This window comes from Amblyomma americanum, chromosome 5 (genome assembly GCF_052857255.1).
Source record: "Amblyomma americanum isolate KBUSLIRL-KWMA chromosome 5, ASM5285725v1, whole genome shotgun sequence".
Taxonomy (NCBI): domain Eukaryota; kingdom Metazoa; phylum Arthropoda; class Arachnida; order Ixodida; family Ixodidae; genus Amblyomma; species Amblyomma americanum.
This window is the reverse complement of record NC_135501.1, coordinates 34,696,241-34,767,969: the sequence shown is the minus strand read 5'-3', so window position 1 is coordinate 34,767,969 and position 71,729 is coordinate 34,696,241. Positions and strand designations below refer to the sequence as shown.

The 71,729-nt window shown below is 47.8% G+C and overlaps 1 protein-coding gene across 3 annotated transcripts; it reads right to left on the bottom strand.

Annotated features, from left to right (window-relative positions):
* Positions 1-23,299: 23,299 nt before the first annotated feature.
* Positions 23,300-66,083, bottom strand: LOC144132376 (egl nine homolog 1-like). 3 transcript variants are annotated; one of them, XM_077664732.1, is made up of 10 exons: positions 65,784-66,055; positions 65,162-65,199; positions 59,466-59,757; positions 53,846-53,988; positions 51,168-51,404; positions 43,484-43,603; positions 38,175-38,314; positions 36,852-36,922; positions 27,683-27,732; positions 23,300-26,451 (listed from the first exon to the last, which is right to left on the bottom strand). In XM_077664732.1, exons 1-10 carry the CDS (start codon positions 65,890-65,892, stop codon positions 26,260-26,262), a joined length of 1,392 nt encoding a protein of 463 aa, XP_077520858.1. In that variant the 5' UTR covers positions 65,893-66,055; the 3' UTR covers positions 23,300-26,259. The 3 variants fall into 3 exon arrangements, with proteins under 3 accessions (XP_077520858.1, XP_077520857.1, XP_077520859.1); XM_077664731.1 differs by lacking the exon at positions 65,162-65,199 and having other exon boundaries at positions 65,784-66,068; XM_077664733.1 differs by lacking the exons at positions 27,683-27,732; positions 65,162-65,199 and having other exon boundaries at positions 65,784-66,083.
* Positions 66,084-71,729: the final 5,646 nt, after the last annotated feature.

Here is a 71,729-nt window from a genome sequence, read left to right as displayed (position 1 = left end):
AGAAACTCTGCGCTAGAGAAACTCCACGTTGGAGACACTCCGCGTTGGAGAAACTCCGCGTTGGAGAAACTCTGCGCTAGAGAAACTCCGCGCTGGAGAAAGTCCGTGCTGGAGAGAGTCCGTGTTGGAGAAACTCTGTGTTGGAGAAACTCCGCGCTGGAGAAACTGCGTGTTGGAGAAAGTCGGCGCTGGAGAAAGTCCGCGCTGGAGAATCTCCACGCTGGAGAAACTCCGTGTTGGAGAAACTCCGCGCTGGAGATACTCCGCGCTGGAGAAACTCCGCGCTGGAGAAACTCCGTGTTGGAGAAAGTCGGCGCTGGAGAAAGTCCGCGCTGGAGAATCTCCACGCTGGAGGAAACTCCGCGTTGAAGAAACTCCGCGCTGGAGAAAGTCCGTGTTGGAGAAACTCCGTGTTGGAGAAATTCCGCGCTGGAGAAACTCCGCGCTGGAGAAAGTCCGCGCTGGAGAAAGTCCGCGTTGGACAAAGTCCCCGTTGGAGAAACTCCGCGTTGGAGAAACTCCGCGCTGGAGAAACTCCGCGCTAGAGAAACTCCGCGCTGGAGAAACTCCGCGCTGGAGAAAGTCGGCGCTGGAGAAAGTCCGCGCTGGAGAATCTCCACGCTGGAGGAAACTCCGCGTTGAAGAAACTCCGCGCTGGAGAAAGTCCGTGTTGGAGAAACTCCGTGTTGGAGAAATTCCGCGCTGGAGAAACTCCGCGCTGGAGAAAGTCCGCGCTGGAGAAAGTCCGCGTTGGACAAAGTCCCCGTTGGAGAAACTCCGCGTTGGAGAAACCACGATGAAGAAACTCCGCGCTGGAAAAACTCCGTGTTGAAGAAACTCTGTGTTGAAGAAACTCCGCGCTGCAGAAACTCCGCGCTGGAGAAACTCCGCGTTGGAGAAACTCCGCATTGGAGAAACACCGCGTTGGAGAAAGTCCGCATTGGAGAAACTCCGTGTTGGAGAAACTCTGTGTTGGAGAAACTCCGCGCTGGAGAAACTCCGCGCTGGAAAAACTCTGCGCTGGAATAACTGCGTGTTGGAGAAACTCCGTGTTGGAGAAACTCCGTGTTGGAGAAACTCCATGCTGGAGAAACTCCGTGTTGGAGAAAGTCCGCGCTGGAGAATCTCCACGCTGGAGAATGTCCGCGTTTAAGAAACTCCGCGTTGGAGACACTCCGCTTTGGAGAAGTTCCGCGTTGAAGAAACTCCGCGCTGGAGAAAGTCCGTGTTGGAGAAACTTCGTGTTGGAGAAATTCCGCGCTGGAGAAACTCCGCGCTGGAGAAAGTCCGCGCTGGAGAAAGTCCGCGTTGGACAAAGTCCGCGTTGGAGAAACTGCGCGTTGGAGAAACTCCGCGCTGGTGATACTCCGCGCTGGAGAAACTCCGCGCTGGAGAAACTCCTCGCTGGAGAAACTCCACGATGAAGAAACTCCGCGCTGGAGAAACTCCGTCTTGGAGAAACTCCACGCTGCAGATACTCCACGCTGGAGAAACTCCACGATGAAGAAACTCCGCGCTGGAGAAACTCCGTGTTGGAGAAACTCTGTGTTCAAGAAACTCCGCGCTGGAGAAACTCCGCGTTGGAGAAACTCCGCGTTGGAGAAAGTCCGCGTTGGAGAAACTCCGCGCTGTAGCAAACTCCGCGCTGCAGATGCTCCACGCTGGAGAAATTCCGTGTTGGTGATACTCCGTGCTGGAGAAACCCCGCATAGGAGAAACTCCGCGTTTGAGATACTGCGCACAGGAGAAACTCCGCTATGGAGAAACTCCGCGCTGGAGAAACTCCTGGCTGGAGAAACTCCACGATGAAGACACTCCGCGCTGGAGAAACTCCGTGTTGGAGAAACTCTGTGTTGAAGAAACTCCGCGCTGGAGAAACTCCGCTTTGGAGAAACTCCGCATTGGAGAAACTACGCGTTGGAGAAACTCTGCGCTAGAGAAACTCCGCGTTGCAGACACTCCGCGTTGGAGGAACTCCGCGTTGGAGAAACTCTGCGCTAGAGAAACTCCGCGTTGGAGAAACTCCGAGTTGGAGAAAGTCCGCGTTGGAGAAACTCCGCGTTGGAGAAACTCCGCGTTGGAGAATCTCCGCGCTGGAGAAACTCCGCGCTTTAGAAACTCCGCGGCGGAGAAAGTGCGTGCTGGAGAAACTCCGAGTTGGAGAAACTACGCATTGGAGAAACTCCGCATTGGAGAAACTCCGCGCTAGAGAAACTCCGCGTTGGAGAAACTGCGCTTTGGAGAAATTCCGCGTTGGAGAAAGTCCGCGTTTGAGAAACTGCGTGTTCGAGAAACTCCGTGTTGGAGAAACTCCATGCTGGAGAAACTCCGTTTTGGAGAAAGTCCGCGCTGGAGAATCTCCACGCTGGAGAATCTCCGCGTTTAAGAAACTCCGCGTTGGAGACACTCCGCTTTGGAGAAGCTCCGCGTTGAAGAAACTCCGCGCTGGAGAAAGTCCGTGTTGGAGAAACTCCGTGTTGGAGAAATTCCGCGCTGGAGAAAGTCCACGCTGGAGAAAGTCCGCGTTGGACAAAGTCCGCGTTGGAGAAACTCCGCGTTGGAGAAACTCCGCGCTGGTGATACTCCGCGCTGGAGAAACTCCGCGCTTGAGAAACTCCTCGCTGGAGAAACTTTGCTTTGAAGAAACTCCGGGCTGGAGAAACTCCGTGTTGGAGAAACTCCGCATTGGAGAAACTACGCGTTGGAGAAACTCCGCACTAGAGAAACTCCGCGCTGGAGAAAGTCCGTGCTGGAGAAACTCTGTGTTGGAGAAACTCCGCGCTGGAGAAACTCCGCGCTGGAAAAACTCTGCGCTGGAGAAACTGCGCGTTGGAGAAACTCCGTGTTGGAGAAACTCCGTGTTGGAAAAACTCCATGCAGGAGAAACTCCGCGCCGGAGAAACTCCGTGTTGGAGAAACTCCACGTTGGAGAAACTCCGCGTTGGAGGAACTCCGCGTTGGAGAAACACCGTGCTGGAGAAACTCCGCGCTGGAAAAACTGCGCTGGAGAAACTGCGTGTTGGAGAAACTCCGTGTTGGAGAAACTCCGTTTTGGAGAAACTCCATGCTGGAGAAACTCCGTGTTGGAGAAACTCCGCGCTGGAGGTACTCCGCGCTGGAGAAACTCCGTGTTGGAGAAAGTCGGCGCTGGAGAAAGTCCGCTCAGGAGAATCTCCACGCTGGAGAAACTCCGCGCTGGAGAATTTCCGCGTTTGAGAAACTCCGCGTTGGAGACACTCCGCTTTGGAGAAACTCCGCGTTGAAGAAACTCCGCGCTGGAGAAAGTCTGTGTTGCAGAAACTCCGTGTTGGAGAAATTCCGCGCTGGAGTCACTCCGCGCTGGAGAAACTCCGCGCTGGAGAAAGTCCGCGCTGGAGAAAGTCCACGTTGGACAAAGTCCGCGTTGGAGAAACTCCGCGTTGGAGAAACTCTGTGTTGGAGAAATTCCGTCTTGGAGAAACTCCGTGCTGCAGATACTCCACGCTGGAGAAACTCCGCGCTGGAGATACTCCGCGCTGGAGAAACTCCGCGCTGGAGAAACTCCACGTTGGAGAAACTCCGTGTTGGAGAAACTCCGTGCTGGAGAAACTCCACGCTGGAGAAACTCGGCACTGGAGAAACTCCGCGCTTTAGAAATTCCGCGCTGGAGAAACTCCGTGCTGGAGTAACTCCGTCTTGGAGAAACTCCGCGCTGCAGATACTCCACGCTGGAGAAACTCCGCGCTGGAGAAACTCCGTGTTGGAGAAACTCCGTGTAGGAAAAACTCCGCGCTGGAGATGCTCCGCGCTGGAGAAACTCCGCGCTGGAGAAACTCCGCGTTGGAGAAACTCCGTGTTGGAGAAACTCCGTGCTGGAGAAACTCAGTGCTGGAGAAACTCGGCACTGGAGAAACTCCGCGCTTTAGAAACTCCGCGCTGGAGAAACTCCGTGCTGGAGAAACTCCGGGCTGGAGAAACTCCGCGCTGGAGAAACTCCGCGTTGGAGAATCTCCGCGTTAGAGAAACTCCTCGTTGGAGAAACTTTGCTTTGAAGAAACTCCGGGCTGGAGAAACTCCGTGCTGGAGAAACTCCGCATTGGAGAAACTACGCATTGGAGAAACTCCGCACTAGAGAAACTCCGCGCTGGAGAAAGTCCGTGCTGGAGAAAGTCCGTGTTGGAGAAACTCTGTGTTGGAGAAACTCCGCGCTGGAGAAACTCCGGGCTGGATAAACTCCGCGCTGGGGAAACTTCGATTTGAAGAACCTCCGCGCTGGAGAAACTCCGTGTTGGAGAAACTCCCGTGTTGGAGAAATTCCGCGCTGGAGAAACTCCGCGCTGGAGAAAGTCCGCGCTGGAGAAAGTCCGCGTTGGACAAAGTCCCCGTTGGAGAAACTCCGCGTTGGAGAAACTCCACGATGAAGAAACTCCGCGCTGGAAAAACTCCGTGTTGAAGAAACTCTGTGTTGAAGAAACTCCGCGCTGCAGAAACTCCGCGCTGGAGAAACTCCGCGTTGGAGAAACTCCGCATTGGAGAAACACCGCGTTGGAGAAAGTCCGCATTGGAGAAACTCCGTGTTGGAGAAACTCTGTGTTGGAGAAACTCCGCGCTGGAGAATTCCGCGCTGGAAAAACTCTGCGCTGGAATAACTGCGTGTTGGAGAAACTCCGTGTTGGAGAAACTCCGTGTTGGAGAAACTCCATGCTGGAGAAACTCCGTGTTGGAGAAAGTCCGCGCTGGAGAATCTCCACGCTGGAGAATGTCCGCGTTTAAGAAACTCCGCGTTGGAGACACTCCGCTTTGGAGAAGTTCCGCGTTGAAGAAACTCCGCGCTGGAGAAAGTCCGTGTTGGAGAAACTTCGTGTTGGAGAAATTCCGCGCTGGAGAAAGTCCGCGCTGGAGAAAGTCCGCGTTGGACAAAGTCCGCGTTGGAGAAACTGCGCGTTGGAGAAACTCCGCGCTGGTGATACTCCGCGCTGGAGAAACTCCGCGCTGGAGAAACTCCTCGCTGGAGAAACTCCACGATGAAGAAACTCCGCGCTGGAGAAACTCCGTCTTGGAGAAACTCCACGCTGCAGATACTCCACGCTGGAGAAACTCCACGATGAAGAAACTCCGCGCTGGAGAAACTCCGTGTTGGAGAAACTCTGTGTTCAAGAAACTCCGCGCTGGAGAAACTCCGCGTTGGAGAAACTCCGCGTTGGAGAAAGTCCGCGTTGGAGAAACTCCGCGCTGTAGCAAACTCCGCGCTGCAGATGCTCCACGCTGGAGAAATTCCGTGTTGGTGATACTCCGTGCTGGAGAAACCCCGCACAGGAGAAACTCCGCGTTTGAGATACTGCGCACAGGAGAAACTCCGCTATGGAGAAACTCCGCGCTGGAGAAACTCCTGGCTGGAGAAACTCCACGATGAAGACACTCCGCGCTGGAGAAACTCCGTGTTGGAGAAACTCTGTGTTGAAGAAACTCCGCGCTGGAGAAACTCCGCGTTGGAGAAACTCCGCATTGGAGAAACTACGCGTTGGAGAAACTCTGCGCTAGAGAAACTCCGCGTTGCAGACACTCCGCGTTGGAGGAACTCCGCGTTGGAGAAACTCTGCGCTAGAGAAACTCCGCGTTGGAGAAACTCCGAGTTGGAGAAAGTCCGCGTTGGAGAAACTCCGCGTTGGAGAAACTCCGCGTTGGAGAATCTCCGCGCTGGAGAAACTCCGCGCTTTAGAAACTCCGCGGCGGAGAAAGTGCGTGCTGGAGAAACTCCGAGTTGGAGAAACTACGCATTGGAGAAACTCCGCATTGGAGAAACTCCGCGCTAGAGAAACTCCGCGTTGGAGAAACTCCGCTTTGGAGAAATTCCGCGTTGGAGAAAGTCCGCGTTTGAGAAACTGCGTGTTCGAGAAACTCCGTGTTGGAGAAACTCCATGCTGGAGAAACTCCGTGTTGGAGAAAGTCCGCGCTGGAGAATCTCCACGCTGGAGAATCTCCGCGTTTAAGAAACTCCGCGTTGGAGACACTCCGCTTTGGAGAAGCTCCGCGTTGAAGAAACTCCGCGCTGGAGAAAGTCCGTGTTGGAGAAACTCCGTGTTGGAGAAATTCCGCGCTGGAGAAAGTCCACGCTGGAGAAAGTCCGCGTTGGACAAAGTCCGCGTTGGAGAAACTCCGCGTTGGAGAAACTCCGCGCTGGTGATACTCCGCGCTGGAGAAACTCCGCGCTTGAGAAACTCCTCGCTGGAGAAACTTTGCTTTGAAGAAACTCCGGGCTGGAGAAACTCCGTGTTGGAGAAACTCCGCATTGGAGAAACTACGCGTTGGAGAAACTCCGCACTAGAGAAACTCCGCGCTGGAGAAAGTCCGTGCTGGAGAAACTCTGTGTTGGAGAAACTCCGCGCTGGAGAAACTCCGCGCTGGAAAAACTCTGCGCTGGAGAAACTGCGCGTTGGAGAAACTCCGTGTTGGAGAAACTCCGTGTTGGAGAAACTCCATGCAGGAGAAACTCCGCGCCGGAGAAACTCCGTGTTGGAGAAACTCCACGTTGGAGAAACTCCGCGTTGGAGGAACTCCGCGTTGGAGAAACACCGTGCTGGAGAAACTCCGCGCTGGAAAAACTGCGCTGGAGAAACTGCGTGTTGGAGAAACTCCGTGTTGGAGAAACTCCGTTTTGGAGAAACTCCATGCTGGAGAAACTCCGTGTTGGAGAAACTCCGCGCTGGAGGTACTCCGCGCTGGAGAAACTCCGTGTTGGAGAAAGTCGGCGCTGGAGAAAGTCCGCTCAGGAGAATCTCCACGCTGGAGAAACTCCGCGCTGGAGAATCTCCGCGCTGGAGAAACTCCACGTTGGAGAAACTCCGTGTTGGAGAAACTCCGTGCTGGAGAAACTCCACGCTGGAGAAACTCGGCACTGGAGAAACTCCGCGCTTTAGAAACTCCGCGTTGGAGGAACTCCGCGTTGGAGAAACACCGTGCTGGAGAAACTCCGCGCTGGAAAAACTGCGCTGGAGAAACTGCGTGTTGGAGAAACTCCGTGTTGGAGAAACTCCGTTTTGGAGAAACTCCATGCTGGAGAAACTCCGTGTTGGAGAAACTCCGCGCTGGAGGTACTCCGCGCTGGAGAAACTCCGTGTTGGAGAAAGTCGGCGCTGGAGAAAGTCCGCTCAGGAGAATCTCCACGCTGGAGAAACTCCGCGCTGGAGAATCTCCGCGCTGGAGAAACTCCACGTTGGAGAAACTCCGCGCTGGAGGTACTCCGCGCTGGAGAAACTCCGTGTTGGAGAAAGTCGGCGCTGGAGAAAGTCCGCTCAGGAGAATCTCCACGCTGGAGAAACTCCGTGTTGGAGAAACTCCATGCAGGAGAAACTCCGCGCCGGAGAAACTCCGTGTTGGAGAAACTCCGCGTTGAAGAAACTCCGCGCTGGAGAAAGTCTGTGTTGCAGAAACTCCGTGTTGGAGAAATTCCGCGCTGGAGTCACTCCGCCCTGGAGAAACTCCGCGCTGGAGAAACTCCGCGCTGGAGAAGGTCCGCGCTGGAGAAAGTCCACGTTGGACAAAGTCCGCGTTGGAGAAACTCCGCGTTGGAGAAACTCTGTGTTGGAGAAATTCCGTCTTGGAGAAACTCCGTGCTGCAGATACTCCACGCTGGAGAAACTCCGCGCTGGAGATACTCCGCGCTGGAGAAACTCCGCGCTGGAGAAACTCCACGTTGGAGAAACTCCGTGTTGGAGAAACTCCGTGCTGGAGAAACTCCACGCTGGAGAAACTCGGCACTGGAGAAACTCCGCGCTTTAGAAATTCCGCGCTGGAGAAACTCCGTGCTGGAGTAACTCCGTCTTGGAGAAACTCCGCGCTGCAGATACTCCACGCTGGAGAAACTCCGCGCTGGAGAAACTCCGTGTTGGAGAAACTCCGTGTAGGAAAAACTCCGCGCTGGAGATGCTCCGCGCTGGAGAAACTCCGCGCTGGAGAAACTCCGCGTTGGAGAAACTCCGTGTTGGAGAAACTCCGTGCTGGAGAAACTCAGTGCTGGAGAAACTCGGCACTGGAGAAACTCCGCGCTTTAGAAACTCCGCGCTGGAGAAACTCCGTGCTGGAGAAACTCCGGGCTGGAGAAACTCCGCGCTGGAGAAACTCCGCGTTGGAGAATCTCCGCGTTAGAGAAACTCCTCGTTGGAGAAACTTTGCTTTGAAGAAACTCCGGGCTGGAGAAACTCCGTGCTGGAGAAACTCCGCATTGGAGAAACTACGCATTGGAGAAACTCCGCACTAGAGAAACTCCGCGCTGGAGAAAGTCCGTGCTGGAGAAAGTCCGTGTTGGAGAAACTCTGTGTTGGAGAAACTCCGCGCTGGAGAAACTCCGGGCTGGATAAACTCCGCGCTGGAGAAACTCCGCGTTGGAGAAACTCCGCGTTGGAGAAACTTCGATTTGAAGAACCTCCGCGCTGGAGAAACTCCGTGTTGGAGAAACTCTGTGTTTAAGGAACTCCGCGCTGGAGAAACTCCGCGCTGGAGAAACTCCGGGCTGGATAAACTCCGCGCTGGAGAAATTCCGCGTTGGAGAAACTCCGCGTTGGAGAAAGTTCGCTTTCAAGAAACTCCGCGCTGGAGAAACTCCGTGTTGGAGAAACTCCGTATTGGAGAAACTCCGTCTTGGAGAAACTCCGCGCTGCAGATACTCCATGCTGGAGAAACTCCGCGCTGGAGAAACTCCGTGTTGGAGAAACTCCGTGCTGGAGAAACTCCGCGCTGGAGAAACTCCGCGCTTTAGAAACTCCGCGCTGGAGAAACTCCGCGTTGGAGAAACTTCGCTTTGAAGATACTCCGGGCTGGAGAAACTCCGTGTTGGAGAAACTCCACATTGGAGAAACTACGCGCTGCAGATACTCCACGCTGGAGAAATTCTGCGCTAGAGAAACTCCGTGTTCGAGAAACTCCGTGTTGAAGAAACTCCGCGCTGGAGATACTCCGCGCTGGAGAAACTCCGTGTTGGAGAAACTCCGTGTTGGAGAAACTCCGTCTTGGAGAAACTCCACGCTGCAGATACTCCACGCTGGAGAAACTCCACGATGAAGAAACTCCGCGCTGGAGAAACTCCGTGTTGGAGAAACTCTGTGTTCAAGAAACTCCGCGCTGGAGAAACTCCGCGTTGGAGAAACTCCGCATTGGAGAAACTTCGCGTTGGAGAAACTCCGCGTTGGAGAAAGTTCACGTTGGAGAAACTCCGCGCTTTAGAAAAAACGAAGCGGAGAAAGTCCGTGCTGGAGAAAGTCCGTGTTGGAGAAACTCCGTGTTGGAGAAACTGTTTTGGAGAAACTCCGCGCGCTGGAGAAACTCCGCGTTGGAGAAACTACGCGCTGGAGAAACTCCGCGCTAGAGAAACTCCGCGTTGGAGAAACTCCGCTTTGGAGAAAGTCCGCGTTGGAGAAACTCCGCGCTGGAGATAGTCCGCGTTTGAGAAACTCCGCGTTTGAGAAATTACGCGTTGGAGAAACTGCGCGTTCGAGAAACTCCGCGCTGGAGAAACTCCGTGCTGGAGAAACTCCGTTTTGGAGAAAGTCCGCGCTGGAGATACTCCGCGCTGTAGCAAACTCCGCGCTGCAGATGCTCCACGCTGAAGAAATTCCGTGTTGGTGATACTCCGTGCTGGAGAAACTCCGCACAGGAGAAACTCCGCGTTTGAGATACTCCGCACAGGAGAAACTCCGCTATGGAGAAACTCCGCGCTGGAGAAACTCCTGGCTGGAGAAACTCCACGATGAAGACACTCCGCGCTGGAGAAACTCCGTGTTGGAGAAACTCTGTGTTGAAGAAACTCCGCGCTGGAGAAACTCCGCGTTGGAGAAACTCCGCATATGAGAAACTACGTGTTGGAGAAACTCTGCGCTAGAGAAACTCCGCGTTGGAGACACTCCGCGTTGGAGAAACTCCGCGTTGGAGAAACTCTGCGCTAGAGAAACTCCGCGTTGGAGAAACTCCGAGTTGGAGAAAGTCCGCGTTGGAGAAACTCCGCGTTGGAGAATCTCCGCGCTGGAGAAACTCCACGCTTTAGAAACTCCGCGGCGGAGAAAGTGCGTGCTGGAGAAATTCCGTGTTGGAGAAACTACGTGTTGGAGAAACTCCGCTTTGGAGAAACTCCGCGCTGGAGAAACTCCGCGTTGGAGAAACTCCGCTTTGGAGAAATTCCGCGTTGGAGAAAGTCCGCGTTTGAGAAACTCCGCGTTTGAGAAAGTCCGCGTTGGAGAAACTGCGTGTTCGAGAAACTCCGCGCTGGAGAAACTCCGTTTTGGAGAAAGTTCGCCCAGGAGATACTGCGCGCTGTAGAAACTCCGCGCCGGAGTAACTCCGCGCTGGAGAAACTCCGTGTTGGAGAAACTCCGTCTTGGAGAAACTCCGCGCTGGAGATAGACCGCGCTGGAGAAACTCCGCGCTGGAGAAACTCCACGTTGGAGAAAATCCGTGTTGGAGAACCTCCGTGCTGCAGATACTCCACGCTGGAGAAATTTCGCGCTGGAGAAACTCCGTGTTGGAGAAACTGCGTGTTGAAGAAACTCCGCGCTGGAGATTCTCCGCGCTGGAGAAACTCCGCATTGGAGAAACTCCGTGCTGGAGAAACTCAGTGCTGGAGAAACTCGGCACTGGAGAAACTCCGCGCTTTAGAAACTCCGCGCTGGAGAAACTCCGTGCTGGAGAAACTCCGGGCTGGAGAAACTCCACGTTGGAGAATCTCCGCGTTAGAGAAACTCCGCGTTGGAGAAACTTTGCTTTGAAGAAACTCCGGGCTGGAGAAACTCCGTGTTGGAGAAACTCCGCATTGGAGAAACTACGCGTTGGAGAAACTCCGCACTAGAGAAACTCCGCGCTGGAGAAATTCCGTGCTGGAGAAAGTCCGTGTTGGAGAAACTCCGCATTGGAGAAACTCCGCGTTGGAGAAAGTCCGCATTGGAGAAACTCCGTGTTGGAGAAACTCCGCGCTGGAGAAACTCCGCGCTGGAAAAACTCAGCGCTGGAGAAACTGCGTGTTGGAGAAACTCCGTGTTGGAGAAACTCCGTGTTGGAGAAACTCCATGCTGGAGAAACTCCGCGCTGGAGAAACTCCGTGTTGGAGAAAGTCGGCGCTGGAGAAAGTCCGCGCTGGAGAATCTCCACGCTGGAGAATCTCCGCGTTTGAGAAAATCCACGTTGGAGACACTCCGCTTTGGAGAAGCTCCGCGTTGAAGAAACTCCGCGCTGGAGAAAGTCCGTGTTGGAGAAACTCCGTGTTGGAGAAATTCCGCGCTGGAGAAACTCCGCGCTGGAGAAAGTCCGCGTTGGACAAAGTCCGCGTTGGAGAAACTCCGCGTTGGAGAAACTCCGCGCTGGAGAAACTCCGCGCTGGAGAAAATTCGCGCTAGAGAAACTCCGCGCTGGAGAAACTCCGCGCTGGAGATACTCCGCGCTGGAGAAACTCCGCGCTGGAGAAACTCCTCGCTGGAGAAACTCCTCGCTGGAGAAACTCCACGATGAAGAAACTCCGGGTTGGAGAAACTCCGCGCTGGAGAAACTCCGCGCTGGAAAAACTGCGCTGGAGAAACTGCGTGTTGGAGAAACTCCGTGTTGGAGAAACTCCGTTTTGGAGAAACTCCATGCTGGAGAAACTCCGTGTTGGGGAAAGTCGACGCTGGAGAAAGTCCGCTCAGGAGAATCTCCACGCTGGAGAAACTCCGCGCTGGAGAATCTCCGCGTTTGAGAAACTCCGCGTTGGAGACACTCCGCTTTGGAGAAACTCCGCGTTGAAGAAACTCCGCGCTGGAGAAAGTCCGTGTTGGAGAAACTCCGTGTTGGAGAAATTCCGCGCTGGAGACACTCCGCCCTGGAGAAACTCCGCGCTGTAGAAAATCCACGTTGGACAAAGTCCGCGTTGGAGAAACTGCGTTAAAGAAACTCCGCGCTGGAGAAACTCCGCGCTAGAGAAACTCCGCGCTGGAGAAACTCTGCGTTGAAGAAACTCCGCGCTGGAGATACTCCGCGCTGGAGAAACTCCGCGCTGGAGAAACTCCTCGCTGGAGAAACTCCACGATGAAGAAACTCCGCGCTGGAGAAATTCCGCGTTGGAGAAACTCCGCGTTGGAGAAAGTCCGCGTTAGAGAAACTCCGCGTTGGAGAACCTCCGCGCTGGAGTAACTCCGCGCTGGAGAAACTCCGTGTTGGAGAAACTCCGCCTTGGAGAAACTCCGCGCTGGAGATAGTCCGCGCTGGAGAAACTCCGCGCTGGAGAAACTCCACGTTGGAGAAAATCCGTGTTGGAGAACCTCCGTGCTGGAGAAACTCAGTGGTGGAGAAACTCGGCACTGGAGAAACTCCGCGCTTTAGAAACTCCGCGCTGGAGAAACTCCGTGCTGGAGAAACTCCGTCTTGGAGAAACTCCGTGCTGCAGATACTCCACGCTGGAGAAATTTTGCGCTGGAGAAACTCCGTGTTGGAGAAACTGCGTGTTGAAGAAACTCCGCGCTGGAGATACTCCGCGCTGGAGAAACTCCGCATTGGAGAAACTCCGTGCTGGAGAAACTCAGTGCTGGAGAAACTCGGCACTGGAGAAACTCCGCGCTTTAGAAACTCCGCGCTGGAGAAACTCCGTGCTGGAGAAACTCCGGGCTGGAGAAACTCCGCGTTGGAGAATCTCCGCGTTAGAGAAACTCCGCGTTGGAGAAACTTTGCTTTGAAGAAACTCCGGGCTGGAGAAACTCCGTGTTGGAGAAACTCCGCATTGGAGAAACTACGCGTTGGAGAAACTCCGCACTAGAGAAACTCCGCGCTGGAGAAATTCCGTGCTGGAGAAAGTCCGTGTTGGAGAAACTCCGCATTGGAGAAACTCCGCGTTGGAGAAAGTCCGCATTGGAGAAACTCCGTGTTGTAGAAACTCCGCGCTGGAGAAACTCCGCGCTGGAAAAACTCAGCGCTGTAGAAACTGCGTGTTGGAGAAACTCCGTGTTGGAGAAACTCCGTGTTGGAGAAACTCCATGCTGGAGAAACTCCGCGCTGGAGAAACTCCGTGTTGGAGAAAGTCGGCGCTGGAGAAAGTCCGCGCTGGAGAATCTCCACGCTGGAGAATCTCCGCGTTTGAGAAAATCCACGTTGGAGACACTCCGCTTTGGAGAAGCTCCGCGTTGAAGAAACTCCGCGCTGGAGAAAGTCCGTGTTGGAGAAACTCCGTGTTGGAGAAATTCCGCGCTGGAGAAACTCCGCGCTGGAGAAAGTCCGCGTTGGACAAAGTCCGCGTTGGAGAATCTCCGCGTTGGAGAATCTCCGCGTTGGAGAAACTCCGCGCTGGAGAAACTCCGCGCTGGAGAAAATTCGCGCTAGAGAAACTCCGCGCTGGAGAAACTCCGCGCTGGAGATACTCCGCGCTGGAGAAACTCCGCGCTGGAGAAACTCCTCGCTGGAGAAACTCCTCGCTGGAGAAACTCCACGATGAAGAAACTCCACGATGAAGAAACTCCGCGCTGGAGAAACTCCGTGTTGGAGAAACTGTGTTGAAGAAACTCCGCGCTGCAGAAACTCCGCGCTGGAGAAACTCCGCGCTGGAGAAACTCCGCGTTGGAGAAACTCCGCTTTGGAGAAACTACGCTTTGGAGAAACTCCGCGTTGGAGAAAGTCCGCGTTGGAGAAACTCCGTCTTGGAGAAACTCCGTGCTGCAGATACGCCACGCTGGAGAAACTCCGCGCTGGAGATACTCCGCGCTGGAGAAACTCCGCGCTGGAGAAACTCCACGTTGGAGAAACTCCGTGTTGGAGAAACTCCGTGCTGGAGAAACTCAGTGCTGGAGAAACTCGGCGCTGGAGAAACTGCGCGCTTTAGAAACTCCGCGCTGGAGAAACTCCGTTCTGGAGAAACTCCGTCTTGGAGAAACTCCGCGCTGCAGATACTCCACGCTGGAGAAACTCCGCGCTGGAGAAACTCCGTGTTGGAGAAACTCCGTGTAGGAAAAACTCCGTGTAGGAAAAACTCCGCGCTGGAGCTGCTCCGCGCTGGAGAAACTCCGCACTGGAGAAACTCCGTGTTGGAGAAACTCAGTGCTGGAGAAACTCGGCACTGGAGAAACTCCGCGCTTTAGAAACTCCGCGCTGGAGAAACTCCGTGCTGGAGAAACTCCGGGCTGGAGAAACTCCGCGCTGGAGAAACTCCGCGTTGGAAAATCTCCGCGTTAGAGAAACTCCTCGTTGGAGAAACTTTGCTTTGAAGAAACTCCGGGCTGGAGAAACTCCGTGTTGGAGAAACTACGCATTGGAGAAACTCCGCACTAGAGAAACTCCGCGCAGGAGAAACTCCGTGTTGGAGAAACTCTGTGTTGAAGAAACTCCGCGCTGCAGAAACTAAGCGCTGGAGAAACTCCGCGCTGGAGAAACTCCGCGTTGGAGAAACTCCGCTTTGGAGAAACTACGCTTTGGAGAAACTCCGTGTTGGAGAAACTCCGTGCTGCAGATACGCCACGCTGGAGAAACTCCGCGCTGGAGATACTCCGCGCTGGAGAAACTCCGCGCTGGAGAAACTCCACGTTGGAGAAACTCCGTGTTGGAGAAACTCCGTGCTGGAGAAACTCAGTGCTGGAGAAACTCGGCGCTGGAGAAACTGCGCGCTTTAGAAACTCCGAACTGGAGAAACTCCGTGCTGGAGAAACTCCGTCTTGGAGAAACTCCGCGCTGCAGATACTCCACGCTGGAGAAACTCCGCGCTGGAGAAACTCCGTGTTGGAGAAACTCCGTGCAGGAAAAACTCCGCGCTGGAGATGCTCCGCGCTGGAGAAACTCCGCACTGGAGAAACTCCGCGTTGGAGAAACTCCGTGTTGGAGAAACTCAGTGCTGGAGAAACTCGGCACTGGAGAAACTCCGCGCTTTAGAAACTCCGCGCTGGAGAAACTCCGTGCTGGAGAAACTCCGGGCTGGAGAAACTCCGCGCTGGAGAAACTCCGCGTTGGAGAATCTCCGCGTTAGAGAAACTCCTCGTTGGAGAAACTTTGCTTTGAAGAAACTCCGGGCTGGAGAAACTCCGTGTTGGAGAAACTACGCATTGGAGAAACTCCGCACTAGAGAAACTCCGCGCTGGAGAAAGTCCGTGCTGGAGAAAGTCCGTCTTGGAGAAACTCCGCGTTGGAGAAACTCCGCGTTGGAGAAACTTCGATTTGAAGAAACTCCGCGCTGGAGAAACTCCTTGTTGGAGAAACTCTGTGTTGAAGGAACTCCGCGCTGGAGAAACTCCGCGTTGGAGAAACTCCGCATTGGAGAAACTACGCGTTGGAGAAACTCCGCGCTAGAGAAACTCCGCGCTAGAGAAACTCCGCGTTGGAGAAACTCCGCGGCGGAAAAAGTCCGTGCTGGAGAAAGTCCGTGTTGAAGAAACTTCGCGTTGGAGAAACTCCGGGCTGGAGAAACTCCGGGCTGGATAAACTCCGCGCTGGAGAAATTCCGCGTTGGAGAAACTCCGCGTTGGAGAAACTTCGCTTTCAAGAAACTCCGCGCTGGAGAAACTCCGTGTTGGAGAAACTCCGTATTGGAGAAACTCCGTCTTGGAGAAACTCCGCGCTGCGGATACTCCATGCTGGATAAACTCCGCGCTGGAGAAACTCCGTGTTGGAGAAACTCCGTGCTGGAGAAACTCAGTGAGGGAGTAACTCGGCACTGGAGAAACTCCGCGCTTTAGAAACTCCGCGCTGGAGAAACTCCGCGTTGGAGAATCTCCGCGTTGGAGAAACTCCGCGTTGGAGAAACTTCGCTTTGAAGAAACTCCGCGCTGGAGAAACTCCGTGTTGGAGAAACTCCACATTGGAGAAACTACGCGTTGGAGAAACTCCGCACTAGAGAAACTCCGCGCTGGAGAAAGTCCGTGCTGGAGAAAGTCCGTGTTGGAGAAACTCTGTGTTGGAGAAACTTCGCTTTGAAGAAACTTCGCGCTGGAGAAATCCGTGTTGGAGAAACTCCGCGCTGGAGAAACTCCGTGTTGGGGAAACTCCGTGTTGAAGGAACTCCGCGCGGGAGAAACTCCGCGTTGGAGAAACTCCGCATTGGAGAAACTACGCGTTGGAGAAAGTCCGCGCTAGAGAAACTCCGCGTTGGAGAAACTCGTATTCCTTATTTTTGTTTGCCTGATCTCTGACGGTGGGGGTCTGGCCTCGTCTTGTTCTATGCAATCAGCTGACTGTTTGTACCAGGCCTGTCGTAGCGTTTTCCTCCACTGCTGGTCTCTTAGCTGTCGCCGCGGCATCCTGGAGAGCCTGGTCGTTTGAGATCTGAGCTTTAAGCACCTTAATTTCCTGAGTTAAGGATGTTATGAGCTCCCTCTGTGTTGCATTTGCTTTCTTTAGCTCCTCTAGTTCTTGATTTATAGCCTGGGAGGCGCTGCTAGCAAAGCTCACCCGTTTGGCTTCTGCTCCATTCTGCTGGCCCCAGGGGTTTGTCGGGTCCCTGGACGGCAGCCCAGGACCTTTAGGGCAGGGAATGGCGTCGCAGAAAGGTGTTGAGCGCGGGTTTTCAATACTTGTAGGCACGTTTTCAGTTTCCGCGAATCACAGCAATAGTTCATGCTTTCAACTTAGTAATTTCTCGAAGTACACGAGCTCGCGTTGGCCACGTGCGGCGTATTCAGAGAAATAGTTCGCCACTGTTTATTGCATATATGGTTAGTAATAAACAGAAAGCGTTTCTGCCGTTGATTTCTACGCTAGGCATTGAATAAAATAGGAAGTTTTTGACACTCTGCTCTAGCGAGAATGATTTTACTCCGGGACAGTAGTGAGAGGAAGTGCTGGCGTTCTTTCGGCGGAGCAGACGTGTGCTCACCGTCTGACATGTGTCGCGCTGTGCGACAGCGTATGTCGTGTCTCCATTTTCCTGTCTCGCTTAAGGGCTGTTTTTAGCCGCAGGATCACGCAAAAGACAGGCAGACTTTTCTCTCTTTGTTAAACTGGTCGATTTGGTGGAAATTTTTTATTTCTGGAATTATTTTCTTTCTTAGCCCTGGGATCTTGTTTCGTGACGAAAAATGATGGCAAAATTTTCAGTACAAATTTATAAATTACGCTTTCTAGATTTGTGGTCGTGGAAAATTGTGAGGTAATTTTTTTTTCATTTCTTTGAGGCTTTCTTTGAGTTCCGTACGTGCCGCATTTCTTTGTCCAAAGCGCAAGCGAAGAGGCCAAAAACGAGGGAATAAACGTTAAAGTAGCCCCGAAACTCATCTTCAGTGCATTGTTTTGCCCATTGGTTGCATAGAATGAGTTATAATGATGCTATTAGCATCGGTCGTACCGCGTATACTGTGGTTTTTAATATTTTAATTAGCTCGCAAAAACAAATTCGTTGCGTTGACGGTGCCACCATACAGTGGCGGTTTTTAGCAGCGGATATGACATCACTTTGTGCGAGCTTGATGATTGGACAAAGAGTAAATATACTGCAAATTGTGTGAATAACTACAGATACGTTTTGTTAAGTTTTTGTTTTATATTACATTAACAAAACCAGCTTGTTTGCCCTAGACAAAAGCACTGTCAATCAAGTAAAACAAAAACGCGCCACAGGAGGCCCTGGCTACTTTTTGCATCAAAGGATTTTGCGCCTCTCTGTAAACATCCTACCACCTAGCACTAAACACTTATGGCTACTCTCTATGTATCTGAGAGCGGGTTTGCGGAATCGATCCGATCGAGCCATTGCACTCTATAAGCGTTCGCCTCGGTCCCAAGGAAGGATGCGTTTGTTTCACATTTAGCAGGCAGTGCGCATCGTCAGTTGTGGAGAATCACCGGGTAGTGGCGCCAGATGGCGGCACGTTCCCGTCAACAGCGCGCGCTCCTTGCTCGCCGTGGCTAAAGCCCCTCCATGACGTTTTCTTCCGACCAGGTAGCGACAATAGAGGGGCTTTAGCCGTGGCCAACCAGCGCTAGACCTTACGCGCTAGGAGCGACGGGGGATGGTTGGCGGTAAGCAGTAGCGGTACGCGCTATGCTGAATGTGTCTGATATCTTGCGCAGGCTGTCACACCGTTGCAGTATCTCGTGCGGGAGTTCGGATCCATAAGTAAGGGAACGCCACTGATCAGTGTTCTCTTCTGCGCCGTTGACGTGACGGTGAAGCATTGCCTCGTCAGCTGGGAGTTCACATGGTTATTGTAACCATGCAAACGGCGCTGCCAGCCTTGGCATGAACGAGTTACAGAGAACAGGCAACCATGGTGTGCAAACTTCCGCCACGTGCTAAGATAGACTGTTTTGATTGGTCGCCCCGAGTGTCGTCATTGGGAAAGTGAAATAGGAATGGGAAGCTGCGCGAAAATTGAGTTGAGGGCAGCATTTTGTTTGCTTGTATTTGCGTTCTTATGCATCAATTCTCGTAATTCTTTTTGAGTGAGCATCTGTGTGACATAAAGAATCCATCTGAAGCATAACCGGCATCCGTTCAAGCCGTGTTTCGCAGCCCCTTTAAGGTTCGTTTTCTGACCTTTCACATTTTCTGCGATTGGCATCACTCACACCTTCGTAGTTTCGAAACGCATGGAAATTGAATGATTCTATTTATCGCATACGATTCCTCAGACATTGAGGAGTGTAATAAATCTCTCGATTATTTCTCTACACGTGCACTACTGTTAGTTATTTTTTAATAAACGTTTTCATGTATAACTATGCATGCATAAGTACATGCATGATCATCTAAAAAAAGAACTAATAGCATCATCATACAGAACAGGGCTTCGTGAACATGCTGGCATAAAAAAAATTTCAGCACTTTCTACTCAATTATTTAATACCTTGGGGTGACTTGATGAGGGTGTTAATAATAATTACCCAAGAACTGCACCAGGCATAGCTAAAAATAAAACGCATTACTGAAACTAGCGTAGCAATTTCATATTTGCACTAAATTAAGTTACATATCCGATGCATATATAACGAAAGCACTTTTCATTGTCGCGAACCATCTCAATCTTGCCACGTGTGTTTAGTAGCACGCCCGCGGCTGCTTATTCTTTTCAAACAAGCATCGCGATCATGGACTACTTCATGAAACATGACACATGCATGATGCAATGAAAAAGCATGTGGCTTTTAGACTAAGGTACACTATTCTAAGCACGCCAACGTGACCGCGCAAGAACTTACCAGACTTCTTTCTACTCGAATCAAATAATTACATCGGTCATATTAAAAAACACCTTCAAGTGAATATTAAATAAAATAAACCGCTCCATTAAGACATGCTGTGCTTTTAACAAGAGAACACATCCTAAGGGTCGAGTTAACCTGCCGGTGCCCCGTGCACACCGGCTCAAGGTGATAAATACGTGTGCAGCTACATATGTGCTTTTTTTCATGCGCAATTATAAGCGCACTATGCTGATGTTCAGGTGAATGGACGCAGTAACTTGCATGCCATTAATTACATCAAGTGGCAGTGCCGATCGACTCCCAGACTTCACGCTTTACTTCCGCAGCTCATTCCCTGTTAGCCAGTTTCCTGATGCGGTATTTATCTGCGAGAAACCTATTGAGGCTATTTTAAATTTCCTTTTATGTTACTACACGGGTCCAACAGTGACGCAGCAGGTAAATGCATGCTGCTTCTGCAGTGTGCAGTCATGATGCAGCCGCCGGTAGCTGCGGTACGCACGGGCAGGCGGAACCTGTTTTGCCTACCAAGCGAAAGTCGCTGCTGACATCAGCGCCACCGCATCTTCGTTACGTCGCGGGGTGAAGGAGGTCTATACAAATGAACTCAAACAAATACAGTGAAGCTACATCCACATTCAGGACTGCCACACAGGGTTCCTTGCTACCACAAGAAGGCAGCCCATTGTTAAAGCTTTCTTGCAACCTAACCAGGAAGCTAATCTCAAGATGAAGTTACAAGCTCAAGAACTGTGATGCCTATGGCTTGTTTGATACAGTAAAAATTAAAGACCTCCAGCTAGCACGACCAAGTCAGAGCACATGTTAGGGGTAGAAACCAACCTGAATATGGTGCAGCATTAACAAAATCAAGCCACATGTTCATGCCTGGTCTCCAGATCAGCTTCTCATGTGTCACTCTTTACCTGCTCACAACTTCTCTTTCTGCATCACCTCTTTCACAGATAATGGCAAGTGGAGATATGCCCACCAATGCAAGGCACAAATCAAACACAAAACACCTTCTCGATACAGAGGTTTTGAAACTCCATTTTATTACAAGTTTACTGCAAGTGTCAGTCAACCAATCCAATGTGCCCACATGGTCGAATACCACCTTCAGCACATATTTGAGCATAACTTGGTTTAACTTGACCTATCTAAGGCACAGCACACTCTCTCTGAATGTATAAGTGCTCGAATCAAACTTATATCTATACAGATATAGGGGCTTAGTGACCTAGCATGGCATCCATTGCACTCAGAAACCAGAGAAACACTGCAGTTCTCTGTCAACAGACCAAAACAGCCTCCATTGCCCAAGAAGCCATATTATCAAGACTACATAAGTACCATCTTAGCGCAGCATGCTCCAACACAGTAACTAAGCGCAATTTACATGGCAAGTCAGCACGCAGGCACTTGTAAGAAGACTAGCTCCATGCATATGTCGAGCCCAGACCCAGTTCTTACAAACACGCGAAAATATCAACTCTGCCTCAAAAGCCCCAAACGGTGTGGCTTCCAAGGACACCTGTCGCATCCCGCTGGCCTATTACCACACACTTGACCACACTTCACAATGCCATCCGTACCTAAAATGAACACAATCTCTGAACACAACGGCAATAAGCTGCCATGAAGCCATCACATCCATGTCCACTGTACACGTGAGCAGCAATACCTTCCCCAAAGGCAAAATAAAAATCTGCTTCACATAGCCTTCCTCAGCTTCCACAACAAGATTATGACCACTGAAGAGAATAAAAAGTCAGACGTTAACAAGTTTCTTGTACAAGGCTTAAAATGGATAAATTTTTACAATGCTGGTTAGGTGCGCGAAAGCGCTGCGAACTTGAAGCAAACATTTCTTAAAGGTGCACTAAAGAGGAATCTGAACTCGTCTTTTTACCGCGGGAACTCTATAGACACGTTCCGGGCATTCTTCGAAACTTTGAATTATTGTCCTGTGCGGCCGACTGCCCTAATTAAATCGGATTAAACATTCCGGCTCCACCTTTTTTTTTAACTCAACGCGGTAGGTAGGCGGAGTCAACCAACGCGTGGAGTGCCTTTCAGCCAGTCCACTGGCGGCTTTGCTTTCCTTTTATTTAGTTTTTTAGATGTCTGTGAATAAAGTTTCAGTCACAGACAATATAGCCGCAAATTAGGCCCACGGAAATAAAAATATACGTGGACTCTGATTTTCGTGTCACTCCACCGATGGCAGAGCGGCAAGCCGCCACAGGACTGGCTGATGCGTTGGTTGACTCCTATCTACCACGTTGAGTTAAAAAAAATGCGGGAGCCGGGACGCTTAATTCGATTTAATTAGGGCAATCGGCAGCACAGCACAATAATTCGAAGTTTCTAAGAATGCCCGGAACTTGTCAATAGAGTTCCCGCGGTGAAAAGACGAGTTCAGATTCCTCTTTAGTGCAGCTTTAACATTAAATAGCCGTTGAGGAACTGAAGTTTACCTATATCGATTGCTTACCTTGTTCTAACGAAAAAGAGTACCTTTGTCGAAAAGGACCTTTTATAAGATAGCAAAGCTAAAAAATGAAGTACATGTATCACCACCACTGCATGCTTTTGAAGCTACCTGCAGTGTGTCGACATTTTTTTCTGGCATGGATCCCTTAGGCCAGGGTACACTGCCATTCACAGCCAGTCAGTGATCATGGAGTCCTTTTCAGCCATGATGTCACAAGTTTGAATTACGTGGCGAGAAGAACATGGTTTATTATAAGTCATATTTGCTTGGCAATGAATAAGTCCTTTTCTGCCTAACAAATATCAACGCGGCCAGAGTTAGCTAAAAAACTGATTTTCACAAAGAACAAAAAGTGCATGAAGTTGCACCATGGCAGTTGTGACGCTGAGTGGAAACAAAGGAAGCCAAAACCTGCTCCAACCAGATCCAGGTACAGCATGACTAATCCAAGAACTCACTCAGTTGCTTTGTCCCATTTGTTTACCTAGGCTGAAAGACACAAGGTACTATAATGAAGGATTTCTGAATGAAAACAAGTAAAAAGACGGGGGTTGGGCACTAAATTACAAGAAGTCCACGTCCTCGCTCTGCGAATGGCCGGTGTCTCTACAGCAGCTAGTCATGACAGTCTGCACGATAGGTGTGTTACTGGCTATTAACACAGCAGCCAATTTCAGACCCACCTTAAATATGAGGTTTCACAAGCCAGGGCCATGACTCGCTTATTATGACACACTAGAGACTCAAGAGCGTCGGTAGTGGGCCATAGTTGGCCGTGATCTAATATTTAGAAAGAACTGAGTTCGTGTCTGGTATAAAAAAAAACCACCACATTGCAATCAGAGGCCCAACAAAGATATGCAGGTACAGTTGGCAACAAAAGTTAACAGTAGCTCTGCCTTTCAATTCACAGTGGAGTTGCCTTGCAATCCAGTAACCTAGAGCTGTACCAGCAGGTGGTGCTTGCACGTTCACTCATACTTACAGGTATCTCAGGCGACTGGGTCAAGAAACCGTATCAAAATCATTTTTTTTCCCACACGTCCGCATCCCATGACCTTTTGCTGGTGACCACGTGCTGAAGCTTGAATGCCCCACAAATTAAGCCACGACAAGTGCTACTCTTATTGCCCTGCACGCAGGTTTTCAAAAAAAGAGTTCTGCGTACAGTGAGAGCCAGCCACAAACATGGAGCTCGAGTAACAGCTCATCCTACACTAGCACATGCACACGCAGGCACACCTCACTGTTCTCCACAGACACAAGCATCCAACCAGACTTTTCATCAGAGCATGTCTGTGCACCATGCGATCTTTGAATCACCCCACATCTTATTATTATATTGTTCTGTTTCCTTGTTCTGGTTTTCTTTAATTTGTTTGAAGTTCTTTCATGCGCAGCCATAAAAGTGCACAGTGTGACTAAATAAAGTCTATTTGGAGAGTGTATTATGCATGGTAGCCACAGTTACATCACTGCTAAATTCCAGCAGATGTCCAGCAGCCTACAAAGAAAACACCATTCACAAGCAGGCTGTTTGCTTCCAATTCAATGTAATTCGTGGATGCTTGCATTTACATAAAGTGCTATCAGTAAAGCACAAAAAGCTGTGTCAAAAGGTCTACTTTGCACGTGTACCCAGTATTGACAGAAAGTAGTTTTGTTTTTTTCTACTTTCTAATTAATTATCTCTCAGCAATAAAATAATTACACTTTTAATTTTCAATTGATCAACACCATAAATTTAAGAAAAAAGACAAACATTCTCCTGTGCACCTTGGTTTCAGTGACCGTTGGCTTCATTTATATGTATGTCATATAAAGTCTCTCATTTTTCATCCCTTGTCTGCTCAATGCCTTCTGAAGTCAGCTGCAGAAAAATTTAACCATTAGCAACTGGAAACGTGAGGCCATGAAGATGGCAAGCCAAGACTTGAGCACATCTGCAGTTAAGTCTCTTTGCTAGCTGCAGCAGCACTTATGTGCACCCACGCACAAACAGTGCTCTTTCTTTAACTGTGCATCTCTATTAAACAGTTACAGTGTACAGTACGGAAACAAGGCAAGGGTGCAAGTGCACTCAATGGCTTTTAAATGCCAAAGCAACATTCTGGGATACGAGGAATTTTGTAGCGGAAGCCTCCGAATTGAACTTCTGCCACCCTGGGTTGTTTGACATGCCCCAAGATCTCAGTAGACAGTTATTTTGGCATTCCCCTACACTGAGATGTATAATGACATGTAAACTCCTGTGGGCTTTGACAGCTCTAAAGAGGACTGTGCTTACAGAAGCTGCCTGTAATTAAAATCATGCGAAAAGAGCCCAATGGATTCCCGAACAACCGTTAGCAGCGAAACCACTGTGGGAAGAAATGCATGATGCTGCAAGTAGATGGATGGATGAAGCGCTATACTGCAGCAGGGCACTGTGTTCCACTACATTTTCAAAAAAAAACATGGGTTTCCAATGTTGCCATAACTGCACACTAAAAGATTGTAAAAATTGGAGGAACACTTAAGCTAGGCCTTAGGTGTATGACGCGATACCCTTAACAGGTTATAATTCGAATACGTGCGGAATTGGTTATTGTCGACTTTACATTCATAGATCCCTGGAAGCCCTAATGTCACTCCTGGTGCAGCGGTGCAGCACTTAAACAATGTGTTACTGCCCTGCGATGGAAGGTGCTGCCACCGGTGGGGCTTGTGCGACCAAGGTTGCTCTACCCGAGCAACCTCTTGCGACCAATCATTTTTTTAACTGCCTCCTGCCACTGTGTGCAGTTTGCTCACAATCCAGTGGGCAGGTTGTGATCATGCCAAAAGGTTACGTGATCTAGGTGGCCCAACTGCCTCTGAGGTTGCTTTTCTGCGGATTTTTCATGGATTTTTTGCTCATGGTCAACGCCGCCGCCGGATTTTCTGCGACACGAGCTCCTTATTGCTATCACATTACAGTGCGTACTTGAAAAAGTTTACAGCCCTCAAATGTGTACTGTGCGATGTCAGTGCACGTTAAAGAACTCAAGGTGATCAAAATATCCGGAGCCCTTCACTGCGGCGTACGTCATTGCCTGAGTCTCTTTGAGATGTTAAACCCAATAAACCAAAGCAAACCCAAAAATTGCACCTTGGTTTTGCCAGGCTTAAACCTCGTGATGAGCCGATAAATGATATTTCATTTAATATAAGATCGACACTATAGTTTTTCCAGTCGTACGAAACATGAACACAGTTCAGTCTCTGTGTTACTACTCAAGCCCATGCAACAAACCAATGACCGGTTAGCGTAAGTGGGTTAAACACGACTCCATCAAGCTAAGCTGAAGCATGCCTGGTGCTTAAATGATTGATCGAAAAAAGGAAAGGCAGGTACTTTTACAGCCACAGAAACTGTTCTATACAAATAGGTGCAGTAGCATGATTCACACATCCACAGGCCATAGTGGTAGTCTCACAACCGGTTAACATTCCGTTCCCTACACAGTGATGTCTACTGGACTGGCATTTACAATGAACTCTACTGCAAAACAAGCATAGCAAAGTATGAAGGCAAATGTCATTGTGGTGCATATGCAGCATGCTGTCACAATTCTCTTTTGGATAAGGACATCTTTAGAGGCACCAGAGCTCTAGTCACCAAGCAAACAAAACTGCATGAACTAGCAATCGTCAAACACAGTATATACGTACTGCTATACACGCATCTCTTGTCATGGTTGCTAGACTGGTAACAAAAGGAGCACAGTAGATGTCAGGCGTGTCGAAATAGCTGGTAGAAATGGTCAACCGAAAGATCATGTGATGTGCACCATTTCGGTGCGTGTGTCAATGCCAGTGGTGTTACACAATACATAATGCACAATCTTGCTTGCTGCTGTCCTGTGTTGTTTTAACTGCCGATATGGTACTCGCTGCAAAGGGTGCTGCAGTCTATGACACAATATTTGACATGGTCTACAGTAACTAAAATAGTCAACATCCCATCCTATATACAATTGACGACAGTGATGCTAAGGCCTTTCAGCCATGTGTACGTTCTTCCAACGAACATCTTCGACAACCAAATAAGCATGGCTTGTGCTAACGGCTGCTAGAGAATGACAGGGCAAGAGTGCTGGGCTTCCAGGTTTCACCAGGGCCCCTTAACTGCTCTTTCACCTGCCCATTGTGTCTATCCACCTATGGGATCAACCCACGTGTCATACAGGTATGCATACACTATATGGGCACCTATATGACCCGTGAGTACAGTATGTGCCATATTTACAGGGAACAAAGAGGTAGTGAAACTGGCTCTTGAGAAAAGTAGGTTTCAACAAGAAGTGAAAAAAAAACGCAGAGAGCTCAAGAGGAGAAGCCTGAAGCCATACTCCTGCTTCACGGCGAAACCTACTTTTCTCTCCGTTATGAGCTGGGTTCAATCATTTTTTTGTGTTTGACACATACTGTGGCCATACGCTGCAGGGTACCCGTAATGCCCCTATGGGACTGCTTTGCCTGTCTCAGCAGCTCAGCTGCGCACAGCCTACTGAAGGCTCCACTCTGTAGTGCCTCCACGTTTCACTCTCGTGGTCTTGCACAAGGTGCTCTTCTTATAGCTGGTTGCACGACCAGGGCAGCTTACGGACTCGCTCACACCGCAGATGCTATTCTACTCAGGCTGGCGTCTTGGCACTCGTTGGAACCACGTCGTCGTCACCGCTGTCCACTGAACTGCTGACCAACGATACCTGGTCCCATGTTTCGGTCCCCTGGCTGGTAATTGGCAAAGGCAAACGGGTGCAGCATGCTGGCCTGCTGCTGCTGCTGCTGTTGCTGCTGCTGCGGGTAGCTTTGCACTGGCTTGGCTGCACGGTTCGATGGTGCAAAAGAACAACGGGGGAAGAAAAGAAAACTATATGAGGTGGATAAACATGCAAAGAGAACACAATCAAAAATACTGCAAGGGAATGTGTGAGTTTCAAATGTGCTATGCTAGTGCATCACATTATTCAAAGATATCTGGGCTAGGTGGCACTTCTTTCTTTCAAGTGAGCACAACATGTACAATGTTACGCAAGACATCATTTACGTGCTAAACGAAGCAGCAGAGCCAAGTGCAAGCAGCTTTAAGCCCACTACTAATTGCAGCGTAAAAGAAAGATGCATAGCTATCACAAACCGGTAAAGCCAGCCACTCACTAGTAAAGAATTAGTAAAGTGACCACCTGGCTTATCCTTGTTACCAAACAACAGGCATCTTGGCCTACACTCTGAGCAAACATGCTGCCCCTGATCACACCCCCTCCATCAAAAAGTACACCTGAGGCTATCACTACGCAGGGGCCATAGAAGGTACACCACTGGAAACCAAAGCATCTAGTTGTTTGTCCCATAAACCATGCGCCAAGTCATGTTGGTCCATTATGACCTTGGTCAACGCTGTGACACCAAGCCCCCTCCTGCCCTGTGCTATCTGAGAGTGAACATGAGCTCTGGTAGTAAGTTCTAAAATGGCGCAACACACATCAGTAAACAAGGCCAACAATCAGTGACATCACAAAATACACAGGGGGGAAAACACACGCAATGTGTTTGCCTACTTGTTTCGCGCTTTGAAAGGTGCGTACAGGTCTTAGCGAATACACAGTAGACTCTAGGAAGGAACATAACATACCTGTGGGTATGCTGAGATCTCGTACAGTTATGGTTGATATTGCCAAATAATATCCCCAGCTTTTTCCTTGGTGCCAGTGATTGCTGGCCTCTTTCATCATTCAACTATGCCATCATTTATTAGTGATCCAAGCCCCCCACGGAAATATTACTGAAGTGTAAGTCCAGTATCCAGTACCTGGATGCTTTCACAGTGGCTGCCCAAACATTTCAAACACAAAGAGGCGCACTTATAGAGGAAACATCGATTAATTTGAACTCCGGAGTCTGCACCAATGTTGTGTGTTGTCACAGACTATAATGTACAGGAGTGCGCAGTATCAATGGTGAAGCCGCACATAATGCAAGCCAAGAGTGATGGCAGAAAAGACGTGCAGAGGGCCGTGCAGAGAAAAATCAGCAAGAGGGCATGCTTAAGCTTACCATGCTAATAGCAGCTACCCGACGCACCGAGCTGTGCTCATCAGTTGGCGCTGAATTGCAAAAAGCATTCTGAGTTTCAGACACCAGCAGCTCACGGCTCCCAAGCAGGGTGCTTGGCAGCAACCATAGTTATGCCCCCCCCTGCAGCTGCCCAGCGACGAAGCAGACATGACTGCACAAATGCAATATCAGCAGCAAAAGACACACTCCTCCAGCAGTAGAGCTTGTCAGATTGCAAATGCATAATGCACCATGGCCTGATTAGCATGTTTACTTGAATGCTACGTTTTTTTTTATTATAAAAGAGAAAAACCATAAATGACAAATGTAATACTTTGTTGATTAACCCTATCATCCCCTTGACTCAAAAACACTACCTACCCCAGCAGTTGAGAACATGAGACTTGGTAGTTCCCAGCTGCCAGAGTCCTACTTTTCGGCAGCCAATCTGCATACAGCGCTTTGAAGCTGCCACCACTGCACTCAGCAAAGCTGTGGTCGACACTGAATGATTCTGAAACTACTACAATGGCAGGAGGTTGCAGAGGCTCACTGTAGTCACAATCTCAGGCGGTTGCCATAAATATTGGTGACGCCAGTTCCAACATCAACAGCACATTCACATGCTGCCTTGGATAACTAATATGCTCCCCATGCAGGAGCTGCAGCCTAAAGGGGACACTGAGCATGGACTGAAGTTGGCCTATGTTAACGGATTACCATATTCAAATAGAACCGAATTTTACCAAGGACAAAAATTGGATGGCATTGACCTCAATGTCTGTTTAACACATTCAATTTGGCAGCGATATTTGGATGGAGCCCTAATATCTGCGCATTGTGACCCACTGGTGGGCCTCCCTTAAATTTTCTTGGGTGCTGCATGACTCACCAGTGAGCCACTGGGGAAAGCAGCTTCTTTGAGCCACCAACATAGCAACCTTGAATGTGTGCTTTTTGTGGGCACTTTGAAACTCGCAGAGCAAGTGCCACGGCTTCATCGTGTGACTGTATTCGTGGCAGCCAAGCTTGCATACGTGACTTGGCCCACCGGTGAATCATAATGAGAATGTGTTAAACAGGTTGGCTTGGCAGGGTGGCTTGGCAGGTTGGCTTCCCAACCTGATACACAATTATGCCTTTTAAGGGGGGATGCAGCTTTCAAACCAAGATTAATAGAAAAAAAAAAGCCTTTTTTTAAACCACTGTATCCCTTCGCATGCCTCCTTTTGTACAAGGATGGAAAGTTGGGCTAGTTGGTAACAGTTCATGGTGGGTGGAACAGCGCGAACAGACGAAAGACGAGAAGAGAATACACAGACAAGCGCTGACTCGCAACTAATGATTTTATTAAGAAGAACATACATTTTATATTATATTTTATATTTTATATCACATGTTTTTTTAATATAAAATGTATGTTCTTCTTAATAAAATCATTAGTTGCGAGTCAGCGCTTGTCTGTGTCTTCTCTTCTCGTCTTTCGTCTGTTTGCGCTGTTACACCCACCATGAACTCCTTTTGTATGTTGTCCCGAACTTTCGTAGCTGAAATTCACTGAGAAGTACTCTAAAATAATTCTTTCATGCACCACGGTGACACGGCATACCGGGAAGGTGCTAAAAAAATTGCAATTTTTGTCTTTTCCCGTTTTCTGACTGGATGCTCATTTTGTGCAGCAGATTTCTTTATGACTGTTTTGTTTATTCTGACCCCGTTTGTTTTGTTGCACTGACAGAACTCCAATCTATGCGATCACATTCTTGCTTGCAGATTTTTGGTGTGACATCATGTTTACATTTTAGATGCGTCTATGCCAACTGCTTTGTAAAAAATGAAAACAAAAAATTTGTGTTGTGGGAAAAAAATATATAAGAATGTCGTCACAAATGCAGTGAAAGCTGAACCAGTCTTCTACCACAATTAGTCTAGTCTTAAGGCATATTTCAAGCTGCAGATGAGAGAAACTTTGTATACACGGTTTTGCCGTTTGTAAACAATCATGAGTGCTGATGATGATACTAGCCCCAAAGTGCTTTTGGTATCAATGGCACAGCATTTGAAAACGTTTGCACCAGTGCAGACAACACATGCCACGCTGGTTTTGACAAGGCAGCACAATAAGCAAAGCATTTTGTGCAGTGTTTGATAACATGGTGCTGGTGCAGATGACACGCCAGCTTTTGATGCTTCTTTTCAGACAGGAGGTGCTGTGGGGCTTAAGTGTTGCCAGAACAAAAAACGTTTGGCAAAACCACATATAATAAAAAAAAAGTTCTCCAGATATAATGGTGACATTTTGAACACTTATGTTTAAAGCATTAACTAATGTGCAAAGTTAAAGTTTTATCAAAATTCATCAAAAAATAAGAAAGTTGGTGTTGAAAGCCCCACCTTAAGACCCAGAGTTGCAGCACTACACTTCAGCATTTTCACAGGCAGAGCCATGCGCACAGCTCGAAGCTTTCCCTCAATAGAGCAGACGAGGAAAGCAAAGCAGCAAAAGTCTGAAACTGCGTGGTGTGTAAGGCCACCAAACTGGAGACAGAAACACGCAGTTGTTCAGGATGACGACTTGCAGAATGCGCGTCACTCTGGGGTCAACGGGAATGCAGAGCTAGAACTGTCTTTCCCAATTTCAGGACACCCAAAGGTCACATAATCAAAGTTGGCAAGCAGAGGTTTTCAATAAATACTTCAATTATTTGGTACAACTGTGGCAGCAACCTGCTCGCATCCCTTCCACAATGGGGTGTGCGTGCCCCTCTCTGGACTCTCAATCTCTAATTTGTAGAAACACCCCAAAAATTTGTAATTAGCCTCTTTAGCCATGAATTATTATACAGCTGGGGGAAAATTCTCATTTTTCAGATCTTTCAGTGGAGCATGCCGAGACTGAACAGAGAAGAAACGCCACCCTCCCAATGATTAAGCCCCTTAGCCATTCAAGACTGCTTTCATGGTCTCAATTCTGCATTTTATAAAGCATTGCTGATGTAGCGCGCGCGCACGCACACACGCACACGCGCGCCTTAAAAATGATTTTCTGTATGCATTTCAGATGCTTTACTTACGGTGAATCTATGCTAGATTTTTCAGATCTAAGCACATTATTACTGCAACCACCTTTATGGACCATTAATGCACTCTGCATATCAGCATTTGATAGCATTGAGGTTGCATCCACATTTCTCGATGCAGTGGGTTAACCAGGACTTCAGATTAACTGACTTCAAATATCGAGGCTTTACTGCACAATGAATAGGCCTCAATACACAACTGAAAAAGGCACGCTACTGAGATACAAAGATGTCAGCCTTAAAGAACACAGTAATGTATCAAACTAGGCTGCTCGATTAAAAAGTACTGAAAAACATTTGGTGACCCCTCGAGGATAAAGGCGAGGGCTGGGCGAGTCAAATCTTGGTGCACAGAGACCATTTCCAGCCCTTAGTGCTAAGAAGAACGTCTCCAGATCGTGCTCCATATTGCAGGGACTCATTTGAATGAAGAATACGACGACGAGCACATCTCTCCCACACCTTAAGTTGGATAAAAAAGGCGGGACTGCAGAAAACCTAGCATTGCAAAAGCAACTAAATGCTAAGCAAAAGCTCTGCCACTACTGAAGCAGACAGGATGCCAGGTCCAATGTACACTAAGCCTCTTTATACACTCACTTGCACATAACAGCTAGGCAGGTCTCACTGCATCTCTTGCAAAAAGAAAAGAAAACGACCATCAATCAATACAGTTAGGTGGCAGCCTTGCGGAATTCAGAAGCAGCGAAAACACTACATAAAAGCATCATCAAGGCCATGGCAGAGTCCTTTGATAGTGCTTTACGGTCATGAAACATCTTTGTAACTCTGCGAGAGAGTATGGCGCAAGTGGGTGCATGAAGGCGCTGCACTCTTATCATGAATGCCCCTACATGGGAGTGAAGAGGGTGTCCTCTGGTGTGCGTAGAAAACGATGTTTTGTGGTGCGTCATTTTCTCATCCTGGCATTTTACTATGCTCACTGTCGTAATGTGTAGCCTGTTGGTGGTGGTAGTGGTTTATTTTAAGGAAAAATAAAAAAAAAACAGAAGGAAAAGAATGTTGCTGGCAGCGGCAATTGCCATCTAATATCTTAAGCACCCGAGCTGGAGCCGGCGAAGGTGAAAGGGAGAGGACAGCAAGGAGAAGTACAGAGGGGAGCGATAGCAAAAAAGGACAGGAGAGAGCTTTGTACACTATTTACAAAATACATAAAGCAGTCAAGTTCACGTAGCTCGCACACAGATGTCCACTGTGCCTCTAGCGTTGTGGGCTCGGCAATTTAATTTTTGTTTATTTTTTGCCTGTTCTATTCTTTGTCGAAATATGCGAATGCTCGTGCAACAAGCAAGTGCACTCTGGCAATGATGCCTTCACCTTGTTCTGCAAAGGGCTGCCACTCCAGCTACTGAAGCAATGGCGAAAAGGTGCCACTGTTTCTTTTTCCCTTCGACAACGAATACTGCGACAAGCGGAGGCGTGCCATCCCCCGAAAGAAACTTTTGGCTTCTCTTTCAATTCAACAAACCTGCGTGCATTTGAGAAACATTTAGATCCCATGGACACCGTTTGGCACACGAGCCGACAGTCTGTGTGACGCGAGCTGCCTACGCCGGAGCCTGACACTGTCTTTTCGTAGAATATTCAAAGGGCTCCCACGACGCATATCCAAGCCCAAACCATGTTCTCTGCCATCAACAAAGCGACGCCACAACGCATCAGATGCTTTCGCAGAAAGAAATGCTCCATATAATTCCTGCCCAAACGAACCAGCCATCAACGAGGATACTGAAGCAGCTATAGATAAAAAGTTTGACTGTCAGCACAGATCATTCACCAATGCAGTGTGTCAGAGATTGAAATGCTTAAAAAAACACACTGGCTGGAATGACACCTTTCTATCTGTTTATTTATCCTTTACCCACAGTACCAACTTACAGATGGGAAGGGGGTTGATACCGTATTTACGCGCATAATTTGCGCGCTCGCATAACTTGCGCTCCCTTTACTTATCACCCGTGTTTACAAAAAAACATTTTTTACTCGCATATTTTATGCACCGCGCTGCGCTATACCACCATCATGCACGCGGGCTCTAACCTATGGCTCTACCCAGTAGCATTCGGCTATTCTGCGCGTTTGTTCGGAAGGGTTTTTCAATCTTTTGTGCACTGGGCGTTCATGGTGGTGTCAGAGGCCGCTGTTACAATCGCGGTGGCACCAGCGGCATCGCCACTCAAAATGGCCAGCAGCGCTTCCGGGGAGGATCAGCAGCTGATAGAAGAGCGAACACCGCTGTTTGTTTGGTTGATGCATGTAACTCGACTGCCAGCTACACTTTTCTTGGTGGCTCTGACAGCTTATGTTTGGTTGTTCGGTCGTGTCTTGCGATGAGATATCACAAATATACTGCTAGTTTCAAACTGCTTGTCAGCGCCTTATCATGGCGCGGAGCGCCGAAGTCAGCGAGAATAACCGCGTGCGCACAAGTTTGCCCATAGATGACAATCGTTGTGTCGGCAAACTAGTGCGCATGTGGCTATTCTCGCTGGGTTCGCAGCTCTGTGCTGTGATAAGGCGCCGACAAGTAGTTTGGCCGGCGCTCGCGCGGTACTGTTAAAGAATTGTGTGGTGTGATATTTGATTTATTGATCCGCGCTTGCTATCCCGGACGAAGTTGCGAAAGCAAACTTACGGAATCCGGAACTACCGAACAATTGGCTGGGCTGCAAGCGATGACGCTGTTTTAGTGTCTTATTCAGCTTCATGCATGCACCTTCATGCCATCCCGCAAGGAGGGGGGGGGGGGGGGGGGAGGTGCGCAGCTTTTCATTTAGAGTTAACTTTTTTTCGGGGCGCAGCCAGCGTGGGGGCGGGTCCGGGTGCTGACGTATACGTAGCAACATACACTATACTTATATTGCGTGTTATGACCTTTGTGGACTTTTTTAAGTCGCTATCGCGAAATCCCCGCGTAATTTGTGCACCCCCTTCTTGGAGCCCTAATTTCTGAATAAAAAGTGCGCAAATTATGCGCGTAAATACGGTACATATAACATAACACATAAATGCAGATGCTGTGCAAAGTACACATTCCTGTCTGGACAAAGCCTGTCAAAATGTAAGACTGCTGCTTTGCCCCAAAGTGCACAAAGTTAAATAACAGCTCCGCAAAACAAAGCACCAACTCCACAATTGCCAACAGAAGCTTGCTGAAGTCACAGCATGTGCAAACAAACTGGGTAATTTACTTGGGCACTTTCGGAAGCTTTCAGACACTGAAAAAACGATCTCCGACCAATGCTCAAAAAAAGCAGATGAAAAGACTGCAATGGCTGCACATTATAGAGTAACCAGTCCTAACAGAGTCTTGCAGTGCTACTGAAGGACTACTAAGCCAGAGAGCCACGAGGATCACGCAGAATATTGCACAGCGCAGAAAATTGCTTTTGGTAATGTTCATGCTCAGATTGTGGGGAGTAATTGCCTTGACAGCCAAACTGCCATTGCGAATGTTGGATGAATTCTGCACTTTGTGGCAACCGTAACAAAACTGGTTTATTTCTTTTTAAAATGCTGCTTCCATTTTTTTCACTGGGGGAAAAAAATAATGCCTCTAGAGCGACTGTATGTGCCTAGCTAAGAGAAGGGGGAAGAACTTGACCCAATAACAGTTGCTACCTGAACAGTTTTCTTTGTGCTCATTTTTGTTAAATCATGGGCATTAGTATGTACTGCCATGCGAACGAAAACGCAGTGTCCATCTGTCCATGTAGAGTGGAGTTTTTGTGAAGTCACAAAGGAGGAAACAAAGCCCGCAGGTATGATATGGCTGAAGAGGAAGGAGGAGTCAAAGAAGAAGGAATTGGAAAAATTGGAATTTGAACCGGAATTGAAGCTGGAATTGCAACTGAAAAAAATTGAAAATGGAAGAATTGATATTGGAAATAAAATTGGAATTGGAATTAGAATTGGAAACAGAAGTGGGATAGAGATATGCGAAACTACTTGGAGGTCTGGCAACGCCACGCTCGCTGCTTCCGGTTCCCATCACAGTTCAGTCGAGCAGGCTGTCACGGATGGCGACAGCTACGCGATGGTGATCGCTCCCACACTTTCCCACCAAGGACCACGCAGAGTGGACCCAGGTGTCAGCAGCTTACATGAATAGTAGTGTCTTCCGCATCATCATAAAGAAAAAAACAAATTAGGTGTCTATACTCCTTTAATGACCAGCCGCCTTCAGTTCTGTCTAGATGCATTTTGATGGGTCACACTCCTGCCTTGTGCCCCTGCCTCGGGGGTAGAGGGGAATGTGCAACTACCATGCACACGCATCACAGTGTTTTAAAAATACATCACCTTTGAAATTATGTTTCATAATTGTGCGTTCAGTTCGAGGATGGACTTGGATTTTCTGCATGAATAGAAATCACAGGTGCACTGTGAAATCATAAAACTGCTTAGAAAAGCTTTTGTTTACATTTATTCCGACCAGCAGACACCCCAGTTTTTAACCCAAGCCGAATCCAACGTCTGCGAGCAGCCTTTATGTTTGTAAATATGGCGTTTGTAAATACGAGCTAGGATAATGGAACTTTAAGGGAGAACAGGTCTTGAAATAATTTTTTAAAATGTGAAAATATCAATTTTGCGAAAATGGCATATTTGAGATAAATACATTCTAAAGCTCCTGCCTAAAAAGTTTTAAGGTCTAAATTCGACCTCCAACTACTAATACATCTACATATTTCGTGCCTACAAAGACTGAAAATGGCGATTTTGAACCGAAATGCATCAGGACTTCGTGCCTGTCACTTCCCACGACCGCATCCCCAATGGCCGCCACCTTGGTTTTGTTCGAAAGCTAGGCCCCTTCCTCACTACCGTGAAATATTTTTGGAACGTCCACATTCTGCAATTTCTTTCCAGCATCTACAGCAACCTCCGAATGGCTGGCACGCACACTTCATTCAAATGTGATTTCTCAGCTTCATGTTTTTTGCCAAGACGATTAGCCTTATGGAAGTTTTATAATGTTTTTATGACGCAATATTAATTAACCTTGTACCATTAAAATCAGAAAGAACTAAACTATGGAGCTATGCTGTTTTTGTTTGGCTGAGTCACACATTTCAAAATTTGTGACCCATAATGTCACCTACCTATACTTCATAATTATTGTGCAAGGACAAAATTAAATTAACCTTTTGATATGATGATGTACTTCAACAACAATATAATTAGCATAGCTCCAGGTGGTAGGTCTTTGGCTACAGTGCCATTTTAATCGAAACCAAGAAATGTTGAAAAAAAAGTGTCCGAACAACCCGTAAGAATTCAACTAATTTGGCTTCAGTTATTATTCTATAATATGGGAACTAACTGAGATATACTGAAACTAATTACATTTTTGAAAACGAGAAGAAGAAGCACATATACACAGCTAATTTCATTTTGATATATTTAATAATAAAATGCTGATTTCAAGACATGCATCTCCCCTTAACAGAAACAGTGCCACCACTTGAATTTTGCATTAAATTAAGAAGACTATATAACAGCACGAGCGTGGAACGGAGTTTTTCTGCTGCAACCAGCACCTGGCAGCCTGCTTTGTCCCCAAAGCAAACTTCGGCAGGAGTTTCATGACCAGCAGGCGTATCCAAGGACTGCACTAACATTTGGAGCTTGCCATTTCATTGCACACAGCATCTATTGCCAACCCAGCCAGCCCACATGCCCCCACAGGGCCGATGTTATATATGTTGTGCTAGTGCAGCAGCAGCAACAGCAAGAGAATCAATGCTGGAGAGCAAGACACACAAGCGATGCAGCATATAAAACTACAATGATGGGCATACTTGTTATAGACAAACTAGACATCAAATTTTGGTTGTTAGTGCACACTAACTTTGCCTCTCCTCGGCACTTTCCATCACCAAGATTTTTCAATTTGATATCAATGAATGCATGGCAAGATAGTCCAATAGTGTACAAAGCAGTTAAATGAGACGGGATGCTTTGCCCCCGGACTTCAACACGAATGAGTACAATGTATCGGGCCGTTTGTCTGAAACGCTCTCTGCCCGAAGCAAGACAGAGCCCCACCATTTCCCCCAGCTTACGTTCTGTCTGGAACCTCTGCAGAGCCTTCTTCCGCTCCTCGGCATCCAGGTACCACACCGTGATGGCAAACCTGGGCAACACAAAGACCAAAAGACAGTCTTGTTGGCAGACCATCCATGCCAATAGTGGGGAAGCGAACAGGAAGTACTCGGGAAGAAGGATGCAGTGGCAAGAACAAACTAGTGGCAATAACAAACTAGTGACAATAACTGCGATATAACTGCGATCGCTGCAGAAGAAAAAACTGCCTATACCACCTTACAGTGCAACACTGCAACATGCTTACATTTATTTGTAAATGCAACATACAGAGTGCAAGAAAAACTATGGGGCCTTCTTATCCACATTCTTAAAAAAGATAATGCGATAGCCTTTAGGTTGCCTGCTCTGGTGTCAACATTTAGTGTCCAATGTTCTTGCGATTTTCCCGCCAAAACTCCAGTTGGAACCGGTTCCACATCCCTTATAAGGCATGCATGAGTCATCACCTCCTAGAATGCTCGAGTACTATGCTATGGGATTATACAAATCCGACCCAGTAATCCACCTTAATCCATTTTCTGGGGTAGGCCTAATTCAAAAATTTGGGGGTTCCTTTGGAATTTTTGGGGTGGGAAGACTTCCAAATTTTGGGGGTCCTCTAGATTTTCAAATTTGGCAGCGCCCTATGATTGGTCCACTGGTGGTCGGGTGGTGTTGATGACATCACAACCCTCTCCACCAATAAGAGAATATTGTGACAGAGAAGCCAGCAATATTTTGTGAGACGGCAATCTAAACGCTATTGTATAAATAAAATCCCATTCTGTCACTACTGGCCCCTTTGATTTGCCAAGCTCATGACTGTATCAGGATCAGTATCCGAATCCCAGGTGACACCAACAGGCAGCCATAGATTGCCCAGGGGAGTCCCACATATGACATGCTTGATACACACATCACGCACAGGCCCAATGCTCACTGCAGTCTTCCCATAGAAAGTACCCCTTGCTGGACTGCCATGCAGAACTTTTGTGATACACAAGTATGTTCCGTGAAACAAATATACTTCTTCTCGTAGAGATCACAAACCCGTTTTTGACATCTTTGATAAACTTGCACCAGAGTTCCCCCAAAATGAGTGTAGTGCGCAGGGACTGACGGTATAGGCTCCGTGCGCTGGTATAGTGATGCCACCCACGGTGATGCCACCTTGGGTGACGACTGGGTGATGACGCCCAGTCACGGCCTGTCTCGAGGGGAGAGCGTGCGCACCCCTCGAGACTGACCGTGGCCCAGTCCGTCTGCGTCAGACATTGGAGAAGTGCGGCTGATCCTCTCACCTGACGGAGTAGGCAGGCAGCACCTCGTGAGGGTTCCGCCGGTCCGACCAGAAGAAGAGCATGCGGTCGAAGACTGGCTCAATGTTGGCCACCTTTGTGGACTGGCCCGTAGGAAACATGCGCAGCAGGCCACCCTGCGTCTGCAATGCACAGTGCACCCCCTTACCATGGAGTGCCTGGATGCCCTAAAAACAGGGCTTCACAGATTACAGGACATATACCACACTGCACCGTGAGTACCAAAAATTTCCATAGAACTGCCCACCTCGTGAACCAACGAGATTACAAAATTTGTGGAGTACAATGGCCATAGCCAGCACACGAGAGGCTTAATTCGACCCAAGACTCAATGGCAGATAAATGAACATTGCAAGAGGAGAGGGCCTCATCACGCATTAGACGTAGTGTGAGTTATGATGATGATGTGAAACAATTGCACACCTCTAAGTTTCACCAAGAATAAACGCCCATTAGTGTGTCAGGACCATACCATATTTTGCATAATGTAAGACAATCATGAATATAATGCAAGGGGAAATTTGGCCTTTAGAAAAACGAAAAAAAAAAATCCACTGGCTATAGGAACACAAACCTCACGCCAGGTCTTCCAGGCAGTCAATGGTGTTTCAGATGCAACATTTCCAAAACACCAGCAACACGAACTCAGAACAGTGGAGCAAACCCTACCAGGTGTTGCCACATGCAGCCTGCCACGCAGTGGTGGCCACCATCAGCATTGTGCTGGTGCTGCTTTGTGTTTTGCGCCGACTGTCCGTCTGCCCTTTTCTCTTCCCTACTCCTACAGCTTTCTCACTACCTCCTCTTTTCTCAATGGCCCACAGTGCCTCGTCTCCACACACACACATAGCTATTCTGTGCCACTGCATTCCATGTGCTTTGCTCCTGCACCACCCAAGGTCATCAAAAAGTTGTCTTCTCACTGCAGTTCATGTGACTGCTGCTTGTGTAGGCTGGTGCCTGCTGTAGGCATCTTTAAGAGCAGCGGAAAAAAAATTAGCTACGGTTTAGCCCTGGTTAAACCTAGAGTGACGCGAGAGCTACCTCTGCCTGGCTACGCTTAGGTTCGGCTTGAAAGTGAAGACGCAATGGTTTTACACACATGGTAGTGCACACATAGCAGTGCACACATACCCCGCTTATCGAGGCGTATCGCACTCTATCCTCCGTCTCCTCGGCTCGCCACCTCCTCTTGGTTTCGTTCCGACACCGAGCCCTGGGCCAAACCGTCTAGGTCCATCAACCCCCGTGGGCTCATTCCCATTTTCAACGAAGGTCACAGTGATCTTGACACGTACCTCAAGCGATTTGAGCACGTGGCCACTGGTCAGAGTTGGCCAAGAGACAAGTGGACCACAGCGTTGAGCCTATGCTTGGGAGGAGAAACTCTTCGCGTTTTCGGAAGGCTACTGCCTGAAGACTTTCTAGATTACAAAAAAAGCTAAGTTAGCGCTCCAGCAACGGCTCCGTTTTACGGTGGTGAAGATAGAGGCGGCCCATGTTCACAGGCTGCCAGTCATGGAAAAGGCAGGAAGGGAACAGTGACGCCTGGGTCTGGTGGCTCAGGCTGTCGACGGCGGGCCGTCCAGGTCTTGATAGCCCGGTGTCTGCGGCTCAGGCCAAAGCCTGAAAATTCAGGGAGGCCAGCAGATACGGTAGATGTCTGTTGCCAACCGTATTCTTCCGGCTCTCGGGCACGCTCTCCCCACGCTACATTCCACTTCCACTTCTCCGCCTCTTCGTGTATGACCACGTGCGCCTTCTGTGGCACTGGCTCATTACATCACCCTATACACTTTCATGTCACAGCTGCTCCCCCCAACTTCGTAGCCAATCATCTGAAGAAAAATTATACTAACATGTAATAATACATATAAATAAAATAAAAGTCCAGCAGGTTCAATCTGCCAAAGCCCGCCGATACAGAAATGCAGCGTGGAGACATCTGGCAATTCAACAAAACCAGAAATTGGGCGAGTTGTTGTAGGTTTAGTATCTTTGAACAGCACAAAACGAGACGGACACAGTGCTGTGTGTGTCTGTTCTTGCTCAACCTGGTCTTCTTGTGCTGTTTACAAAACAGGCTAAACCTACACCACTCACCCAGTTTTCAGTTCTGTCGAAGTTCATTTTTAGATCAGTGGACTATTTTCCATCTTAACTCTTTTCCAGCACTGTGTGTGCCTGTTAGAGTTGTGCGAATACTAAAAAGTTTTGAATATCATCCTGCTCTGGATGTCGGCAGGTGTTCATACAGCGTGGTGGCCTTGTCCTTCGATGGCTGCACGGCTCGGCACGCCGCTGAGGAGTGCATGTGATGGGGCAAAACCCAAATGCAAAAGCAAACACACTACGGCGGGAACTGCTCTGCGCCCACCGAACGAAAAGCCCGAAAAACAATGATGATAAAAAAGATAAGAATGCAGAGCTGCCATCGTGACCGAAGCGAGCACTCTGTCGGTGTTAACTTTCGTATTTGCAGTGTCGCTAGAAAGCAACTTTGAGGCTGGCGATACCTTATTGTACATATCCTTCAACGGCTGAAATTTGATGAGAGGTGAAACGCCACTTATTTTTGGTACCGCGATGAAAAATTTGGAGGGGATACTTGAGCTCCGCCTTAAGGGTATGACGCTATAGCTTTAGTGGGTGAACGCCCATATATATGTGAAGTTGGTCATTCTCGACTTAGCATCCATGAATCCCTGGGAGTCTTCACACCACTCCCGGCGCAGTGACGCAGCGCTTAAGCGATGCGCCACCGCCCTGCGATGGCAAGCGCTGCCACCGGTGGGTCTTGTGCGACCCAAGTTTCTCTTCCCGAGCAACCTCTTGGAACCAATCATTAATTTAACGGCCACCTGCCACGGTGGTCAGTTTGCTCGCAATCCGGTGGGCAGGTTGTGATGACGCCACAAGTTTACGTGACCTAGGTTGCCTCTCCAGGGATTTTTCACTCACAATGCTGACAACGCCAGATTTTCTGCACAACAGGATCCTCAATGCTACTGCATTAAAAAGCCGGCACCAGGAAGCATTTTGATGCAGATGCAATCAGTCTTTGCTTCAAAGAGCACAACAATTTTCTCGCACTCATGATTTTAGCATAGGTGTATGCCTTCCCAGCACTTCCTCACTCCCTATCTGCGCACCCACCTCATTAAACTTGCTTTCTCCAAGGATAGGTACAACCCATGCCTTTGTGCAGTTACGCATGCACGCAAGGGAAGAGGGCACACTTTCATCTGCTCGTGCCTCATGCTGGCCTGTGCTGACAACACGCCTCCGTTTGGAGCACCGCAATGCGCAACGTTGAGAGGTTGGACTTCACAACAACCCACCCCAAAAATCCGAGGTATCATGTTCTCTGATTGGTACACCGTGCCGTGTTGCCAGTTGCCGTGCTCCAGTTCATGCATGTGCGTGGTGCTTTCGGTGACATTTTTTGACTTTCACATAAAGGACAACTCAGGCCATAGCTTCCTCCAGAAGTGGTACGAGCACGCAAGCATGCATGTGCAATGCAGTCACATGACCGCATGCTGAGCAAACGAGGTCAGAGAAATTGTGGCATCAGATGAGACGCATCCGAAATTTCAGCCACGCTGCACAATGATTTCTGTGGGATGCGTGACTCCGTACCATGCAAGTCCGGAGTATGAATCATGTCTGAAAAATCTGTCAGCAACTGTTGGCCAGCAACATATAACAAGTCGTATGGTAAGGACTTGCGACAATGATGCTTAGTGCACTTTGACTTCCTGCTGATTGAGCATTGCCAAACAGAAGTTTGAGAGCATTTTTTTGTTTAGTTTTTTATTTCAGTTGCCTTAATGAATTCTGTAAACCCCATTTTTAGGTGTACGCTATTCAGCTCTAATGAGCTGCCCCCATTTTTTTGCTACTACATTTCCAGTCACAAACTATTCACTTCAATTCGAAAATATTTGCTTCCCTCTGAAACTATTCAAACACAATGACTATTTGCTTTGTATCTGCTTTAAACTGAGCACTCACTATTCACACATGCCTAGTGTCTGTCCTTGCTCGTCCTGGTCCTTATGCACTGTCCAAGGATGCTAGACACCTCGCTCAAGACTGCCAGCAAATAAGTAAAAAATATTTGACAATGCCACTATGCTCAATGTGAGCAAGTCTGAACATTTAAATTTTGGGAAAAAAAAAAAAAATCTCTGACCCTTTCATCCATTTCTTCACGGTACAATCCAGTTGTACAGCCACCATAAAAAGTACTGCTATCGTGCATTTGCTTGTAACTACTTAAAACCTTTATACAGATGCCCACAGAGTATCTGAGAGCAGATTCGAAGCATTTGGCAGTGTCCTATGATTGCATGTCAAACACGCTGACAATGACTGAGATTAAAGTGTAATCCACTTATAATGGTACCAGATATAACGATATATCAACTAAAGCCATAAAATTCCATACATTTATCAATTCTCCTACTGCTCCTATGTAAAAATAAACCATATATAATGGATAAAATTATAGGTGATATAACAGATATGATTAGATTCTGGTCAAGCAAAAGCGGTGTTTACCACCAAAAATTTTTCTGAAAGTTTAATAAAAATTAAATATTGTGAAGCGAATAGCGTGAAAAGTTCGCAAACAAACTGGTATGGCGAAATCCGCGACAGGGTGTTGGCTACAGCTTTGAGAACCAAGTGCTATATCACCATTGCAATCCCCCCAGGGAGGAAGGAAAGGCTTGGTTTCCCGCCGCTGCAAAACAGTTTCTCACACAAATTCAGTTTCCACCATTTCCGCCCGTAATTGCATTCATGAACAGGGTAAAAATGGCGGCGACAAAGCGCAAGGCAATATCTCCGAGCCCAGCCACCACTTTTGTCGTTGAGAATTAACTTCTTATTTCTAAGCGTTAGTTTTTCTTAGCGCTTCCCTTTGTTTCGTGCTGTACACAGTGCACAGCCTTCGCAGCGCACCCTTGACAGGAGCGCCGGTGGTGGTGGCTACTTGCACAGGGGGAATGCATGGGTATGTTCTTTTAGCTTTTTTTTTTTGCCGATCCAGATATAATGATGAGGAACTATAATGATTGGATTTTAAGGTTTTCTCAATATTGTTATAAGTGGACTGCAGAGTATAACATAATCGTACACAGTACAGCATGGTTGGTTAAAGACAGCTGGTGCGACTTGAGAAAAAAATATTATGCGCATTACATGTGCTGCTGATCACAGAACTGCATCCCTCATTGTCTGCAAATGAACAGCGTCTCCAATATGTGACAAAAATGCCGCACCTTGACGTCCCAGTCCTTGTTGAGGTAGTAAATGCTGGTGATAACGCGGCCATCTTCGTTTGGATTGTCCACGTGCTTAACATAGTGTGTTCCACAGCCCGGGTAGCACGCTATCATTGCCTGCAAAAGTGAACAGAAATCACAGACAGTAGAGCACAGTCTGACACAAAACACCCCGAAAAGCTAGCCTGCAGAATTAAGTAGGGTATTCATTTTGTCCCCCCTTGAGGAACCACACATGCAATAGACTTTCAAATTAGTCAATTACAACGTTCTGAAAAGTACTGGAATACACTGGACTAGCACTTTTCATTACATTCTAAACGACCAGTCCCCAACATGAGTAGACTGAAAAGAATAGAGTAATTAATCATTAGTATCCACCCAAGTATGGCCACCCGGCTACGAAGCAAAGTTGTACAGCTTTCTCAGCTGCATTATAAAAAGCACCATGGAAAAAACCTGAACGACAGAGTTTCTTACATTTCTTTCGGGCCATACATCAAGACAACAGCGCTTTCTGCGATATTCAGCTGATACCAAAAGTGCATACACTGCTGAAAATGCAACTGTGAATAATGTATGCACAACTGCACTTTCAGTAATGAAGCTGATTGCAACCTTTTGTCTACGGTTTGAGTGCTTTATGTAGGCATGGCAACCACTCAGCCACTCAGCCCCAAGTCCTTTTCTGCTGGTTTATAACCAAGGGAGGCGTTGACTATAGACTGACTGGAGGCGCTCGTGCAAGCATTGCTCTGCTGTCAAGCAAACTTCCGTATCCCTCACAAACCCACATCAGTCAGGATCGGTCTCCCGAATGAAGCATTCAGTGTTGGCATTTCTCAAGGATTCACACATTTAAAATACAACATTACTTAAAAAGAACCATTGTTCAGCCATCAAAAAGACAAGGCTCCATACCTCAGGTCGCAGGATCAAGCATGCATGCCGCGCTTGTGGCATGCGGAACGTGTCTAATGAGGTGCTTCTGCATAGTCTGCATAGTCTGCAATACATGTTTCCCACAGTGGCTGACCCCAATTCCCTACACTTGAGAGCCTGCTGAGCAAACAGTCCGCTGACACGGGACACAAGAAGAAGCAATGCAACAACGAGCTCCTTTTTCACTCTGGTCTCGAATATGCACCAACTAGACCGAATATGCACTGCTGTTGACTAAACTTAGCTATGTTTGCATGAAAATGAGCCAAAACAAAAGAAGTGGTAGGGTTTTAACGTAGTTACACTGAGTAGACGTGCGAAAGCATGTGTTTAGCCAGGTTGGCTCATGGTTTTGCTTTGCTGGGTCGTCGGCATGCCTGGTGACAATATTAGTACGACAGTAGCATTAGTTGATGAAGATGACGATAAGCAATTCACAGCGCAAGAGTGTGTTGCAGTTTAACACAAAACATGATCGGCTGTGGCGATAGCATTAGTGCTCCCATGCAGTGGCTAGGGAAGCTGGTCTGTTTGCGGCACTACCAAGGGTTCGAAACCCAGCAACGGCAACATTTATTTTATTTCTGCATGGGCTGTTGCTGTGCTAGGTTTGGCCGACGCCACCCGGCATGGGCCTAATTTCAGACAAAGTCGGTGAGCCGGTTAGACCTAGTGAAGTAGTGCTTTCGCACTAAAATATCTCAGTAAAAAATGGCTGCCCCTGAAACAATGCTGTGCAAGCCACCAGGTGAGAACAACAATTCTCCCAAAAAGCAGCACGGTCACGTGTTCACTTCTTACCAAAACATGGCTTTGGTTGGCTGGTTTCAGCAAGTAAAGGGGGCAGCTGTGCTTTGGCAAAATAAAAAAAGGCACAGTATAGGAGTGAGATATACCATAGATTGCAGCACATAAGACGACTTTTAATACGTCGACCCCTTTAATTTGAAGCCCACAATGGCGAAAAATCAGTTGATTCATACCTTAAAGGCTCCCTGAAGGGGCTCTAATAAGGTTTCGGTATGGCTGGGATGTTAAAGGACGCCGCTTTACAAATATCCTCCAGCAAGAATTTTTTTGATGCGCTTAGGAGAAGCTGAGTTATCTGTAGTCAAAATTTTAATTTCAGTGCCTTTGCGTCTTTCGTTCTTCTCGTCAATTTTTACACGCTATAGGTTTGGTTTGCTTTATGGGAGTTCAACGCCCCAAAGGAACTCGGGCTATGAGTGACACCGTAGTGAAGGACTCCGGAAATTTCGACCACCTGGGGTTCTTTAACGTGCAGACATCGCATAGTGCACGGGCCTCTAGAATTTCTTTTGCACGCTGAAGGGTTGGCACATCTCCGCCAGCGTGATGTATACAAAAAAAGTGTGTGTGTGTGTGTGTGTGTGTGTGGGGGGGGGGGGGGGGGGGGACTTATGCGCAACAATATATGCTAACAAACAGGAGACACAGTGCTGTGTTCGCATTTCTTGTTTCTTGCATTTCATCCTTGCAGTGCCCTGCGAAGTTCCTAATTTACGCAGATGACACCAGTGCGTTTTTCCCAGGTATTTCAGCCACTGATCTTACAAATCAAGCGAATAAAAATTTCAATGAAATTAACTCTTGGGCTATAAACAACTATTTGCAAATTAAGACAGTAGAACCCCTCTATAGCAGATTAGTTCGAACCAGCAAAAATCTTTACTACATCAAGGTCTTTACATATCGGCTGTTGGTGATGGAATGGTGGCTGTGACTATGCTCTCTGGCTGCTTACTAAGCACGAAGTGTAGGTTTATAAAAAATATACTAAAAAATACTTTACATCCTGCTCCTATTGTCCCGTTATGAATAATTATTTTTCAGTTATTACCGTAAAAACTGGAATATAGGTCGAACTTTTTTTCAAAAAACCATGGTGAAAAGTCGAACCTCGTCTAATATACCAGTCATTGGCGGAAAAATTATGGAAGTCTTGCAACAATGGGTAGCTCAACTCAACAGCGTCCCTACATCACTATCACCATCAGCAGCAGTGCCGCCATTGTGCATTTTTGTAATTGCAAAGCTATTTTGGTTAAAGGCTGCTTTTTCACATTTTTTTTCAAAATGAGCGGAAGCCGACGGCAATTCACCGTTGCCTTCAAGAAAAACTCGACTGAGTACGTGGAAGCTCGCGGCAACCTGGTGGCACACCGCAAATTTGGAGTATCCGAAAAGAGCATTCAGTACTGGCAGAGGCAGAAGCTGCGTATTACAACTTGCAGCAACCAGAAGAAAACATAATTTTGTAGGCGGACCGCGGCGTATCCACAATTGGAAGGAAAGGTTGTGCTGCATGCAAGATCACTGCCTGTGAGTGCCAAATGCATCTGCATGAAAGTGGTAGAGATCACGCGTGCCTCTAGCCTCACAAGGGTGCAATTCAAGGGCTCGCCATCTTAGGTGAGATGATTCATGAAGAGGAAGGGCTTTGCTCTACGGCGCCATACTTCTGTGTGCCAGAAACAAACCTGCGGGTCGATGGGAGCACGATACTCTTAAAAAATTGGCCAGGTGTACATACGAGCAGCATTTAAATGAAAATAAATACTGTCACCATTGTGCAACCTGTCGAGTCGCATTTGTTTCAAGCTAAGGATGTCTTTCGGTACTTTTTCCATTGAAAATTTTTTTTTTATTTTTAGAAATGGTTAGTTGGGGGTCGACCTATATTCCGGTCCGACCTATAGTCGTCCAGTTTTTACGGTACATGTAATCATGTTTTCGACTTGGTTTGAGTCTTGTGGAAGTATACTGTATTTGCACAAATATAACACGGCAAAGAATATAATGCCATATTAAGATCAAATTTTTGCACGACCACGCCGTTGTCTGCCGTAGCCACAGCGTCACTTCAGAAGCAGTAGTTAAAAACTATACACGAAACGGTCAAGCGCGCAGAACCGCCTACCCACTGCCGCCGCTTCACTGCTACGAACGCACGCCATTTTCTTCCCTTTTCTAATCCTCACTGCACTTTTACTGGCTTTCCTTTCTCAGCGACCCACGCCGCCTTCTTTGTATGCTCATAGCCAGCTTTACATTTTCCGTTCGTGCCACGTGCTTTGCTTCACGACCTCAAAAAGTTGGCTTTTCCTCACAGCTTCCAAGCTTGGTGATGAAGCCGCCTCCAAGCGCCGTTTTATCGTATTCGGTATCTATATTCCTCGCGATCCTTGACTTCGCATGTGCCGTGACATTCCATGGGAGGTACATCGCCACGGCCAGACGCTCTTCACTATAACCGTTTCTTCAAAAAAAATCTTTACTATAACCAAATAAAAACAACAAAAAAACGTAGTCTTCTATAGAAGGTGAAATGGGACCACAGCTTCACTTTACTCTATCCGAGTTTTTACTATATCCGAGTTTACTAGAGCGGGGTTCTACTGAGTTAATAAAACTAAAGCTGTGATGTTTCACCCCCATCATAAACACTTTGAGTTTCCCCCTGCTAAACAAGGCAATACCAGAGTAGAATTTGTGTACTTATAAAATACAGTACTGACGATAAGTCGGGGAACGACCATATCATTTTCTTAAATAATAAGCTTTCTAGAACAGTTGGCATCATGCGTCGCCATTGCTTTAATAACTCTTTGTTCTCATCTATAATTAAGTGCGTATGTTTTGTATGGGCAACAACAACAACTGAAAATATTAATAAACTTCCTGCTTTACAGTAACGGGTCATATGCATTGCATGTAAAGTCTCATAATATTTTTCCCACATAGCAAGTCTTTTCCAGACACAAAATATTATACCAGTAAAAACAATGTATAACTATAGGCTGTGACATAAATATAAACTTGCAATAATGAAAAAAGATGACACCCTGATTAGACTCACTGGGTTAGAACAAAACAAAAAAGTGTATGATGTCCGCACAGCAGCGCCTTCGTAAGTCAAGAAGCGATGCACCAATTCTGGCCAACAAATGATGCAATATATGTTACCCAAGCTATTGAACGAACTGTACTGCCGTGACAGTCTTGTTCTACACGAAATGGATTCAAAGAACTCCACCAAATATTCACATTCTAGTTTCTTGCTGCTATTGCCACTTTGTCAACTTGCGTCTTTTTCACTGTTTGATTCCCTCCTGCCCCGTGGTACTCTTGGATGTTCCTTTCGTACAGTATGCATAACATGTTGCAGGTGCATTCATTATGTTTTTAAAGTCCAACATAGTCACTTAAGTTTATTTCCCTCAACCAGCGTGCCTTTGTTACCATCAATGCTACTCTGTAAAGAGAAAGTCGGGATCCTTCAAACTCCTCGTGCAACTTCTGGTTGCAAAAATAAACTTTGAACTTTGAATGAGGTTTCACTGTACATAATGAGTCATGCGTCAGCCTGACAGCACTAGGAAGCTTAAAGACTGCCATGCTCGCTTCGCAAAATTGAGTGCTTGTGAAATGCAAGTCGTTTGCAGTACTTTGGTGTGAAAACCTTTCAAACATACTTGCTTTCGACACATGTACATGTTCACAGCAAAATTTGAAAGGAAACACTAAACAAACAGAAAGGGAATCACAAGAACAGCAAGAGCTTCCACACCGCCTGCCGTGCTCGCCTCCCAAGAGCTTCACCGATGAGTGGAACCCCTGGTGGCCGCCACTGCAAACTTCAGTGTCGCCCACTACCATTCTGCGGTTGAGCAGGCCTCCCCAATGAGATACTGAGCAGCCATGCCAGAAGTATGTCATCTCTACTGTTGTTGAACTGGGCCAATTAGTCGGTACTACATGGTATGGAGAGCACAACACAAGGGTTTCATCACAGCAAACAAAACCTTGTGAAGAATCGTGCAGCTTGTGTACAGTAAACTCTAGGGGTTTTTCAACATTCACATATAACGACAGAACTTTACTGTATGATCTCTTCTCCCTACTGACCATATCTGCCAAGCTATGCAGCTTTCTGGTATTCTGTACTGTACAAGAAAGTTTTAAAGTTGAAAGCTTTTCAGACCTCAAGTAGATGACTTCTATGGGCAAAAATGCATTTGTGACTTCTTAAAACATTTCCCCCGTGATGACGACTGCTCCCCACTTGTCTAAATAAAAAAGTAACGCTAGTATTTGCTAAACATATCATGAATGCAGTCACCATTCACAGGTATTATTTTAGACATTCCGTGATGAATATAATGCAATCAGCTCAAAATATTCCCAGGCTTGTAGAGCTGCCCTTTAGCTGCTGCTGAACCAATCAGGGCTTTGGCAACAAACAGGCTGCTGCTACCACACTTCATTTGTTACTTTGGTGCTTGGACAATCAGAGATCAACACTGGAAACCAATTGGTGCTAATGGCATATTTTTCTTTGCTCGTGCTTTTGCACTGATGGCCACAGCTAGGGTAGAGCATCAGCTTAGTTTTGACAACTCATACACCACTGCACCAGTTATTCTATCTGGCAAGCTGTGGAGAATGTTCTGTCCGAGGCACTTCAGCCATGAAACAGTCAGAAGGCACAAAATATGCCAGCATTACCAACCATAAACGGACGAACAAGCTGAGATAGCAACACCTATGAGCTAAGTGCTGAATCGCCTCGTGAACACCAGGGAACACTAAACTTATGCGAAGAACCTTCGTGCCCATGGCCAGGCAATGTGTTGTGTTGAGAGTGTCCTGTGCCCCACCATCTTTAACGCTTCATTTTAGCCTGACTACACACAAGATGCACGGACATAGGATGGACTAAGGAAAAGTGTCATGTCCATCAGGCCACCCCAAACCAGAGTTCTCCAATTGTTCTGGTTGCAAAACACTGCTTAAAAACCTGGCCATCGTTTGGCCACTTCGAAGAGGTCAGCCTGTAAGACTGTCTGTCAGATATCGGTGGCAACCTGCAGCTTTGGTTTTCTATGGCGTTCCCACTTTGAGCACCAAGCAGTTTATATGAATGCTGCAAGTGATGCAACAGTTGGTCAACAACCTAGGCCAGGGCAAATCAGACTACGGGATTTAAATACTCCACATTTATGGGCCTCCCCATTGGGACTTCCACAACTGGTATAATAGACACTCTTGGTAGGGAGTATGCAGTGAGCTTACACAAGAAACGACCCTGCGGGTAACAAATGCGCATGCGCATATCTTGCCACATCTCACAGAATACGTACACATGCTACAAACCATAGCATGCGCATCCTACAGGAATGTTACAGGACACATTGACAAGATGGCGGCATGCTACTTGCCCGCTTAGAAACAAATGTATGTTGCCGCTGCATTTTTTGACGGGGCTGCTCACTCTAAATGGTGGTGTTCACTTTTATTTCACGCACTCTCACCTATGCAATAACTAACGCCTGTTTCTCAGATAATTTGGCAATATTCAAGCTCTTAGGCCTAAATATATGCACTGTACATTTTCCTTGTAGCAACGACACCTGGCAAAGCAGTACTCCAGCTTTTTGTAAGCTTTTACATTTTCATCATTTGCGTAGTTTTTCCTGAAACACCAACCCTTGTCGTCTATATTTACGGATAAAAGTTTCTTTAACCCAGTGCTGATATGCTTCGACTTCTAGTCACCAGATGGCACCACTGTGTACACATGCTCTTGGAAAACGCTAGGGCACGGCAAACAAGAAGTGTCACGTTTCCGTCGTTTACAGCGCGCACAACAAAGTGAGCAATGCGTTCACTTAACTAAACTCTTTAATAAAAGAACAGTTCTGGCACCCCACCATACCTTGGTGCGCTGATTTATCTGGTACTTGCGCAGCAGTCCCCCACGCGCTGAGCGGCTGCAGCGGCTGATGATGGAGTCCAGAGCGCGCACCAGGAAGCCCACGGCAGGGCAGCCGGCCTCCGTGCCATCCACCCAGATGATGTGGTCCCCACGGATGATGCGCCCCATGCCACTGCCCCCCCGTTGGCTCACCAGCTGGCCTTCATGGAACAGCCCGCTGCTGTACAGGTTCCGCACCTGCATTCGTACCCCGTGCACAGCTGAGCGCAATGCCCACCACCCCGAAAGCACATTTCAGGCCAACTCTGTTAAGAGCCTGGCATACCACTCTTTGCCAAAAACAAAATCCCCTTTCTCAGCACTCACCACCATGCATATGCAAGTGCAAAACATGGCCTGGTAGGTATTTCACAACAAACTTCCTGCAACCTCCTCATCCCCTGCATATTGGCTGGTGCAGGGGATGAAGAGGTACAGAGTATAACACAAATGCGGCACCTGCATCATCCTAGGCACTTCACCCCGTTCAAGCAATGCTTGCATCTTTAAAAAAGAAATATTTATTTATTTCTTCATTTATTTATTTCCAGTACCCTAATGGCCCACAGGGCATTACTAAGGGGAATGGTACAGAAAAACAAAAAAAAATGCTGATAGCCTAGCTCTGCTAGGCCAGGATATACGTAGCGAAAGCGCGGTGACTTCTGCACCAGAAGAGTGCATTTACTAGATGCGCCTTTATTGCTGGTTGTAACTTGAGCCGTCGTGGCGAAGTGGTAGCGTCTCCGCCTCAAATGCCAAAAGGCCCTAGTTCGATTCCAAGCCTCGGCACAGGTTTTCTTTTTATTATTCAGTGAGCGTGTGGGGGGGGTTCCAGTGGCCCCCATATATGCCGCCACCGAATACGTTGGTTAGCGGTTAAGCGCAGGCTTAACCGCTAACTGATAAGGCGCGTTTATACTCCAGCGCAACGCGCACGCTGCATGGCGACGTTACGTCGGCCAAAGTGAGACCCTCTATACTCCAACTGTGCTTGACCGCTGATGCGTTTGGCGGCTTCGGCGCTCTCTGACCGCACTGGCGGAGACTTGGAGCATGTCTCTATTATGCGCTGAGTGCGCCAGCCGCCACCGGCCCGGCCAGACCGGTGCGGTTTCGCGGCAAGGCGCGTATTGTGGCGTCATGTGCCTCCTCAAAGCACCGCCATGGCGAAATCGCAAGTTCGCGGCCAGTAAAGCTTTCGCTTCAATAGGTTAGTTACAGGAGGAAATAACGCACTAGTGAACTAGCAAACGAGGAAGTGCCAAGTTGCTGTACAGCTTGTTTGTATATCCAACGTAAATTTCTTTCACCTCCAATCTGTACTGCACATGTATTTGTTTAATGAAACTACAGACAAGATGCATGATTTTACCAAACAACTGAATTTGGCAAAGGTGCTATCGAAAGGCCCATCCATGTGAACCTGCAAAGTAGGCCACGGTCTGTTCCCTAACGTGATGGGGCCATGCTCGATGCCGAACATTTTCATCATAGATAAAGTACTGCAGTTTCTCACTGCAACCCACACCCCATGGTAACAAAATAAGGTTCACACAGGAATGTTCACTCAAAGCTAGACGAATTTCAGTGGTGTCTGATGAATATGCACACCATATGATAATACTGTAGAATGCAAAATTGTTGCATGCGGCAAGTACGGTGCCCATGTGTCATTAAGAAAGTCGCACTGCCTAACTAAGTACGCATTTTTACCATAGTCTCGGCCCTTTGCAGCAAGATGCCACTGTGCGATTTTTGTGTTTATTAATGACAGCTTTCCTGTGCAGCACAAATGACAGCCGGTGCTGATACTGTAACATTTTTAGGCAGGAAACGCAGAATGCAGATGCCTTCAGTGCCCTTTTTTTTTGTCTGAATGCTTTTCACATAAAGCAAGAGATTAGAGGCAGCTCCAGCAGGGGAGTACTAATGCAATTTCAGTGTCCTTTGCTGATGTTTAATAACCAGAAGGAACTGCATAAGGCAGGAAACAGAACTTACGTCACCAAACATTTGGCCAGCTTTCTACACCTGTTTAACAACAGGTAAGTGTATGATGAAAAGGTAGGGAGGGGGAGGTAAACGAGTGTACTGGCTCCCCATTTGAAATTGAGGAGAAGGAGTAGTCATGCACTCCATGCTCACCTTGGCACAGAGCAGGTATCTAGCATTGCAGCCAATCAGCTCTCACTGAAGCACTTTGGAAACCCCGTGGTATGAACATGACCCATTACAAGCAACGCAAGGAAGACTTCTTCAAGGTAGTTCCTTCCTTCAAGCGACTGCATGCCAATCAAGCAGCTGCACCTCCCAGCAACAAGCGAAACGTTAGATTTCAGCTAAGGCGCACACGCACGTGCACGTACGCACGCACACGCACACACCGGGAACATGCCCAGTGCCACAAGTCCAACGCTTGCAGTGTACACGTTACGCACGAATCCAAAGGGGCCTGACAGGGCCTGGCCACTCCACCCCTCCCCCAAAATCAAGCTCAACCCCTACCTCATCAGTCCCCCTAGAAATCTCTCGTTAACCATGCACCCCTCCCCCCCTCCCCATTCTGGGGTACAGTAAATTCCCTTAGGCTGTTCCCGAAAAAAATTTCTGGCTAAGTGCCTAGCACACATGCTCACCTCCTCAAGCACCATGGAGCCACGCTCAGCGCCCAGGAAGTCATCAATGACGCAGATGCCGTACAGGTTGAGGTCTTTCATCACGTGGGCACACATACTCTTGATCCACTTGGACGGTGGTGGCTTCAAGGCATCAAGCTTAGCTACAGCAGAGCAGGAGAAGGCACCAGAAAACTCAACGACGTTGACATTACTTGCAAGCTGAAGCGAGAATATACTGCATTTACTTGCATAATGAACCCACTCACAAAATGACCCCCCCCCCCCCCCCCCTTTTAGAAGCTAACAGTCACCGAAACCAAGGAGCATAGGGGATGTTTTTCTTTTTCTAATTTGCGGTGTTCACCAATTGGAGATTAATAGGGTAATTATTTTTAAAGATAACTGATTAGAAAGCAGAAGAAAACGTTTTCTTCTGTTAGAAAGCAGAAGAAAACGTTTTCTTCTGTTGGCTTCCGTCAGCACGTCATAACGAGAACCTCTTTTCCCTTCCTTGTCTGGGCAATAGCTAACGAGGGCCTCGATTCTAGCAGGCTTGATGCCATAGGTAGCGTAGCAACCCTCGCACTACGCCCGGCTTGCAGGCCACGGAACGCGGCGCCGGACAGGAAAGAGGAGGTTCGGCTAGGCCACCGCAGCGCGAGCAGCGCAAATAAAGCAGTTCGAACCTCAATGCTGTCGGAGCTCGTTCTTCCTCGCCTTAACTCCGACAGATTTGGCGACCCGGCTTCAAACACGCAACCCCATCATCCTACATGGATTCCCCTGACTCTTCTACCCTTCATAAGAGGGTTCTCGCACAGCTTCCGCCATTGCCATTCGATCACATTGCTACGTGGTACTCACGGTGGACGTACCACGTCCACCACCATGGACGAAGGTGGCGCTGGCGAACACTCTCAAGGTTCGGTTACACTACACATAAGTACTCCCGGAAGGAGAAGACTGGACAGCCGTCGCCGTAGCTCAGTTCGTAGAGCACCACACGCAAAATTCAAAGGTCATGGGTTCCGATCCCACTGGCGACATGTGGTTGTTTTGCCTTCTGCTTTCTAATCAGTTATCTTTAAAATAATATCCCCATTAATCTCCCAAGTGATGATGCCTCAAATTACAAAAAAATCCCTTATGCTCCTTACTTTAAGTGACTGTCGGCTTCCATCATAAGGGAGGCCTCCTAAGAAATAAAAATAAAAATAATAAAAATTAAAACAAGGAACAGCGTCTGTGTCTGCAAAGAGGAACCAAGCCTCTGAAGAAACCCATTGATGCTATCACAGTCATACCCTTAAGGCGGCGCTTAAGTGCCCCTGAATTTTTATCAACGAATAAGAGTGAAGCGTAGCCATGTCGACTCTATGATCCTTGAGGTGTATAACAAATTTCACTAGCGGATTAGCGTATCTTGAGAACTAAAGCTTGTTGTTGCGTTGCTCCTCCAAATGAAAGGAATGCGTCAGGTGATACATTTGATGCTGCCAGTGCTGATGCCCTTACTGACCAGCGTGTGGAAGAGTGCATGACCTTTATTACAAAGTAAACAACAAAATTTCAGTGAGCTCCTGAGCATGAAGGTGAAAGTCTTCCATTTTTGCTGGCAACCACAGCAACTTGAAATGGGCGTGAAGGGGAGTTGTTCCTACCATGCCTGTGAGCCTGTGTCCTTGTCCCTTCTGTCACGGAGCGCGCAGAAGCGCAACACATGTCATCTTTTTTCCCTAACAACAAACATAAAAAGAAAGACAACTGACTTGCCACCTGCCGCCAAATGGCACCTTTATGCAAATTGCGAGCCCTAACAAGCGAGCGGTTAGGCCGAGAGAATTTTTTGACGATTTTCTCTGATTTACACAACAGTCAGTATTCCCTTACCACTTCCAGCACCTAGCACCAAATGTGAACTGCTGTTCCCTTGCTAGACTGTTGAACATTACTTTTGCTTTCTGCATGTTAATTTTTAGACCCACCATTTTGCTCTGCCTGTCTAAATCATCGATCATGCTTTGCAATTCACCTCCTGAGTGACTCAGCAAGGCAATGTCATCAGCGAATCGCAGATTATTAAGGTACTCTCCATTAACACCTATCCCTAATTGTTCCCACTTCAGGCCTAGGAATACCTCCTGTAAACAGGCGGTGAATAGCATTGGCGATGTCGTGTCTCCTTGTCTGACGCCCTGTTTTATTGAAATTTTATTGCCGACTTTATGAAGGACTATAGTGGCTACGCAGCCATTACAGACATCTTCCAGTATTTTCACATAAGGCTCTCCTACACCCTGGTTCCGCAATGCCTGCATGACTGCCGAGGTTTCCACTGAGTCGAATGCTTTCTCGTAATCAATGAAGGCTATATATAGGGGTCAGTTATATTCTGCGCATTTCTCTATTAACTGAGGGATATTGTGAATATGGTCCATTGTTAAGCAGCCTTTACAAAAGCCTGCATGAGCATTTGGTTGATTAAGGTCTAAGCAAGGCAGCAATGTGGGCTAGTTGGCTGTACATTTGGTTTGAATAATGCGCTACACACTAACAAAACGACAACTGGAACGGAGGACACAGGACAAGCGCACTAAGGTCTAAGGTTGCCCTGACTCAATTAGCAATTACCTTAGTAAGTACCTTGTAGGCAACAAAAAGTAAGTTGATCGGTCTGTACTTTTTAAGGTCCTTGACATCTCCTTTCTTATGGAATAAGATGATCTTAGCGTTCTTCCAAGCTTATGGCATGCTTTAGTTTTTCTAGCACAATCTCCCCTTCGTCCTTGAGCAGATCTGCTGTTACCTGATCCTCACCAGCTGCTTTACCCCTCTGCATTGCTCCTAAGGGATTGGTTGACTCCTCCTACTCTCTGCACTCAGTTCGAAAACAACCAACATGAGAAGTGCCTTTCATCTAGTCGTGTGGGAGCTTGCAGCTTTGGCATCGGGGGAATAATACGTAGCAATACCCAGAGTGATCTTTGAAAATATGTGGTTTGCTCGCGAACCGAACAACACTTGCAACAAAATGTGATGGCATCCCACAGATCACATGAAAAAGTGTAGATCCAAGGATGTTGCAAGATTGCAAAACTGGGGAGTGGGGCAGACACGGGACCTTTGAGAAAGAGGAACCGTGATCACCGATGCACCACAAGGAAAGAAGCAAATTGTGCGCTTCCGCTAGAGTAGGCACTGGGGTGCATCACCCTGCAGCAGCAGTCTCGAGAAAGCAACGAGACCTCGGGCGTTTTTATTTCTGTGGGCTGAATTTGCAGCTATGTTGTCTGCGAATGAAACTACTTATTCATTGAAACCCAAAAAAAACAAGATAAAAACGAAAACGAAGTTTTCCAGAATGCTCTTTAGTGCACCTTTAAGGCCACTGTCCTTGGTTAAAGTAGAATATCTGTTCTACAGCGATATCTTGAATTCCTCTATCTTCCTTCTTACCGCTAACTTGTTAATGGGCTTCCGCTTCACTAGTTTATTCCATTCCCTCTTCAAGTATAGGCTAATGCGCATAAATGATAAGAAAACACAAGCTGTTATTGCTCGTCCTAAAAATAAAGTACTTCCTTCCTCCATCCAGATTAAACTAAGGTCGCGATGTATAGATTAGGTTGAATGATATAAATGTCTAGCAGTAGTTTTTTTCTTCCAGCATGACTTGGGATCACCACGTGGACCGTATAGCAACGAAGCTGGCTCAAATAACTGGGGTCATAAGTTGGCTGAGATATGTTATTCCAAGACAAGTAAAGCTACTCCTCTATAATTCCCTATTCTACTCCTATTTTCCTATTTAATCTACTGCCACTTAGTGTGGGGTACAGCCACGGATAGCTGTCTTCACCGTATCTATATTCTACAGAAAAAGTTCCTTCGTCTTATTTACAATGTCCCCTGGGACTCGCCAAGCGCGGATCTCTTTCTACAATGTGGTGTGCTAAAAATTCACAACTTGTATAAATATTGCCTGAGTATCAGGTTTAAACTCGAAACACGTAGGAATGTAAACTACACACGTAACCTTGCTGAATTACATGCCCGAGAAGCCAGCTACACGACAAAGTATGCGGAGACTTGGGTAGCGCCGACCCCTCGAATAAATTCAGGTAGAGAACGCCTGAAATTCACTCTTCCTTCCCTGTTAAATACATACGCGTATAATAATTTTGACCTTTTTAGTTCATCAAAAATGTCTTTGCGTGCTATGTACATTGATATGTAAGAATATATTTATTCCTTTTCTTTGCTCTCAATCTGTTTTTATCCAGTGTGAATGTCGATTCAATATTGTATAATGCTGTTTCACTTTATTTTGTATTTTCATTGTTGTATACCTGTTAATACGTTGACCAATTGCCTTTGTTTTATAAGCGTTGCTGTCAAGACGCTGCCAGCGAAAGGGGGCTGCGGCTTTTTAAGCTGTACCTTACAGCTTTTCTGCGGCTCCGCTGTCTGTACCTTTTCAAGGCAGAAATCAATTTGATTTGATTTGCCATCCTGTGGTCGAGGGCCTCCACATCATGCACGATGCCAAGGTGCGGGCATAGTGTGAAGTCTGTCATTTTTAGTCTCAGCATGGTGTTATCTCATTTGTGGAAGCAGGTATTCATGGTCCATAAACTATTTCTCTCTGCAAACTCTACTAATAACTCCCTCCTGCTATTCCTAGAGCCTGAGCCACCGACTGACTGGTCTCCAGCCTGCTTGTTGCCTACCTTGGCATTGAAGAACAGACTGCTGTGCTTTTCTAATGCCTGCAATGTAATACCTTCCCGTTACTAATGCTGCGCAGGCATCTGTCATACCTTCTCGCATTCATGACATTCACACTCCTACGCCGAGAGTGGCACCAGCATCGGTGCTTCTTGCAGGTTATGTGTGTGTGTGTTTACATGCCTGAAGCATCGCTGGCTCCAGTAGTTTCACAATTTATGTATGTGTGTGTTTATACAAGCAGTGGTGCGTACGCTGCATCGAAAGACTCCGGCATCTGCCGCAACGCACAAAACTGTCCCAGGAAGCCAGCATCTCACCACATAATTTCACTCTGCCTTCCGAGAGTTCCCTCACAGCTAACGGGCAAAGACTAAAGCCCCTTCATAGCGTTTTCTGTCAACCAGGTTTAGTAACGCCAGCCTCCCCCTCCCCCACAGCACTTCCTCCTCCCATAACTGTCCAGCTTCCGCTCGTGAACGAAAGTGCTGCCATTTTGTATTCTCGGGTAGAGTCTGTCTGCAGCAGCATTACACAGCTGTGGTTTACACCCATTGCCTACCAAGCGCAGGTCGGTTAGACTGCTACAGGCCAAGAAACAGCATAGCAGCACGATGATACAAGATCTGCTTGAACACTGAAGCACACTGAGCCAAGGTGACAGAGCGATAACGAGGAGAGCTGAGGCAAGGGTACAAGCAGATACAAAATGGATGACTACCAGTGGTAGGCAGAAAGTGGGACCGGAAAAGCCATAAGTGGATGTGGAAAAAAAAGGCAACAGCACTACATCAAAAACTGTCAACAACCATAGAGGGACTTTACCAGAGATGACGCATTCCATTGGGCTCCCACAGTTTGTAACCTCAGTTATATATACAATAAACCCAAGATATAATAGCACCCGTACCGTTTGGGGCGTCACCGCTGGCGCCAGGTGGGGCGCCACCTTCGGTGCTGAGACCCAGGGAGGAGAGCGTGTCATTCCACCAGGCCTGGTTGACAGGGTCATTTGGGTCGTAGTGGGGTATGTCAGCAGCTAGGTTGGGGTCGGAGGGCGCCGGGGAAGGTGACCCCACGACCGAGGCAGGTGTCATGGGGGGCGTGGGCACCATAGGCGTGGGCACCATAGACGTAGCCACCATGGGCACTGGTTCAGGCGCCGGAAGCAACGGTGGTGGAGACCCCGGCAAAGGCAGGGTCTGCAATGACCACCTCACTTAGAATAGAACTGTCATGGCAAGGGGTCAAATTATTTCCAAGGACAAAGAACACAGACAAGCTTTCTATTTTGAATCGAGTCCGATCCACGCTAGGCATGCAATGCTACCACATGGTTCCACTCAACACTCTGGCCTACAACATGGCAGCTGATGCTTCATGTACCCACAGTTGCGCATTTTGTGGAAAACAAATCAGTATGTAATGAAGTAAACAAAACTTTAAAAATGAAATAAAGACTATTTTATCATGCGTGCCGCCATCTTGGTTAGCTGGCACCCTTTACAGCCTAATCTGGAAACAACCGCCATGCTGGTATGTGCGATCACATGCCACCAAACAGGATGCAGATGGCTAAAATCGGCAGTTTGGAGCTTACGCATTCATTTTTTTTCACATTCTAAAATTGCGTACTGATAGAAAAAGCTTTTCAAGCAGCAGTGAGATCATTCCGTCAACAAATGGGAGCAACACCAGCGGATTATGGCGCTGCAGGTGCATCCACGGTCGTGATGACTGGCAGAGGTAAAAAGAAATCTGACGAGTTTGGTGTAACTTGCGTGGTGAAAAACTGCTTAGGTGTAGTGCTGGTTGCGAAGGCAGTCGAGAGAGTGATGCAGAGCAACTCTCAAGCAACTTTTTGTGATATTTGACTGAGTTTGAGAGATAGATTAAGGTAACCAGCTAGGAATATCGTCGGAAGCTGGCGAAGCTAGTCACTTCTTGACTGCTTTAAGTGTGATGTTAGCCGCATTTTATTCACCAAGTACGTCTAGTGTGTATACAGTCAGTTTATGTCCGAAAAGCTAACGGCAATAAGTTTGTTTCGTGAAGGCTGACGTGGATATCCGAGAAGCGGATTTTTCGCCCTTGCCGTCACTCTTACAATGGAATATTTTGCGGTCACAAATCAACTGTCACGCCGAATAACGGAAATCTAGACCTAGGCTCTAGGCAGGGGATACAACTGTGCTCTTTAAAATGTATCAGCGACTCACAATATGGGGCAGTGAGCTCTAGCCCCGTGCTTTCATAATCTGAGCACTGTGGCACAATTTTAGAGTGACGAAAAAGTGCACCGAAATATTTCATGCAGAACTTCATTAAGAGCCCGATGCCTTCACATATGAAAAACAAAACGAGGTCAGGGCATCTCCTTCCTTTTTTCTGCAAATTTTGATCTGTGTGAAAGTTACCTTCATGCATAACCCTTTTTTTTCCCACATATCTGTATGCGCACGTATTATCGGCAGCAGAAATTAATGGGGTGGGTGTTCTCAGAAAAAAAAATGTTCTACCACTGCCTTGCGACCAAGTCGCCTTGTATTATTAACAGGGGTGGAGCATGCATGTTCTCATACCTTCATAAGTTCTAAGCGATCGGCTAATGTGACTGCCCCGAAGTAATTTTTTTCCGCCCACCCTCTTCGTGTAAGCTTCTGCTGCCAATTGTACCTTCTGTGGAATTGCGTTCTTGAACATCCGCTCTCACCAACAAAGTGTCGAGGGCACGTATGAGACGTGACTGACAGGATGAAACTCATTTGGTTGATGCTTGTAATCCAAAAACGCACCTCATCTGCAAAGCGGTGCAAATGAAACAGTCTGCGCCCACACACATAAGCAGCTGTCGATGCTCTTCGCACTGTTCTGGAGGTCGTTTTTCACACTTCCGATAGTTGCTTGATGAGGTTCACTGGTCACTGACCAATGTCAACAAAAAAAAAAATGACGTTTCGGGAGCGCTACGGCTCCCTTGTTCACAACGAGCAACCAGCTGGACGTCCCGGGCTTTTTGTAGTGGTTACTATCGTTCTGAGGCATTTCGCGTAGATAGGGTGCAACGTGCAGTCATTCTTATTTATTGTGTTGGGCGTAGTCTGGATGATTAATGACTCGAGATTTCGGCGGGCTGATACATTCTTTTCCGTTGTCACTATATCTGCTTCATCCCAGTTAATTTCGTGACCAGTCTCTTGCACATGCTCCGCGATTGCGTTCGTTGTCACTTTTCCTTTTCGTACATCGTACTGATGTTCTTTCAGGCGTCTCTTGAAGTCTTTCGTTTCCCCTATGTAAACTGATGATGAACAGTCGGCGCAGGCAATCTTGTAAACCACGCCGGGAAAACTGGCACGAGGGAGCTGGTCTTTCCCGTTTACAAGTTCATTTCTTATCTTGCTTGTTGGGACATGTGCAACATAGACGCCGTGCTTGCGGAACATCCGCGCCAGCGCCTCGCTGATCCCCGGTACATACGGGATAGCGGCTCGTTTCGGTGCGTTAGCACTTTCGTCTTCCCGGGCAGCAGGTTTACTTGATACAGCCACTCTTTGGGTGTTCCGAATGAAGGAAAGCGGGTAGCCGTTTCTTTTCAAATCTTTTTCCACGGTCTTCATTTCGTGGTTTAGGGCGGCGTCTTCACTGCATACTTCCCTGGCACGGTTGATTAGAGATGCCACCGCTGACCGCTTATGACTGACAGGGTGTGCTGAATTAAAATTTAGGTACCTTCCGGAATGCGTCGGTTTCCGGTAGACGCGAAAACTAAGACCTGTTGGAGTACGGATTACCACGGTGTCGAGGAACGGAAGGCAGCCGTCAGTCTCTTCCTCAACAGTGAAGTTGATTGAGGGCTCAATGGCATTAAGGTGATCGAAGAAAGTGCGGGTGTGCTTCCGGTCTATGACGCAGAAGCAGTCGTCCACATACCTAAAAAATACTTTTGGTCGCGTTTGGAAGGTGGCCAAAGCTTTGCTCTCGATGGCTTCCATAGCGATGTTAGCCGCTGTGACCGAGATGGCTGCCCCCATTGCTGTGCCAAAGGTCTGTTGGTAGAAGTTGCCGCTGTACGTAAAATATGTGTTGGCGAGACAGAACTGCAAGAGTTGGCAAAGTTCCGCTGCTTCAAACGGTGTCCGATCCTGCCACGAGGTGTCATTCTCGAGACGTTGCTTACATGTCTCAACTGCGAGATCAACAGGCACGCTTGTAAAAAGCGAGCAGACGTCGAAAGAAACGATCTCATCTGTGTCTTCTAGGGCGACCTCTGTGACCTTGTTGATGAAGTCGGATGAATTCTTGATGTCTGTGCCCGTCTTGCCTACCAGCGGTGAGAGAACGCCATGAAGGTACTGTGACAACGAGTATAAAGGAGACTTTCTAAAATCCACTATTGGGCGCAGGGGAATCCCTGGTTTATGCACCTTTGGTAGTCCGTATATGGCGGGCGCTGAGCCATTTGTACATAGCAACTGATAATAAAGCCGTTTCATAGACGGAGGGGTGCCCTTGAAGATCTCTGCTAGCATTTTTTGAAGAGACGTCTGCACTTTGGGAGTAGGGTCTTTCGGGATCCGGCAGTAAGTGGTCTCGTCCTGAAGCATGGCCTCCATTTTTTCCTTGTAAGAAGACCGGTCAAGGATAACAGTGACATTCCCTTTATTTGCCGGTAGGACGGCTATATCCTTGTTAGCCTGGAGGCTTCGGATTGCTGAGCGTTCATCTTGACCAAGAGGGCGGTTTGATGACGTCTTCTTCATGCGTGACAACACACCTATCGCCTTCGTCCTGAACGTCTCGTTCCAGAAGTCGTACGGCCCCTTCTACGGCACATGCAACCTTTCGTGGGTCCGGTGCCTTCCCTTGGTTGAAATTCAAACCTAGGCTGAGCACCTTGGCTTCGGATGGATTCAATTTGTAGGACGACAGGTTCCGTGTTTCGAAGATTGGTGCGGCCCTGGTCGCTATCCCCTTTTCAGCAAGTAAAGTCTGCAGCTTTTGGTCCTGCGATTTCAGATGTCTCTCCTCTCTTCTGTACATTTCTTGGTTCGCAACCAACTGAACACTGGCAAGGACATCCGGAGCGATAAATTCCAATTGTCGCTTTGCAAAGAACAGTTCAGTTTCTAAGCGCTTCTTTGTCAGCTTGCATTCTTCAATCCTTGCTTGAAGGAGATGACGTTCAGCTTTTGCAACCACATGCAGACCAAAACGTGTCTTTACCGGTTTCTTTAGACGCAAGGATCTTGGAATAACGTGGTTAGACTTACAATCGAGGTTGAAACGCAGGTGCGTGGAGTAAGCAGCAAGTCTTGCTGAGGTGCTTACAAAACGGCGTATTCCGGTGACGGCCGGTTGTCCATATTGATGGCGTAAAGTGATGTAGTCGAGGGTTCGACGGCATACCGTCTGGTCAGGAATCATGGCTTGATGAGGTTCACTGGTCACTGACCAAGGTCAACAAAAAAAATTTTAAAAATGACGTTTCAGGAGCGCTACGGCTCCCTTGTTCCCAATGAGCAACCAGCTGGACGTCCCGGGCTTTTTGTAGCAATTACTATCGTTCTGAGGCATTTCGCGTAGATAGGGTGCAACGTGTTGCTACATAGTTGTTGCTACATCAGACAGCAATACAGTGGTAGCAGGATGACCTTAAGACTCAATTCGAGGCAATATCTAGACACAAAACGCTTTTTAACTCTTTCGTTGCGCAAAAGTGCATAGCATATACGTACTTTGCGTAGCATGCTCTGGTGTCCTTGCCGCCGGCACATACCAGAGAGGAGGAGCGGCGCTGCGTGCGCCCAGTTCAAGGCTATTTTCCTCCTCACCGCGAAAACGGTCCATACTAAAATTTATTTTCAAATTATGCGTAAAATAACAGTTCAGCCAGTCAGCATTCAAATGTTTCATGAGCACCAAATTAGCACTGCCAGCTTCTCGATAGGAATAAAAAATATTGATTGCCTTTGGGAACTGTCTTGGTTTCAAGCAGGATTTGACTTGATGCTGATTTGAAAATGGCTGCACAGCAATGAAGGATCTGCACTGACTCAGCTGAGTTCATTTTTAACTAGCTCAATCATGCTTCACAGTGTTCATGTGATAAATATATGGCACTAAGCAATGAAATGAGACAATGAAATTATTTCAAAAGGGAACAAATACTGTTTCAACAAAATCCATACAAACTGGTGCATTCTTATTATATGTCCTGGCCCCATAGGTAAAACATGTTTTACTGTTCTCAGTAATAAAATGATCACTCTGAATGACGATGATAGTAGTTCGGTTCCTTAAGTAACTACCTGGTTGTGAAGTTCACATGGTAGCGCCTATTCATGTTTTCTGGGTAGCAGGGAATAACAGAAGACAAATACTAGCTCTATGGGTCAAATAATGCTCCCCTGTTTTCCATGCCGATTGGGAGGGCCACTGCTCTTCATGCTCACCGTGTGCGGGATTAGCATGGAAAATAACCTTAAAGACTACTGCGAACTGATCGGATGCGTTTTGTGTGATATCTTAAAGTTTACCACTCACACCCAGATTTTTTTCGTGCGCCACGCAAGACTAGCTGTAAAGAAAACGTGACCTCCTTACCGTTTTTTCCCCGCGACTGACTGTAATCGACCTCATTTCTGAAAACAGCAAAATAAGGCACTATATTCAAATCGAGTACCGCACTGCCGCGCCAATAATCTCATAAACGCGTCTAAAATGACTCGACAACTATTTTCGGAAGAAACTAACACAAATGACATCTATAGGGGTTTGAATTTCAACGCTGCCGCTGTTGCGAACAGGTTGCTTCGCGAACAAAGAACAGCCACCGACTCGCAACTCAAAGCGATGCGGGTAACTAATGCGAATCGAAACTCGATGACGTCTCTTTTGATCGGTGCGCCAGTGATTCACGCGTCGGAGCAAAAACGAAGCAAAGACGTAACGAAGCCAACTCTCTGCTGAGCCTTCTGCGCAGCATTCAAGGTGGTGACATATGAACAGGAAACCAGCGGAGGCTCCACGCCGTGAGGACATTCCGAAAGCCCGCGTAAACAACGGTCAGCGAACGTTACACCACCCCGCGGTGCACTGACCTCGGCGCCCGATGTCGGAGCAAAACACCAGCGATCGCACCCACAACCAACGCGACAGTGGCCGCAAGGAACTCGGCAAGCCACTGCAGTCACGAACGGCTTGCGACACAGCGCGTGTAGCCTACCTGCGAAAGCACAGGAACGTTCGCCTGCTTGCATACGTGCTTGTGCGCGGCCCAATGCATCCGCTGGTGCTCCTTGCTGCAGTAGAAGACATGGCGACAGCGAGCGCATCGGCGCAGGCCCGACAATCCGCCGCAGAACTGACAGTAGCAGAGTTCCGGGTTGTTGCGAAGCTCCGACATTTCGGAGGTCGGCACAGCAGCGTCGAACGTGCTAACCTTCGCTGAACGCTGATGAGTTGCCACAATTCAGCACGACCATTGCTACATAACTCGCACGCACGTTGATCGGTGAAACAGAGCACGCGTCCTCTGGCGGGACGAGCGCTTTCGGTTTCGCTTTCGGCAAATGGCAGCAGCTGCATGGACGTGCAGAGCTCGAAAAGCCCATTAGGCATATTATTTACTGGCACGTCAAGGACGACGCGGGGAAACAGTCATCTGCGCAGTCATGTTGCTGTTCTAATGATGCCTAGGCACCAACCGTCCGGCCATCACGTCTGCTATCCTGTTACCTTCCATACAAGTGAACCTTTCCGTAACCACCCGAACATCACTCCCATCGCGTACGCTTTACAGTTTCCGCGCACCGACCAGTAAATTACGCCATATACACTCTCGATCAGACAACCCTCCGCTATATACCTCCGTTCTATACAAAATCGCGATGATCTCGACGATGCCCCCTTAATTCTCACTACGCCCAGCCATGGTCATTCTCAAGCGGATGCCAAGGAGTGTACGTACGTGTCTCTGACACATCTGAACGCAACCCCAAGCGCTACCACAAGCAGCTTCGCGATGACCTCACCAGTCTTCCGGGTGCCACATACCTAGTTCCCCGCCTCCCACTTCCAGTCCCACGTCCTTCTCAAGGTTACAAACCGCGGCCATGTCCCGATCTCGATCCACGTTGCCCGAACTGCTCCTCCCTAATCTAGAGCGCCGTTTTTTTCCTTTTGCCGATCGCTATTCAATATCACCACACTCCCGGTCTCTTGGCACACTGCCTGCAGCTCGCTGGTGGACGTTCATCGTGGCTGTGTGCACGTGTGGACGTGAAGGATCTTCAAACTAATCTTCAGCAGTTTTCCGAGGGTCGACCGACGCGGACTGCATTCTTCCTTCTTCGGTGAGGCCGTTCCACGTGTGGGGTTTTGGCCAGGTTTTTTTTATTTTTGGTGCTGCACCGATAGTTAGGGGCAATGTCCCCTTAGGCCTAACGGCATGTCAGCGTCCCCGGGTGGGGGTCCGGCACCCTGGTTCGCCAGCCTGCCGGCCCAAAGTTTGCCCTTAGATGCTTTTGGTAGAAATGGTGTCACGGACATCCCAGTGGCGCTTGTACCCTTTGGAGACGGGGCAATTAAACTGAAAAATTCAAAATTGATCCAGGAGCAGCTGAAGGCTGTAACCAACCGCCACTTAGAAATCTCCGAAGTGCGCCCTTTCGGCCGTAGAGGCATATTGTGGCGATCCTCGGTTGTGCAGTGCGTGTCAGAGTTGCTGCAATGCACATCCTTCGCGTCATTGCCAGTCAAACCTTTCATACCAGAACAACTTGCATGTTCGAAAGGAATCATCCGCGGCGTGGACCTATCGGCGTCTCCTCAGGAACTACTTGATGACCTTCAGGACGCCGGTGTTGGCGTGATATCAGTTTACCACTGCACAAGGGGTGCTAATGGCTCACATGTGCAGACGGAATCTGTGATCGCTGCATTTGCAGGATCTTTGTGCCCTTCTGAGCTAAAGGTGTGGCCCATAGTGTACCACGTCGACCCGTTACATCCTCGTCCGTTGCAATGCAAGAATTGCTGGCGCTTTGGTCACAGCGGTAAAGCTTGCAAATCTGCGACGCGTCGCCGACTGTGCGGGGAGAACCATTCCGCAGACTACTGTGCATCTGAAAGTCCCATTTGTACTCTATATGGCGGCAGTCATTCGCCTGATGATGCTGGCTGTCCCAAGCGTTCAGAAGAACAGAATGTTCTGGACATCATTCTGCAGAGAAGGTGTTCTAGGGCGTATGCTTATGCACAACTAGACACAAAGAAGCACTCTTATGCGGGCATGGCAAAATCAGCTGGCTCTGAGGCAAAAGCGTTGCTGACAAAGTCCGTGGTGTCAGTGGTCGAGAAGGCGCTTGCAGGTGTTGTGGACCGTATGCTGACGACATTCACTGAAGCTCTGTCCCAGGTTATTGCAAAACAGGTTGCTCATCCAACTGTTGACATTACTGTTCCATCAACCAGTTCTTCTCATAGCCTCTCTGATGTCTCTCCCATGGCTCCTATGCCTGCTGAATCCTCGTCTGTGCCTGTACGTGGTACCGGGGATACCAGCATTTTGCACTACGGACGTAGAGATGGGGAATCCTTCCCAGAAGCGTCGTGCTGCGTCTTCTCCTTCGAAGTCTGCCCTCCCAAGCAAGAAAGGTTCCCCCAGAATTCCACATAAAGCTGATTTGTTACAGGAGGCTGTCACGGCCTCTCTGCTTTTACAGTAACAATGGCGGGGTTAAAAGTACTACAGTGGAATTGCCGTTCAGTGGTATCTTCTTTTCACGATTTACACCACCTTGCCTCACAATTAGATCCCGACATAATTATACTTCAGGAAACTTGGCTTACTTCCATTAGGTCATTCTCTCTCAAAAATTTCCGGGTATTTCGAGCCGATCGCAATTACGGTCGGGGTGGTGGCTTGTTCACACTAATTTCTTCTAAATTTGTTCATCGGGCGCAGGTAGCACACCAAATTCAAACACCTGACTGCGAACTGTTGGCTGTTGATATCGCAATTCTACAGTGTGCTCCCCTTACCGTTGCTAATGTTTATTTTTCTTCAGGTGTACACAGCACTGATCATTTAAATGATCTTTTGCGGTCCAACAATAGAGTGGTGATTGCTGGAGATTTCAATTCACACCACGTAATTTGGGGTTTTCGTACTGTAACAGTCCAGGAGTAACTTTTTTGCTTTCCGACTCTCGGTCTGTCATTGACCTAACACTGGCTGTGAACGGGGCGCAGGTTTCTTCGTGGTCTACAGTGGACTGTGGTACTTCCAGTGATAACTTTCCGATATCTTTCACAATAGCAGCTTCTCCCCCAAGGACGACTGCGTCTCCACGAAAATTCGTAAACCACACACTTTTCAAAAAACTTGTGCAATCCTCTTTCTCCTCCATTGCATCTTCGGATAACTTGGATCGCGCTAACCGAGTTCTCGGTTCTGTGCTAGGGGCCTCTGAGCGCTTCGTGTTCACGGTGCAGTCTACGGTCAAGAACAAACAGCCCTCCCTGTGGTGGAATGACTGTGAGAGAGCATATCGCCTTAGAAAAGCTGCTCGGAAAACCCTCTCTCATAACCACTGCCCGCGGAATTGGATAAATTACAAATTTCTAGCGGCTTCTTTTAAGAGGACCATTGGTAAAGTGAAGGAGGAGTACAATGAGAATTTGAACAGTTATCTTTCCAGCCTTAATAACAGCAAAGCTTTATACAGATTCATGGAACGTACCCATAAAACACCGACCTCTCATGTTACACAGTCCGTGGTCTTAACACCAGGGGATGCAAAAAATCAACTTGACCAGATAGCACAAGGCCTTGCTTTGCGCTTTCAGGCGCGGTTGGGGGTTCCATTCGTACTACCCCCTCCGCGCGCAGACTTCACTGCGGTTACACCCTATGAATTATTTGCCATTGTGAATGGCCTCAAACCTGCTGCTCCCGGATGCGATGGGATCTCTATCGGCATGTTGAAGTCGCTTGTAGAAGAATTTACCTCGGATGTATTGCATATGGTTAATGTCTCCCTGGAGAAAGCTTGGCTCCCTCCTGAATAGAAAATTGCGAAAATAATCTTACTTCTCAAGGATCCAAAAAAACGGTTTAGAAATTGACATTCGGCCCATTTCCCTCTTGTCTAATTTAGTTAAAGTTATTGAACGAATTGTGCACAGCAGTCTTACAGATCATGTTCTAGCGGTACAAGCCTTCAGTGCTTCTAAGATAGGGCTTCGTGGCGGGTGCTCGATTTGGACCGCACACTTGGATTTGGAAAGTAGAATTAGGATGGCAATGGAGAAGAAACAGGTCGCGGCGTTAGTCACCTTGGATATCGCTAAAGCGTATGACAGTGTAGAGCATTCGATTTTATTGCACAAGCTGGACGAAATTCGGCCGCCTGTTTATATTCCTGCATGGGTTCAGGAATTCCTAAAAGAAAGGCGGTTCTTCTGTTCGGACGGTTCGTTTACTTCCGAGTCTTTTTCACAGACTAGAGGTGTGCCGCAGGGTTCCGTACTGTCTCCGTTACTTTTTAACATACTTGTGCGAGATATACCTATTCAGGGTGACGTCAAGGTGTATATCTATGCGGACGACATCGCCTTTTTCGCTTCTTCTAGAGACATACATTCACTTTACCAGCTTTTGCAGACTTACCTCAATGCACTGGGAGTATGGCTGGGCAAGTTACACCTAACTCTAAACGTGAACAAATCTTCAGTTCTCATTTTTCCTCCAGCGTCCCCTCTTTATTTCAGTCTACAGTATTGTGGCGCCCAAATCCCGCAAGTGGAGTCCCTAAAGTTTCTAGGTGTCATTTACGACCCTCACCTCGACTGGCGACCTCATATCAAAAGTATAGTCTTAAATGGTGAGCGAGCTCTCGGTCGCCTCATGCGAATCAGCAATAGGAAATTTGGTATGCGCAGAGACACTCTTATTTCTTTATAAAACTTACGTAAGACCAATTTTGGAGTTCGGTTGCGTTCTATTCGCCGGTTGCCCTAGATATAAAATTCAACCGCTGATTCTTTTGGAGAGGCGTGCTCTACGGCTATGCCTGGGTTTACCAAAATCAGTGGCGAATTGTGTCCTCTTTCTGGAAGCTCACCATACGGGACTTGAACTCTCGCTTCCAACTTCTCACAGCGCGCACTTTCTTACGGGGACTTGAGCCAATGCCTGGAGTGGCTCCTCCAATTTTTTTGACAACCCCGGCATTCTTTCTAAACATTGGCCCATTTACAAACTGCCTCAATTTGTGTTTACCGAGCACCTTCTGTCTAGAATTGCAGTCTCGCTTAGGTCTGTGCAATGCGTCAGCGATTTGCAGGCTGCACCAGCTGTTTGCTTCGACCATGTACTGCCACATTACTCAAAGCAATTACCTGCCAACGTGCTAAATGGTCTCCTGGAGGAATATCTATTGCAGTATCCGAGCCATGCTGCAATTTCCACCGATGCCTCTCAATGAGCCGAAAAGGCAGCAGTAGGTGTTTATTCACAAACACTAGATTGGCATTACTCTCTCCGGATCCCTGATTATACACCAATCTTCACTGCTGAATTTCTCGCTATTGGTTTGGCCCTTCAAAACATTCCCAGCAATATTTATCAAGTCATGATTCTCTCGGACTGCCGCTCACTCTTGGCTGCACTAGAAAGCTCGCAAACTACTCTCCTGTACCGATCCCTACTGTACTTTGTGCCTTGTCATGTCCTAGAGGTACGTTTTCAGTGGATCCCAGGACACTCATTTCTTCAAATTCTATGGCCAATTTCTTAGCGAAATCTGCCATCAATGGCCCTGTTGCCCTGGGCGTTCCAAACCTCACACTTCTGACCACGTCCCGTTATGAACGTTTCCAAATTCACCATTACCTGAGCCATGAGCCCATCCTTGGTACAGCGGATTTCGAACATTCGAAATTCGCATGGAATATACGTTACTGCGCATCAAGACAATGTGAGGTTTCTATGACGCTGCTGCGTTAATCTATATTTATGCCGTATGGGGTTCACGCCGTCAAATCTGTGCGCGTCATGCAGGGACGTTGAATCAATAGATTGTAGGCTTAACGCCTCAGAAGCGAAGGAAACGAGACCACTGCTACGAGCCGACACCAGAACAGAACTGCCAGCCGTGGCTGCACG

Excerpts from the sequence above, each read along its gene's own strand:
- LOC144132376 (XM_077664731.1), bottom strand. The coding sequence starts at position 65,963 with ATGTCGGAGCTTCGCAACAACCCGGAACTCTGCTACTGTCAGTTCTGC. Across the intron at positions 59,758-65,783 it reads ACGTTCCTGTGCTTTCGCAG|ACCCTGCCTTTGCCGGGGTC; the intron begins GTAGGCTACACG and ends TGGTCATTGCAG. Across the intron at positions 38,315-43,483 it reads ACAAGGACTGGGACGTCAAG|ACGCAGGGTGGCCTGCTGCG; the intron begins GTGCGGCATTTT and ends TGTGCATTGCAG.